Source organism: Heptranchias perlo, chromosome 26 (genome assembly GCF_035084215.1).
Source record: "Heptranchias perlo isolate sHepPer1 chromosome 26, sHepPer1.hap1, whole genome shotgun sequence".
Lineage (NCBI taxonomy): Eukaryota > Metazoa > Chordata > Chondrichthyes > Hexanchiformes > Hexanchidae > Heptranchias > Heptranchias perlo.
In genome coordinates, this window is record NC_090350.1 from 41231960 (window position 1) to 41304048 (window position 72089).

General features: G+C 45.1%; 1 non-coding gene across 1 annotated transcript; it reads right to left on the minus strand.

Annotated features, from left to right (window-relative positions):
- Positions 1 to 12537: 12537 nt before the first annotated feature.
- Positions 12538 to 12656, minus strand: LOC137342887 (5S ribosomal RNA). Its single transcript, XR_010967387.1, has one exon. It is a non-coding gene; the product is annotated as a 5S ribosomal RNA (ribosomal RNA).
- Positions 12657 to 72089: the final 59433 nt, after the last annotated feature.

Sequence of the window (72089 nt, forward strand, 5' to 3'; positions counted from 1 at the left end):
CTGCAGTGTGTACCATCCACAGGATGCACTGCAGCAACTCGCCAAGGCTTCTTCGACAGTACCTCCCAAACCCACGACCTCTACCACCTAGAAGGACAAGAGCAGCAGGTACATGGGAACAACACCATTTGCACGTTCCCCTCCAAGTCACACACGATCCCGACTTGGAAATATATTGCCGTTCCTTCATCGTCGCTGGGTCAAAATCCTGGAACTCCCTTCCTAACAGCACTGTGGGAGAACCTTCACCAAATGGACTGCAGCGGTTCCAGAAGGCGGCTCACCACCACCTTCTCAAGGGCAATTAGGGATGGGCAATAAATGCTGGCCTCGCCAGCGACGCCCATATCCCATGAACGAATAAACAAAAAATTACTGCCTGAAAGGGTGGTAGAGGCAGAAACCCTCAACTCATTTAAAAAGTACTTGGATAGGCACTTGAAGTGCCGTGACCTACAGGGCTACGGACCAAGTGCTGGAAAGTGGGATTAGGCTGGATAGCTCTTTTCCAGCTGGCACAGACATGGTGGGCCGAATGGCCTCCTTCTGTGCCGTAAATTTCTATGATTCTATGAATTAATATCATAAAATTAAAATAAAGGATGCTTAAGAACATAAGAAATAGAAGCAGGAGTACGCCATACGGCCCCTCGAGCCTGCTCTGCCATTCAGTAAGATCGTGGCTGATCTTCAACCTCAACTCCACTTTCCCGCCCGATCTCCATATCCTTTGATTCCCCTAGTGTCCAAAAAACTATCCATCTCAGCCTTGAACATATTCAAAGACTCAGCTTCCACAGCCCCCTGGGGTAGAGAATTCCAAAGATTCGCAACCCTCTGAGTGAAGAAATTCCTCCTCATCTCAGTCTTGAATGGTCGACCCCTTATCCTGCTATTATGCCCTCTAATTCTAGACTCACGAGCCAGGGGAAACAATCTCTCAGCATCTACCCTGTCAAGCCCCCTCATAATCTTATATGTTTCAATGACATCACCTCTCATTCTTCTAAACTCATTCTTCTAAACTCATCTTCTAAACTCCAGAGAGTATAGGCCCATTCTACTCAACATAAAAGGTGCCAATGTTGAGTTAGTTGCTCTCAGCTTGAGCAACAGTAGGCACTCTAGAATTAACCCCTGGGCCCTCTGGTGAGGAAGAGGAATTACATAGAATTATATTGAATGTGCAACACAGAAACAGGCCATTTGGCACAACTGGTCTATGCTAGTGTTTATGCTCCACACCAGCCTTCTCACACCTTACTTCATCTCACCATATCAGCATAACCATCTAAAAGTGACACTCCCTGACTGGGAACCTGGGCCAGGGTGGTGAGAGCACCAAATCCCAACCACTGGTCAACCAGAATGCACGACATAGAATGGTACTGAACCACACGGGCCAGGAAGGTCCCAGGTTGGATGCTCTGCCAATGTTGAGTTAGTTGCTCTCAGCTTGAGCAACAGTACGGACTCTAGAATTGACCCCTGGACCCTCTGGCGAGGGAGGGGAATAACCAGCTATGGCTTCCCCAGATGACCGCTATCTGATGACCCCTCTTGAAAAGTGTACATGTATGGTCACCAAGATTGGGCTCAGCCGTGATTCCTCCCCATGTTCAAATAGTCCACTGACACTCATTGTTTAGGGTTGTACTGTGCCTCTTGGGTGAGGTAATGGAGGGAAGGTGACAGCTCCAGAGCCAAACTGTAGCAAGAAAACTGGAGAGAAAAAAGATTTACATAAAGGAGAGACCACCAGGAAGGTGCAAACTTGGTGGACCTTGCTCTTTTTTCATCTAGCAATTCCTATGTTCAATATGCTATTTATTCAATAAGCAGATCAATAAGAAAGACTTGCTTTTTTAAAATTTCAAAATATTCTTTATTTCATAAAATTTAAGGATACACACAGTTCAATGTAGATGTCACAATTACAATTCAAGAACAATACAATACAGATCATGTACAATATGATTCCATTATTACAATTTAAAACACAGTACATATACATGCTGTATAATACAAAGTGAAATGGCCTCACACAGTGGCCTTTCCCCATAGAGCCTTTGCGTAGGTCGCATCTCGCTTAAGTGCGTCCTGCAGCACGTACTCCTGACCTTGGAGTGTGCCAGTCGGCAGCACTCGGTCGCGGACAGCTCCTTCAGCTGGAAGTCCAGCAGATTTCGGGCGGACAAAAGGGCCTCCTTCACTGAGCTGATGCTGCTGGGAGGAAAGAAAGACTTGCACTCATATAATGCCTCTCATGACCTCAGGACATCCCAAAACGTGTTACAGCCAATGAAGTACTTTTGAAGTGTAGTCACTGTTGTAATGTGGTGGGAGATTCCTGAACAAGGGGGCACAATCTTAAAATTAGAGCTAGGCCATTTAGGAGTGAAATCAGGAAGGACCTTTTCAACCTGCACCTTCAGAAGAGGAGGGGAGAAAGAGGGAAAGAACTAAAATAAAACCATGCCAAGTGATTAAAGTGAGCAACATGTAGTGCAAACTTTAAACTCAAAACTCTGACCTCTAAAGGTTGTAAGTGTCTTCCAGCAACTTTGTCCCAATTTAGAATATTCCTCAGGCTGTCCCAAATGGGATAGAGTTCTGAAAAATTTACATCAGACTCAAACGCCTGGAAGGCTCCAAACTGTCCTAATGTATTCTGCAATCATTACTGATGTTAATAACTGCCATCTTTGTCATTGCACTTTCCATTAAACATTCATGTTTCCCTCAAACATTTTTGATGTTTAATTTTATTTCTGTTTAGTGGGGGGTTTGCAAACTGTCTCATTATTTCTCATTCTGCGCTGGGAAAGAGGCTTTTTAATTTTTGATATCACCTTCCAGGTATCAGATAAATCGAGATTAGAATATTCTTGCACGCGTGCAGCCTTCCAATTATGTTTTCATTTAAAGAAACAGAAGTCTTTCCCTCATCTAAATTTTTTAGTATTGAGAGACTGAGGTGAAGAAACCAAGGCCCAGAGGTCAGAACCCCAGTGAGATAAGGGTTACCAACCGGGAGAAAAATTGTGTTTTAAAACATTTTTCTTCAAACACTTTTGTTTATTAGTTATAAAAATATTGGACATGGGTAAAAATGCTGTTTGACTGACAGCCAAGAATCATCCAATCGGGTAATGAAGATTCTGTTCATTTTCCAATTGGCAGCGGGAAGGCGGAGCACCATGAGGATGGACGTGTCGGGCGTCCAATGACGAGAGAGTGGGAGTGGGGCGGTTGGAGGCAGTAGGTCATGTGATGAAACCTCCAGGAATACATCCAACCAGAGTTGGCAACCCTACAATGAGACTAAAAGGAAGAAGCAGTGGTGAGTTGATGTGGAGCTCAGGTTATAAACCTGCAGACTGAGGGAGGAAGGGAAACCTGCGGGAAGTCGAGAGTTCAAAGTATAGCCACTGTTTAAAATTTCTTCCACGTTTGGTGAATTTCTGTGCTCTGGAACACAACTTCGAGTTAAACCATTACAGTAGGAAGCAACAGCTTGCATTTATACAGCTCCTTTAATGTAGTAAAACGTCCCAAGGTGCTTCACAGGGGTGTAATCAGACAAAATTTGATATCAAGGCAAAGAAGGAAACATTCGAACAGGTGACCAAATGCTTGGTCAAAGAGGAAGCTAGGTTTTAAGCAGCGTCTTAAAGGAGAAGAGAGAGGTGGAGAGACTAAAAGGTTCCAGAGCTTAGGGCCTAGATGGCTGAAGGCATGGCTGTCAATGGTGGGAAGATGGAAATCAGGGATGCGCAATAGGCCAGAGTTGGAGGAACGTAGATTTCTCTGAGGTTGTAGGGCTGGAGGAGGTTACAGAGATAGGGAGGTGACCAATTGGAAAAGTGCTAAAGATTGCTGCTGAGCTAGCTAAACCACCACTTAGATTGGTATAACTAGCACTCGGTGTGTCAATGCATCTATAGAGAGTGCAATTTCTGTTAGAAGGGAAGGGAGAATAGAAGAATCAAAGCAAGATTTACGAATCAAGATTTACAGACCAATGTGGGTGGCATGAGATTCCAGCGCAAAGTGCCCTTTGTCCAAATGATGGGCAGGGCATCAATGGCCAGAGGGGGGAGGCAGCGTGAGAAGCATCATGTGGGAGTCAACATTGGGCCATGTACCTGGTGAGTCTGAAAGGGTATCTGGATTTGAGCAAGAGGACCAGGGCATCTTCATATATGGTAGCATGCCATATATCCAGGCTGCAACATATGAAGGTAGACAAATATAAAGGCTGCCATATATGATGATTACCATATATAGGGGCTGTCATATATATGTAGAGCCTGCCATATATGAAAGTGGCCCTATATAGAGTCTGTCATATATGAAAATGGCTACATATATAGAGGCTACCATATATGAATATGGACAACCATAGAGGCTGCCATATATGGAGCCTGTCATGTATAGAGGCTGCCATATATGAAAGTGGCTATATATAGAGGCTGCTATATACGAAAGTGGCCATATAGAGGCTCCTTATATGTAGAGGCTGCCACTGATACCAAGGTGGCAGGCATTTGCTTGGATTGTAATATACTTGATCCTGTAACCTGCTGCAAATAGACATTAAGGGGAGTAATGAACGAGGTTGAAAACTTGCACAGTGGGATCAAAATTGATGGACCTAGAATGATGCAGCTAAGGATGACCCAGACAGCTGCCAATTACAATGCACTGTGTCAGCTCGCAAACTTCTCACAATCTTTCTGTGGGCAAGGTATTTAGGTAAACTTTGCATAAGACTAAAGTACTGTGCCTGCTGTCTAAAGTACACAGGATTTTTGAAAAGGATTGATAAAGTGTTCAAATAGCAGGGGAAACCAATTAAAAATTAATAAGTTAATAAGATAGGAAATCATAGAATTACATAGAATTTACAGAACAGAAACAGGCCATTCGGCCCAACTGGTCCATGCTGTGTTTATGCTCCACACGAGCCTCCTCCCTCCTTACTTCATCTCACTCTATCAGCATTGTAATTGTCAGCATATCCTTCCATTCAGGGAACAGTGATCATAATATCATCAGGTTTAGAATAGTCATGGAAAAGAACAAGGAACAATCAAATGTGAAAATGCTTAACTGGAGGAGGGCTAATTTCAGTGAGTTAAAAAGGGATTTTGCCCAGGTAGATTGGAATCAAAAATTGGTAGGCAAAACAGTAATTGAACAATGGGAGGCCTTTAAGGACGAGTTGGTTCGGGTACAGAGTAGACACATTCCTACGAGGGGGAAAGGAAGGGCATCCAAAACTAGAGCTCCCTGGATGACTAAAGATATAGAGATTAAAATGAAACCGAAAAAGGAGGCGAATGTAAGGTTCATAGTACAGTAGAGAACCAGGCTGAATACAGAAGATGAGTGCAGCTCCAACAACACTCAAGAAGCTCGACACCATCCAAAATAAAGCAGCCCGCTTGATTGGCACCCCATTCACTCCCTTCACCACTGGCGCACTGTGGCTGCAGTGTGTACCATCCACAGGATGCACTGCAGCAACTCGCCAAGGCTTCTTCGACAGCACCTCCCAAACCCGCAACCTCTACCACCTAGAAGGACAAGGGCAGCAGGCACATGGAAACAACACCACCTGCACGTTCCCCTCCAAGTCACACACCATCCTGACTTGGAAATATATCGGCCGTTCCTTCATTGTCACTGGGTCAAAATCCTGAAACTCCCTTCCTAACAGCACTGTGGGAGAACCGTCACCACACGGACTGCAGCGGTTCAAGAAGGCGGCTCACCACCACCTTCTCAAGGGCAATTAGGGATGGGCAATAAATGCCGGCCTCGCCAGCGATGCCCACATCCCATGAACGAATAAAAACAAAGTACAGAGGAGATCCAAAAAAGGGAATAAGAAGGGCAAAGGGTGAGCATGAGAATAGATTAGCGGCTAACATAAAAGGGAACCCAAAAGTCTTTTATAAACATATAAATAGTAAAAGGGTAGTCAAAGGAAGTGTGGGATCGATTAGGGTCAAAAAAGGATATCTTCTTGTGGAGGCAAAGGGCACGGCTGAGGTACTAAATGAATACTTCGCATCTGTCTTCACTAGAGAAGAGGCTGCTGCCATTGTAGCAGTAAAGGACGAGGTAGTAGTGATATTAGATAGGATAAAAATAGATAAAGAGGAGGTACTTAAAAGGTTGGCAAAGTAGAAAGGTCACCCGGTCCAGATGGGATGCATCCTAGGTTACTGAGGGAAGTAAGGGTGGAAATTGCGGAGGCTCTGGCCACAATTTTCCAATCCTCCTTAGATAAATAGTGATGTCTTGAGGAGTGTACATATTACAGAGAGGGAGGTGCTGGAAGTCTTAACGCGCATCAAGGTAGATAAATCTCCGGGACCTGATGAAATGTATCCCAGGACGTTATGGGAGGTTAGGGAGGAAATTGCGGGTCCCCTAGCAGAGATATTTGAATCGTCCACCGCTACAGGTGAGGTGCCTGAAGATTGGAGGGTAGCAAATGTTGTGCCTTTGTTTAAGAAGGGCGGCAGGGAAAAGCCTGGGAACTACAGACCGGTGAGCCTGACATCTGTAGTGGGTAAGTTGTTAGAGGGTATTCTGAGGGACAGGATCTACAGGCATTTGGAGAGGCAGGGACTAATTAGGAACAGTCAGCATGGTTTTGTGAGAGGAAAATCATGTCTCACGAATTTGATTGAGTTTTTTGAAGGGGTAACCAAGAAGATAGATGAGGGCTGTGCAGTAGACGTGGTCTACATGGACTTCAGCAAAGCCTTTGACAAGGTACCGCATGGTAGGTTGTTACATAAGGTTAAATCTCATGGGATCCAAGGTGAGGTAGCCAATTGGATACAAAATTGGATTGACGACAGAGACAGAGGGTGGTTGTAGAGGGTTGTTTTTCAAACTGGATGCCTGTGTCCAGCGGTGTGCCTCAGGGATCGGTGCTGGGTCCGCTGTTATTTGTTATTTATATTAATGATTTGGATGAGAATTTAGGAGGCATGTTTAGTAAGTTTGCAGATGACACCAAGATTGGTGGCATTGTGGACAGTGAAGAAGGTTATCAAGGATTGCAACGGGATCTTGATAAATTGGTCCAGTGGGCCGATGAATGGCAGATGGAGTTTAATTTAGATAAATGTGAGGTGATGCATTTTGGTAGATCGAATCGGGCCAGGACCTACTCTGTTAATGGTAGGGCGTTGGGGAGAGTTATAGAACAAAGAGATCTAGGAGTACAGGCTCATAGCTCCTTGAAAGTGGAGTCACAGGTGGATAGGGTGGTGAAGAAGGCATTCGGCATGCTTGGTTTCATTGGTCAGAACATTGAATGCAGGAGTTGGGATGTCTTGTTGAAGTTGTACAGGGCATTGGTGAGGCCACACTTGGAATACTGTGTACAGTTCTGGTCACCCTATTATAGAAAGGATATTATTAAACTAGAAAGAGTGCAGAAAAGATTTACTAGGATGCTACCGGGACTTGATGGTTTGACTTATAGGGAGAGGTTAGACAGACTGGGACTTTTTTCCCTGGAGAGGAGGAGGTTAAGGGGTGATCTTATAGAAGTCTATAAAATAATGAGGGGCATAGATAAGGTAGATAGTCAAAATCTTTTCCCAAAGGTAGGGGAGTCTATAACGAGGGGGCATAGATTTAAGGTGAGAGGGGAGAGATACAAAAGGGTCCAGAGGGGCAATTTTTTCACTCAAAGGGTGGTGAGTGTCTGGAACGAGCTGCCAGAGGCAGTAGTAGAGGCGGGTACAATTTTGTCTTTTAAAAAGCATTTGGACAGTTACATGGGTAAGATGGGTATGGAGGGATATGGGCCAAGTGCAGGAAATTGGGTCTAGCGTAGTGTTATAAACTGGGCAACATGGACATGTTGGGCCGAAGGGCCTGTTTCCATGTTGTAACTTCTATGATTCTATGATTCTATATAGGGCTGGTGCCGGAGGACTGGAGGATTGCAAATGTTACACCCCTGCTCAAAAAAGGGAGAGTGATAAACCCGGCAATTACAGGCCAGTCAGCCAAACGTCGGTGGTGGGGAAACCTTCAGAGACAATAATCCGGGACAAAATTAATTGGTACTTGGAAAAGTATGGGCTGATAAATGAAGGTCAGCACGGATTTGTTAAAGGAAAATTGTGTTTGACTAACTTGATTGAGTTCTCTGATGGAGTAACAGAGAGGGTTGATGAGGGTAGTGCAGTTGATGTTGTGTATATGGACTTTCAAAAGGCATTTGTTAAAGTACCACATAATAGACATGTTAGCAAAATTGAAGCCCATGGGATTAAAGGGATGGTGGCAGCGTGGATATAAAATTGGCTCGGGGACAGAAAGCAGAGAGTAGTGGTGAATGGTTGTTTTTCAGACTGGAGGGAAGTATACAGTGGTGTTCCCCAGGAGTCAGTATTGGGACCACTGCTCTTTTTGATATATATTAATGACCTAGACTTGGGTGTAGAGGGTATAATTTCAAAGTTTGCAGATGACACGAAACTTGGAAATGTAAACAGTGAGGACGATAGTAACAGACTTCAGGGGGACAGAGACAGACTGGTGAAATGGGCAGACACATGACAGATGAAATTAACACAGAGAAGTGTGAAGTGATTCATTTTGGTAGGAAGAATGAGGAGAGGCAATATAAACTAAATGGTACAAATTTAACTGGAGTGCAGGAACAGAGAGACCCGGGGGTGCATAAATAAATCTTTGAAGGTGGCAGGACAAGTTGAGAAGGCTGTTAAAAAAGCATATGGGTCCTGGGTTTTATTAATAGAGGCATAGAGTACAAAAGCAAGGAAGTTATGCTAAACCTTTCTAAAACAGTGGTTAGGCCTTAATTGGAGTATTGTGTTTGATTCTGGGCACCACACTTTAGGAAGGATGTCAAAGCCTTAGAGAGGGTGCAGAAGAGATTTACTGGAATGGTGCCAGGGATGAGGGACTTCAGTTATGTGGATAGACTGGAGAAGCTGGGGTTGTTCTCCTTAGAACAGAGAAGGTTAAGAGATTTGATAGAAGTGTTCAAAATCATGAACGGTTTTGACAGAGTAAATAAGGAGAAACTGTTTCCAGTGGCAGAAGGGTCGGTAACCAGAGGACACAGATTTAAGGTGATCGGCAAAAGAGCCAGAGGGGACATGAGGAAACATTTTTTTATGCAGCGAGTTGTTCTGATCTGGAATGCGCTGCCTGAAAGGGCGGTGGAAGCAGATTCAATAATAACTTTCAAAAGGGAATTGGATAAATACGTGAACGGAAAAAATTTACAGGGCCATGGAGAAAGAACAGGGGAGTGGGACTAAATGGATAGCTCTTTCAAAGAGCCGGGTCAGGCATGAAGGGCTGAATGGCCTGTGCTGTACCTACTATGATACTATTATTCCTTTCTCCCTCATGTGTTTGTCCAGCTTCCCCTTAAATGAATCTATGCAATTCACCTCAACTATTCCATGTGGTAGCAAGTTCCACATTCTAACCACTCTCTGGGTAAAGAAGTTTCTTCTGAATTCCCTTATTGGATTTATTAGTGATTATCTTATATTTATGGCCCCTAGTTTTGGTCTCTCCCAAAGTGGAATCAGGAGCAAATTTTTCATCTGAGGAGTAATGAATTACTAGGGTAGGACACTGAAGTGGACAAAAGAGTTAAAGAGCCAACTCAATGTGTTTCTTGATGGAGAAGGGATTGAGGGATAAGGTTGTACATAAGTAGGTGGGGGTTGAGAACAACCAAAAAGCACCAGGCCTAATAGTCTCTTCCTATTCCTGTGAATTTTTACATCCTTTTGTGCTTATAGGAAGCCTTTTCCTGCAAGGAGGGAATTTTGCCGATTGGGGGAGAGGAGTGCTTGGCTTCAGAGTGTCACTGGTAAAGTTCTAGCATCTGGCCTGCAGCCTTTCTTCTCTTGGGCTCTTGGGTGTGTACCACAGGTGAAAAAATATCTGCTGGAGCACAACTGAACTCCTGATAATTGTGATCAAAAATAGAAGGCCGTGTTTCAGTCTAATAATAGTTACTCTTAAATTGGAAATGAGAAAAGAGGCATGAAGGAAATAAAATCAATGCTCATATTCATTTTATAAATTTAGTGATATAAATCAATAGACATTGTCTTCGGAAAAAATTAGAATATCCATTTCTCAACACAATCGTACTTGATGCGGATTTGACACCGGATTAGGTCGACAATATTTATTATCGTCGACAAGTAGGGGCCCCAAACCCAACCTTTGCACAGGGCCTCCCTGCAAGGCAAACACCATCCCTGTGTGGGGTTGAATTTTATTTACAAGGTCTCTTTCACGGATCTGTTAAATTCTGACTTAAAACTAACTGTTGAAAAAGATGCCGGCTTTTCCACACACGGGTAAAAGCAGCCCACAGTCCCGATTTGGCCGGTGGGCCTGGCCTGGCAGTAGAACGGGTTGCAAGGAAATGAACCGAGGAAAACGAGCGAGAGAGAGCGCGAGAGAGAACGAGGGAGAGAAAGCATGAGCGCGAGAGGGTGAGTGAGAGAGAAGGAGAGGGTGCGAGCATGAAAGAGTGAGACAGAAAGCAAAAGAAAGCGTGATTGAGAGACTGTGAGTGCGCGAGAGAGAGCGAGTGGAAACGAGTGATGGAGCGAGGGAGAGCGAGCGCGAGAGAGAGACCACGAGCGTGAGAGAGTGAAATGGAGCGAGAGAGAGCGCAAGAGAGATCAAGAGAGCGAGTGAGGGAGAGTGCGAGAGAGATAGTGCATGTGAGCGCACGAGAGAGAGTGTGTGAGCATGAGTGATGAAGCGAGAGAGAGAGCGAGCGCGAGAGAGAGACCACGAGCGTGAGAGCGCGAAATGGAGCGACAGAGAGTGCAAGAGAGATTGAGAGCGAGAGAGAGAGAGAGAGTGCGAGAGAGAGAGTGCAAGTGAGCGCACGAGAGAGATTGCGAGTGAGCACGAGTGATGGTGCAAGAGAAAGAGACAGAGTGCTAGGAAGAGATGGAGCGAGCGGGCACGAGCGATCAGCACAAAGACTGCCGAATGAAGGCAGTGACAAAGTGCAGAGCAACGAGCAGCCACCGCTGACAAGAAAAGCCAACGGCACCTGGTATTCCCAGTGGTCTCCCATCTAAGTACTAACCAGGCTTGTCTCTGTATAGTTCCCGAGATCAGACGGGATAGGGTTCTAAATTTAAAAAAAGTTATTGGATTTATTCAACATTAAACACATTTACAACATCGAGATCACTCCTTTGTACCGTACAATTATTCCTTTACCATTTATTAGCTTCAGAAATTAAAGTTCAGTTTGTCTCCTTTCACATATTAGTCTATTAAACTTCAAAAACTGGTCGAAAAATGCCATCCTTAAATTCCTTTCAGAATAATTAATGCACAATACCTTATAATTCTCCTTTAGTCTATATTTGAAATGCTCTTTCAGATTTATTCTTCTCCCCTTAGAAAACAGAGCATTCCTCCGTTGGGCAATCACAAATCTGGTCATATTGAATATTAAGTTAATCGCCACTCTGCCAGTCTCGGGCAGGCTCTCCTGCAATCCCCATCTCAACATAGAGTCCTATGGGATTCCCATTCTCGCTCCTCAGCCCTCCACCCAGCAAGAAAACCTCACACAACCGCTAAACATAGTGCTTGAGATCATTTAACCTCGGGCATAAGACTAGTAAATGGGACAAAGTTTCGTCCTGCGTCCCGCACGCTGGGCAGGTTGCTATCCTGGTAAAGATGCCATTGTGGGCCAATTTAAAATCCAGTTCAATCCACTCTGGACGCTTAAAATTTGCACACACTCCTTTCCAAATCCTGTTGAAGTCTAGCTGTGGGTATTTACTCAGCCAAAACTCCTGGTTAGCAGATGTCTTGAATCCCCATTCTCTAAATACCCCATAAAAATCTCGAGTATTGCAGTTTTCTAATTGAACAAACTCATTACCTTTCTCCAGCTGAAAGTTTGGAAAGGCTGGATGCATTTTACCCCCTCTGAAGATTTCCACATTTATTTCTTCCATCCAATCCTGTGGCATTGCCCTCACAATCTTCTCATACATGATCCCTATTGCTTTTTTCCCCTATCTCTTGAACCTCCTCCCAGACTGTGTCCCTCACGACCGCCTCCCGCAGCCAACCTGGGATCACCTCACATAACACATCTTTCATGCATGTAATCCCAGCTTTTATAAAAGCTTGATTAAATAATACCTTCCCTTCAGACTAGTGTGTCAGTAGGCAATAGCCTGCTTTGGTTCTCTTTCCTGAAAAGCTTGCTGCTTTGTGTCTGTTTCCTGCTAGCTTACTTTCTTCTTTTGTTTTTTTTCACTATGTCTTGACCCCCTTCCCTTTGTGCGGCAGGAGGAGAACGTGCAGCAAAGAAATGGGCAAAGGAAAGAGAGAGAGAGAGAGAGAAAGCGAGAGAGAGAGAGGGTGCAGCAGCGAGTAGCAAAATGATTGTTGATTCAGTAATGGCAGTGTGAAAGTGCAGAGCTGTGAGCAGCCTCTGCCGGCAGCAAAAGCCTACTGCACCTGGTATTCCCAGGCGGTCTCCCATCCAAGTACTAACCAGGCCTGACTCTGCTTAGCTTCCGAGATCAGACGAGATCGGGCGTTTTCAGACTAGTGTGGCCGTAGGCATTTGCTGATTGGCTTTCTCTTAACTTATAGCTACGTAGTCCTGTTGTTCATTCTTTTTGCTACTTTATATTTCTTTTTTTTTCCTTTTCCCCCCTTCCCTGCCTTCCTCTCACCGCTCTGCCTCCCACACAAGCAAACTACAAGCCCTACCCTTCATTGCCTTGCCTCAGGCTTCAAAGGTGCCTTAGCGTCACCGTTCGTCCACCTACTCACACGCTCGGTGGCTGACAGCAGCCCGCGAATTTAGCGTGGAGCCAGGGTTGGGCGTTCCTCCTCCTCCTCCTCCTCCTCCTCCTGGCTCCACGTTAAGGTAAACGGAAAAGACACAACTTACCTTTCGGGAGGCAGCCTGTAGCGGTCCCTTTAAGGACCGCTAGGTTTGGCTGCCAAGTGCCTGAGAATTCTGACGGCAGTCGCTAACGAATTTTGTAAAGTGGGCCTCAAACAGGCGTACGGCACCTATTTGCATATGCAAAAGGACTAACGCCTGTTTCAGGCACGGGCCCTAGACGTCTATACAGGAGCCTTTACCAATATGACAGGAGGCGCACGTCCGGCGCAGAAATGCCCGCGCACGTTGCCCGCTACAATGGATGCTTAGGTGCCCGTTTTACGCCTGTTAAACAATTGCAGTGCCAACAAATTCCGAGGCCAATATGTTTTCAATGGAGTGCGCAATCTATAAAAGAATGTTAGTCTATAGATACTAGAGATAGATTGGTTCTCAATATTATAATTTATTAGCTCTCTTGCGCCGAATGTATTCTATTGACATCCATTCCAGAGATTTACATTTGTTTACTTCAAATACTGTGCAGATTGGTCATTTTCTTTCATTTTGTCTGTTTATTTCCATTGCTAGGCCCTGTCCTCGGCGTGTCAGAAACCAGAACAAGTTGGTAATGTGATGGCTCTCTTACCATGGAACCAAAGTCCACATTGTGGCAGCGTTAGTTATTTATTTTTACTTGAGAAGTCCAAATGAAGAGACAAAGCCAGTTATCCAGGGGAGCATCTACGTTGAAATGAAGAGAGGGGATGAGGTAAATAAAGAAAGAGTGCTTAGATGTCACTAAGCTAAGGTTTAAAAGTATGTGGACTACAGAAGGAGAGCAAGGACGAGAGAGGTAAGAAGTTGCACAGTTTTTGGAGTGTTAGGAAACAATGATTACAAGCAGAGACAGTACGATGAGGCTTGAGGCGCCTCTGACAATGCAGCACTCCCAGTAATGCACTGGAGTGTCACAGTAGAATAAGTGTCCAAGCCCTGGATTGAACTTGAGAAATGTTGCATGGGCACATTTCACCTGTATAACATCTTATTATTAATTATTTTTCCAGTATCTATCTCTGGACATCACTGGGAATTATATTATTGGACTAACGCATAAAGCACTTGGTATCAAATTCCTTCCTCTGCTACTTTAGCAGAAGCATTAAAAGTTGTTTATTTTAAATAAGTTAATGGCTACATTCGGTGGAGTGAGGACCTTGATGCAATGGTCTGTGTATTCCGCTCATCTAAAGCTCTGCTGCCCATATCTTATCCTGCACCAAGTCATGCTCACATCACCCTTTTCCTCACCGACCTACAGTAGCTTCTTGTCCCCCAGTGCCTCATACTTAAAATATTCAACCTTTGGGGTAATTTTAACTTACCCCACCTGACAGGAAGCTAACACGATCAGATCGGTCGCCCGTTTTACACCCTGCCCATTGGAAACTTAAAATTACCCCCTTTGTCTTTAAATCCCATCACGACCTCGCCCCTCCCTAAATCTGTAACCTCCCCCAGTGCTACAACCTCCCAGCAGCCCCCCCCTCCCACCCCCCGAACTCTGGCATCTTCTGCATTCCCCCCCCCAACACTTCCCTTCATACCACCATTGTCTGCTGTCCCTTCAGCCACTTAGGCCCCAAGCTCTGGAATTCCCTCACTAAATCCCTTCGCCTCGCTAACTCTCTCTCCTCCTTTACGAGCCTCCTTAAAACCCACCCTCTTTGACCAAGCTTTTATCCACCTGTTCTAATATCTCCTCTGACTCAGTGCCCACTTCCATGAATCACCTTGGGATGGTTTTCTAGGTTGAAGGTACCGTCTAAAGGCAACTTGTTGCTGTTACACAAACCTGTGATAACTTTTCTCACTGTAATCCCTATCCTTCAGATTATATTTCCTTTTGGTTTCTACTATAATTGAAATAGTAAGTTACAATCTGCAATTTCACAAGACCCCTGCGTCCAATTGAGATACCAGGAAGACTGTTAGTGCCGGGATTGGGGGGGGGGGGGGGAGATGGGGGGAGAGGTTATGGAGTTGCAAATATTAGCAAAGACATAGTCATCTGGGAAGGCACACCAGTCCCAGAGGAGGTTCCCATTCTGTTGTGCTAATTACTACATTTTTCACTGCTAGAGTCCATAACCAAGCACATTAATAAGGGGTTTGACAGTAATCTGACCAGCGGGGATTGTGTTTTAGCTCTGCATGCTAATGCACGTCTATGAACTGTAATATTACTGCAACAGATTATTGATATGTTCTCGGTGCTTTGTTTCACCCTTTCAATACCAAACAGTTCACCGCAGCAGGGCTGAGTTGACAGATTGGCACCAGCTCCATTTCATTGAATCATAGTATCGCACAGCACAGAAGGCGGCCATTCAACCCGTCGTGCTCATACCAGCTCTCTGAAAGAGCTACCAATTAGTCCCACTCCCCTGCTCTTTCCGCATAGCCCTGTAAATTTTTCCTTTTCAAGTATTTATCCAATTCCCTTTTGAGAGTTACTATTGAATCTGTTTCCACCACCATTTCAGGCAGTGCATTCCAGATCATAACAACTTGCTGAGTGTAAAAAGCTGATACAGGCCCAGGACCCAGTAGTCATTAGACACACAGACTAGATCTTAAAACAAGTGAGGTTCATTCACCCATTTGGGGTCTTTACTTGCAGCAATAAACAAGACCATGCTAGGTATTACTTTCTTTCCTTTCCTTCCCTTCCACTCCCCTCTCCTTCCCCCTCACCGCCCCCCCCCCCCTCTCCCCAACGCTGGTAGTGGTCCTACAGGCATTGGCTCTCCTCTGGTTCCTCGCACATCTGGCCAGATGCAGATCAACCTGCTGTCCACTTCCAAGATGGCGAGAAATCACGAGCTGCTTGTGTGTGATTCGGAAACTTGTTCTCCCATCAAGAGACCCTCCACTCAATCGGAAAGTTTGCACCGTAATTTCATTAGCGGGTCATTAATTGCGGAGTAGAATTTCACTCCCCCTCAGGTTAGGAAAGACTCCCCAGTGCCTCCTGAAAATGCCTGAGGAAGATGTGATTGTGTGTGAAGCAGCTCCTCCCAAGGACAGAAGACAAGACAAAGCAAAATGATTTTAAATAAAAATAGAAGATGAGAAAACACACAACGGGATGATTAGCATCGGAAAGGGAAAAGGCAGGTGAACTCCTCGAGCATTATCCTTGTGTCCTTTCCTTCTCTTTCAGATGCTGATCGATCTGCTGTCTATTTCCAGCATGTTCTGTTTTTATTTCTGATTTCCAGTATTTGCAGATTTTATCTGAACAATTAATTTTAATATTGGTTTCAATCAATAATCGCCATATATAACTGTGGATTGAAATAGTGCCTTATGTGTAACTTTAAATAAAAATACTGGCGAGTTTTGTGTTGATAATGATCTAATCCCACTCTCTTGCTCCATCTCTACACATTTTAATATCACTCCTGGTTTAATCCCACTCTCCTGCTCACTTCCTATACCCTTTAAACTCCCACCTAGTCTAATCCCACACTCCTGCTCATTCCCCATACCCTTTAATACCCCGCCCAGTCTAATCCCACTCTCCTGCTCACTTGCTATAACCTTTAAAATCCTACCTAGTCTAATCCCATTCTCCTGCTCACTTCCTCTACCCTTTAAAATCCCACCTAGTCTAATCCCACACTCCTGCTCACTCCCCATACCCTTTAATACCCCACCCAGTCTAATCCCACTCTCCTGCTCACTCTGCTTCAGTTGATGCTACTTTCTCAAGATCAATAACTGCATCTCCAGGATATGTGTCGCTGTGCTGGTGCTTGCAGCATTGGTGAGAGGGGGACAGGGTGTTGGTCTCTTGTTCTGAGCCACGGGCAGGGCTGGCTGGCTGCTGTTCCAGGTGAGCAGTAGGCAATGGGGTGTCGTGTGATAATCAGCAATGGAGAACGGGGCCAGGCTGCAGGAGTCAATGAGGAGCAAGTCAGGTTGCAGGAGTCAATGAAGAGCGAGTCAGACTGAAGGAGTCAGTAAGGTTGGGGGCTAGACTATAGGAGTCAATGAGGAGCGAGTCAGACTACAGGAGTCAATAAGGAACAAGTCAGGCTGCAGGAGTCAATGAGGAGCGAGTCAGACTACAGGAATCAGTGAGGAATGGGGCTAGACTACAGGAGTCAATGAGGAGCGAATCAGACTACAGGAGTCAATGAGGAGCAAGTCAGGCTGCAGGAGTCAGTGCGGCCAGTTTGCAGATAGCATTGGAGTGCAGGGATAGTTTGCAATGGGGAATGAGAGCAGTCTAATCAGATGAAACGGTACTATAAATATTCAACGAGGTAAGATCTGAAATGACATAATGGAATGTTCCGGCCACTTTAACCCCTGGTTAGACTCACTTTAAAGAGTTTATGGACTCCTGAGCGTTGAACTTAAATTCTAATTATGCACAAAAGATGTATCAAGTCTGCTTCAAAGGCAAAGACATGTTCCGTGTCAATTATTTACCAGCGAGTCACACAATCCCATACGATCTCTCTCAATACCCTGAGGCAAGCATTTGGACACATCTCTCCTAGCTGGACTGAGATGCTGCACCATGCCAAGTTCACACTCAGTCACCTTCAAGGCATTCCTCCTGTCAGGCAGTCATTCTTTAGTGTGTTTGGAGACATCATTAAACATGCTCTTACAGTCTGCTGCATTCCTTTGCCTCTGGGAAACGGCATTGATCAAGCCAATTTTCTTCTAGCTTTCTCTTTTCTCTTGTTCTGCAGCGATTTTGGAACGGTGGACAGTTCTGTATAAGTTTGTCTTTTTGAGAAGGTCTCTTTTTCTGGCAGGTAATTTCATCTCTATCATTGGAGACTAAGCTTCACCCAGACTGCATCCATTCAAGAATATCAGTTATGAAGAATTACCATAAGCTTGAATACTTTCATGTTTATTTCTGTGTCTTTGGACATTCCAACATCTTGGATACAACAACAAGCTCAAATAAACTCAGCAGAGAATTAATTTACAGAAATACTGACTGAGGGTGTGAGGAAGATAAGTTAACATAGTTAGCCTTTAGTGCAAGGGGGTTGGAATATAAGAGTAAGGAGGTCTTGCTGCAATTACATAGGGCTCTGGTGAGACCTCACCTGCAGTACTATGTACAGTTTTGGTCTCCTTACCTAAGGAAGGATATACTTGCCTTAGAGGGGATGCAACAAAGGTTCACTAGATTGATTCCTGGGATGAGAGGGTTGTCCTATAATGAGAGATTGAGTAGAATGGGCCTATATTCTCTGGAGTTTAGAAGAATGAGAGGTGATATAATTGAAATGTATGAAATTCTTAGAGGGCTTGACAGGGTAGATGCTGAGAGGCTGTTTCCCCTGGCTGGAGAGTCTAGAACTAGGGATCACAGTCTCAAGACAAGGGGTCGGCCATTTAGGACCGAGATGATGAAGAATGCCTTCACTCAAAGGGTTGTAAATCTTTGGCATTCTCTACCCCAGAGGGCTGTGGATGCTCAGTCATTGAGTATATTCAAGACTGAGATCAATAGATTTTTGGACACTAAGGGAATCAAGGGATATGGGGAAAGGGCAGGAAAATGGGCACTCTTATGGTCGAAGATCAGCCATAATCTTATTGAATGGCCTCCTATTTCTTATGATCTTATGAACACATGCTGTTGTGCAAATCTAAAGAACCTGAATTATTGGTGAATAAGAAGTTGGTCAGTGCCATTTAGAATACAATGTGCAATCATAACAAAATATTAGTACTTGAGAGGGTACAGTGGGGAGCATCAAAGATAATTTTGAGTATCAAAGATTCACATTCTGAGAAGTGGCTGGGGCTGATTTCTGTGGAAAAGAGGAGACTTTGAATTAGTCTCATTGAATTTTCAAGATCACAAAGGGCAATTGATGAAAGTGGTGTCAGCAAATTGTTCATTTTGGTGAAAAGGGTTCATGTACCGGGGGACACAAGTTAAAAATGAGACAGTTTGGAGCAAGAAGGGAACCATTTTACTCCAAGGGTGATAAAATTGTGGGAAAAGTAATCAGGGAAGGCCCATGAAGAACATGGAAAAGCTTCAAGATGCAACTGGATGTGTTTTTGTGGGGGAATGGACTGTGGGACACGGTGAGAAGGTAGTTAGGTGTGGTTGAGATCTGTTAGCCCTGATGACCATTTCTTGTTCCTAAAAATTGCTCCATCTTTAAGCTCCAATGACTTTATTTCTGCTGATATAATTTTGCATCCTCACTTAGTATGGTGTGTTCTGACCTCCGCCAGAGAGGCAGTAAGAGCGCCACAATTAGTTGCAGTGCCCCTGGGGTAGGGAGTGGGATAGAAATCAGACACAGCTTGTGCTCCTGATGACCATTAAGTAATTCCCACTGGAAAGCTCAACACTATCCAGGACAGAGCAGTTTGTTTGATCAGTGCCCCTGCCACCGAACTCAATATCCACCCCGCTCCATGACCAGAGTGCCTATTGGCACCGCTGTGTCAGCCAATGAGTTGGAGGTGAGGTGGGGCTTACGGCAGGACTCAAAGCAAAATAGTATATTTTACAGCAAACAAAGTTTATTTACTCGGCAATCAGAGTTTGTTTAAACAGCGCACTCCAGCAAAGAGTCTACAGAGTCTATTTAAAAAGAGTCTCTACAAACTGCAGCAAACAGAACTCATGACCAATACCACAGCAACATCTCCCGATAAAAGCAGGGTGATTGCTCCATCAAAATGCAGTGAGTGGAGGATAGTTACATAATACAAATTATGTGCATAAAATCAATCCCAGTCACTTACAGCAGTGCGGTCTCCAGGTGTGATTGACGGGGAAATTACCCAATCATCTCCATTCTGGCCGGGAAGAGTTGCTACAGTGTATCCTATCGATCGTGCATACTGCAGCTGCAGCCCTCCACAACCGGTGTGCTGCAGCTGCAGTATGCACGATCGATAGGATACACTGTAGCAACTCACCAAGGTTACTTCGACAGCACCTCCCTCCCCTGTGACCTCTACCGCCAAGAAAAACAAGAATAGCAATGCTGTTTGAACACCATCGCCCCCTTGTTCTCCGCCAAGTCATACACTCCTGACTTGGACATGCCGTTCCATCATTGTCACTGGGTCAGAATCCTGGAGCGCAATCACCAAAAAGACTGCAGCGGTTCAAGGAGACGGCCCACCAACATCTTCTCAGGTCAATTAAAGATGGGCAATAACTGTGGCCTTGCCCCTGTTGCCCACATCACAAGAACAAATAAAATGAGGACAGGATCAGGCTCGACTGTGACACATCCCATGGTAACAGCTGACTGATACACAATGTCCAGATCCAATGGAGAGAACACTTCTGCATTAATGGTACCAGTGATTCTGTCATGGAATCTTGAGGTCCAATCAAATTGTTCCTTATTTTGGACTTACATGTTTAATCTAGAAAAGAAGGAGCCCTCCTGTACGGACCCAGACATGAGCAGGAATAACAAACTCACTATAGAGGTGCTACAGACACCAAGATATTGGTTACAGTTTGCTAAACGTGAAGCAGCATCCATTCTATCACAAAAGAAAGAACTTGCATTTATATTGCGCATGATCAGGGCACCTCAAAGTGTCTCATATTCAGTTAATTCCTTGGATGTGCAGGCATTGATGTTCTGTAAGCAAACGCAGTAGCCTTTTTGCATATAGCACGATCCCAACAAAAGTAATGAGATGAATGACCAGTTAAACCGTTTTTGGTGGTGTTGGTTAGGAACATTGGAACAGGAGAAGCCCATTTAGCCCCTCGAGCCTGTTTTGCCATTCAGTGAGATCGTGGCTGAACTGGATCTTAACTCCATTTCCCTGCCTTGGTTCCCTAACCCTTAATACCCTTGCCTAACAAAAACCAATCAATCTCAGTTTTGAAATTTTCGATTGACCTCCAGCCTCAGCAGCTTTTTGGGGGAGAGAGTTCCAGATTTCCACTCCCCTTTGTGTGAAGAAGTGCTTCCTGACATCACCCCTGAACGGCCTAACTCTACTTTTAAGGTTATGTCCGCTTGTTCCAGACTCCCCCCACCAGAGGAAATAGTTTCTCTCTATCGACCCTATCAAATCCTTTAATCATCTTAAACACCTCAATTAGATCACCCCTTAATCTTCTATAGTCAAGGGAATATAGAATTCAAAGAGGAGGCTCGTGTGGAGGATAAATACCGGCACAGATCAGTAGGGCCGAATGGCCTCTTTATGTGTAATTCTCTGTAAGGAAGGTGCCAGCTTTGATCGCCCACTGATCTCAGTCAGGATGGCAGTAAAGAAGCTACAATTGTACTAGAGAGTGGGAAAAAACGTGGTCTAACCCTGCCGTCATTATAAAAAAAACGCGTGATGTTCGAGATTGTGAGCGATTTCGCAAGAGGTCTGTTAACTTCCCCTTTCTTCACCTTCTCTTTAATAAAGATGTAGGTGTTTATAAAACCAATAGTGACAGCTCCAAACACCAGAACACGGGTTAAAGATTAGTAAGTTTGGAGTAAGAAGTGTGCAGTCAGGTGGAATGTTTTCACAAAGGTTAATAGAGTAGTGGAATACATCACTCGAGAAGATCATCGAAGCAGACAGTACAAAAGGGTTCAAGAGACAACTTGACGTGTTTCTGGAGAGAGAGGAGGTCGGAGGATATGTTGAGAAGCTGGTATTGATCTCTGAAAAAGTGCCAAGCTTATTGGATCATAGGAACAGGAGGAGGCCTGTCAGCCCCTCGAGCCTGTTCCGCTGTTCAATTAGATTTGGCTGAACTGTACCCTAACTCCATTTACCCGCCTTGGCTCCATATCACTTAATACCCTTGGCTAGGTTGAGGGAGGACAAGGGAGAACTCCCTTTTCTTCTTTGAGTAATGCCACAGGATCTTTTACATCCACCTGAACCATTGGAACAGGCACATAGGATCCTAATTGAGACACACCAGCAAATGCACAGATACCAGACCCAACTGCACAAATTGTGTTAATGTCTGAGAGACAAGAGTGGACTCCAGCACTGGCTGAATCGGACTTTGCTAAGCTCTGCTTGTAAATGGATTTGTGACAATGCATGAAAATTGCCAATTTGCTTCAACAAATTAAATTTTTAAAAAGTGACAAAATGACAACTCTGTCAATACTGGTTATTAATTGTCAGCTGGGGCTCAGTCGGTAGCACTCTCGCCTGTGAGTTGGAAAGCCGTGGGTTCAAGCCAGGACTTGAGCACATAATCTAGGCTGTATATTAAGTACATAGACAACAAAGGAGAGGATGACAAAAGGGAATACGAGGGGGTTAGGAAAGAAGTCAAAAAAACAATTAGGAAAACAAAGAGGAACTACAAAATGAAATTATCAAGGAATATAAAAAGAAATAGTAAAGTAATCTACAGACACATAAGTAACAAAAGAGAAATCAGAATAGGGGTAGGGCCATTAAGGGAGGCACACGATAAGCTCACAGGTAATGACAGCGAAATGGCAGAAATATTGAATAGGTACTTTGCCTCAGTATTTACCAGGGAGACTAACATGGTGGGCAGGACATTAGAAGAAGAAATCAAAAAAGATATAAAAACATAGAAACATAAAAGATAGAAAGGGGGGAGATAATTGATAAACTAATCAAACCTAGGGAGGATAAGAGCCCCTGGTCTGGATGGATTGCATCTGTGAATATTGAAAGAAGTTAGGGAAGAGATAGCAGAGGCACTGTTACACATACATAAAAATTCATTAGAAAAGGAAATATGCCAGAGGACTGGCAGACAGCTAATGTGATACTCCACATCATTTAAAAAGAGAGATAGAACAAGTCCAGGGAACTATAGACCAGTTAGCTTAACATCAGTAGCAGAAAAGATAATGGAATCTTTACTCAAAGATGTAAAAAAAAGGCAAATCAAGCACTGGGGTTCACTTCCAGAGAGATAGAATTGAAAAGCAGAGAAGTTATGTTAAACTTGTATAGAACTTTGGTTAGACCGTACTTGGAGTATTGTGCACAGCTCTAGTCTCCATATTATAGAAAGGATGTACAGGCATTGGAGAAGGTTCAAAAAAGATTCACTAGGATCATAGCAGAACTGAGAGGATAAACTGAGAGGTGACCTGATAGAGGTCTTTAAGATAATGATAGGGTTTGATAAAGTAGACGTAGAGAAAATATTTCCACTTGTGGGGGAGCCCAAAACTAGAGGTCAAAATATAAAATAGTCACTAATAAATCCAATAGGGAATTCAGGAGAAACTTCTTTACCCAAAGAGTGGTGAGAATGTGGAACTCGCTACCACAAGGAGTAGTTGAGGCGATTAGCATAGATGCATTTAAGGGGAAGAAAGGAGGGAGAAAGGAATAGAAGGTTATGCTAATAGGGTTAGATGAAGTAGGGTGGGAGGAGACTCGTGTGGAGCATAAACACCAGCATGGACTAGTTGGTCCAAATGTTCTGTTTCTGTGCTGTAGTTGCGATGTAACCCGATGTATCTTTAGTTCATTGCTGAGGGAGTGCTGCACTGTTGGAGGTGCCATCCTTCAGATGACATGTTAAACTGAGGCCCTATCTGCCTGTTCCAGTGGTTTAGCTGGTGTTAAAGATCCTGTGCACTAATTGAAGAAGAGCCGGGAATTCTCTTAGTTTTGTGGCCAAAATTCCTCCTTCAATCGTGATCAATAAAAACTGATTGGTTGGTTATTTGTCTTATCACTGTGGCGGGATTTTGCTGTGCATTCCTCTATACAAACATGCGAAATTGACGGGCAGGAAAAGACCAGCTGGTCCATCAAGCCTGCCCCTCACCATGAAGGCCAGACCATCATGGCCAAACACTTCTTCCCACCCTCCCCCACCTCCCACCCACTCCCACAGCCATGTTATCTCCGGGAGAGGCAAATGATATATAATAATGTGCTTTGAGATGTGACGAGGCGCTATATAATGCCAAGTGTTTCTTTTTCCTTATATTTCATAAATGCATTTGTAAATTAACCATTTGTAGCCAATATTTAACATGTCCCTGGCTGCTTCAGCCATTGACTCCCGTCACTGGAATTTTGAAGACCGGCAGCTGGAAAGACCGTGGTAATGTCAACATTACACAATGTCACGATGACTGCACTTCGCGCCTGCGCCGTGGCCAAACTGTCATGGCCAATCTTCATACGATTGAAAGAACAAAGCTTGCAAGATGCAGCTGGCTAACGAGAAGACTGTCTCCTATATTTACTAGTAAATGAGGGAGAGAAATGCAGTAAGGTCACTCTCCCAAGACCTAGACTGCAGTATTAAAGCAGATCTTCTTCCAACAATGCAGGTGCGAATGGCCTGTTTCTGTGCTGTCAAATTCTATGGTAACCATCTGAACCAATAATACATGGATGGATTCAGTATACAACAACAACTTGCATTTATACAGCACCTTTAACGTAGTAAAACACCCCAAGGCGCTTCACATGAGCGTTATCAGAAAAAATTTGACACCGAGCCACATAAGGAGATATTATGACAGGTGAACAAAAGCTTGGTCAAAGAGGTAGGTTTTAAGGAGAGTCTTAAAGGAGGAGAGAGAGGTAGAGAGGCGGAGAGGTTTAGGGAGGAAATTCCAGAGCTTAGGGTCTAGGCAGCTGAAGGCACGGCCGCCAATGGTGGGGCGAAGGAAATCGGGGATGCGCAAGAGGCCAGAATTGTATAAATGCAAGACTTTCTTTTATCAGGAAATTCAACAAAAAATTCCTGTTCTCTCTTAATTATTGCAAGGTTTCTTTCCTCACGGATGATCCTGACGTACTTAAATTTTCAGACATCCAGCCCCTCGATGGCAGAGCGCCTTTGAAAATGAGCTTGAAAGCATCTGGGTAAGGTTCTGTAGTTTAAAAATATCATCCATAATGGATTATAAAGGCGAGACAACATCGCTTTGTTCTACAAGTTGCTTCAGGAAGATGCACAGCCCATAGTGAAGGTGGCAGAACAGCATGAGGAGCAGCAGCTGTCAACGTGACTGATGGTTAATTCGGAGTCACGCACAGGCAGGTCAGTAACAGGATCTGCTATTGGTATTGGGGTTTTTTTTTTAGAAAAATACTTTTTTTTTAAGATTTGCAAATGAAGAATTACAATGCAAAGACTGAAGGCACGGGAAACAAACAAAGGGGAAGAAAAATTCAACACAAACTGACCCAACAATCCTTTGTATTCAGCAGCCGACTGGGACCCAGAAGGAATGTATGCAAGTATGAGTAACTGGACTACAAAAGGACAAAAGACCTGCATTTATACAGCATGTTTCACGGCCTCAGGATGCCCCAAAGCACTTTACCTTTGAAGTGTAATCACTGTTGCAATGTAGGAAATGCAGCAGCCAATTTGCACACAGCAAGGTCCCAGAATCAGCAATGTGATATTGACCAGATAATCTGTTTTTTATTGATGTTGGTTGAGGGATAAATATTGTCCCAGGACACCGGAGAGAAATCTCCTGCTCTTCCTCGAAATAGTACCATGGGATCTTCTACGTATTTCCTTTGTAAAGAGCCCTGACTGCTCCGTCACACAACGGAAAAGAAAGAGAGAAAGAGAGAAAGAAAGAACTTGCATTTATATTGCACCTTTCATGACCAGATCATCGGCTTTGTTTTTTAGTCATGTTGGTTGTGGGATAAATATCGGCCAGGACGTCGGGGAGAACTCCTCTGCTCGTCTTCGAATAGTGCCGTGGGGTCTTTTACGCCCACCTGAGAGGGCAGATGGGGCCTTGGTTTAATGTCTCATCCGTAAGTTGGACGTGAGGCAGAATATCAGAGCACCAACTGACAAGTATGATAACATCAATCAATAACTACAAAAACATATTGTTATAAGAGCCTCATGAATAGTGTCACATCTGGTACCAGCAACCCAAAGGCTCTAAGGTAGGTTTTGACTTTGATTCTGTGGACAACTCCGCCAAACACTGTTAACAAGTCCAGAAAATGTTCTTGTGATAGGGAATCTAGACCTGGAACAAGGTGATATTTTGGGAGGCATGTAATTGGGATTTTGCCAGGTTTAATAAATGGTTCAGACTAGTCAGAACTGTAACTATCCAGATTACAGCGCTCCTGATTTCCTTAGTGCGCTGTCACTAACTGGTTGTTTATGTAAAAAGTGATGTGCAGCCCTTTGAGATACCAGTGATCTGGTGTCAATGTTAAACAGTTTGTAAAGACCCTGCCAACTGAAGCTTGACAGAGGAGCATTGCCCTTGTATTGGTAGCATATGCCTGACACATAGAACCCAATAAATTCTCTGTAGCTCTCTCAAATGGCTTTGTGAACATAAATATGCTTGGGTCTGTGGTTTCCAGCCAAGTTCCTGAACTAACTGCCAGGATGACAGAAGAGAGCGTGCTCCACACTCCTTGTGTGGAACGTGCTGACGTTATTGAGCGTTACCTGAAACCCCTTGTCTCTTTGGGAACCAGAGCACGGCAGTGTGACTTGCTCTTTTCAGCCTTGTGACACTAACTTTATGCCACACGAATGTAATATGTTGTTAACCTTATTAAGCCACATAATATTGAGTCTACAGCTTTTAAACACTGCAGCCTGCTATAAAGGGATTCACAATACATCATGCAAGGGAGGAGCACAATACAACCAATAGGCCTCTTGTCCATCCCCCACTTCCTTCGCTCCACCATTGGCGGCCGTGCCTTCAACTGCCCAGGCCCTAAGCTCTGGAATTCCCTTCCTAAACCTCTCGCCTCTCTACCTCTCCTCCTTTAAGACACTCCTTAAAACCTACCTCTTTGACTAAGCTTTTAGTCACCTGTCCTAATATCTCCTTTTGTGGTTCAGTGTCAAATTTTGTTTGATAATCGCTCCTGTAAAGTGCCTTGGGACATTTTACTACGTTAAAGGCGCTATATAAATGCAAGTTGTTGTTGAGTTCAGAACTGTAACATTGGAGTTGGTAAAAATATTGCCCATCTGTGTATTACTGAGAGACTCCGCAACCCTGACGCCCAAGATAAGGCTTGGTTCTAAAGTCAACAGGCCTCCTAAAAAAATATTGACCACCAGCTCAGTTAGGGTTATCCATCAGATGAAGAACGAGTTCATTACTTGAGTTATTTAGATTGTTACATCCACGCACCTAATGTTTTTTCTGCTGAAGTGAATGGGGATAACAGAGCACATTTAGATGACAAGAGGAATATTTTGCCTCTTTCCCCCCAATGCTTCTTGGCCTGTGTGACCTATATAGGAACTGATGTGCAAAGACGAAGATGAGTTTGCCAACCTTGTTTTGCTTTAACCACAAACGCGGACTGTGCTTTAACCAAACTGAACTCCTTCCTCAAAATGTTTTAATAAATTTGGTATCACGCAAAGTCACAGTCCATATCGCCATCTGTTCAGGAAAGGCTGAAGGAAATGATATGGAAATACAGTTGACACAAGTTTTGAAACCAGGCCTTGTTATATGTCAAAACTCTTCAACTAAAACTTTGAATTACCTCCATGGCGCAAAAATAATATTCAGGCTTATGCGCAAGACAGATTAATAGAGGGAAAGTCTTTATCGCACATAAAGTGGTACGAATCCACCTAATGTTGACAAAAAGAGGCGAAAGGAAAAGCCTGGATAGGATTTTGGGAGGAGCTTTTTCATGACTTTGGTTTGAAATTCTTTTAAAGGGAACAGCATTGCTTATGGTGAGTCAGAAGATACTTTTTTTTATAAGGACAGTAATGTTATATCACATTTGTTTTTTTCTATTAATTCTCAGGCTGTGGGTGTCACTGGCAAGGCTGGCATTTACTGCCCATCCCTAGTTGCCCTGAGAATTTGGTGGTGAACCAACCTTTTTAACTGCTGTGGTCCATGTTTGTAGAGGTTTGATAGTACTGAGTGGTTTGCTAGGCTACTTCCGAGAGCAGTTAAGAGGCAACCACGTTGGTGTGGGACTGGAGTCACAGACCGGGTAAGGACGGCAGGTTTCCTTCCCTAAAGGGCATTAATAAACCAGTTGGATTTTTACGAAAATCCGACAGCTTCATGGTCACTTTTAATGATACTAATTTTTTATTTCTAGATTTTTCTTCAATTGAATTCAAATTCTCAAACGACCCGCGGTGCGATTTGAACTCATATTCTTTGCCCTAATCCTGAATACTTTGGTGGGGCAAGGAGCAGAGGGCTGAAGATTTTCAGAACCACTGTCTAACTCTGTCCATCAGTCTACCTACCTGTCTACCTAGCTCTTTGTCTGTCTATCTATCTACCTCTGTCTGTCATCCATGTCTTTGTAACCTCTAGACTTGACTATTCCAATGCTCTCCTGACCGGCCTCCCATCTTCCACCCTCCGTAAACTTGAGCTCATCCAAAACTCTGCTGCCCGTATCCTAACTCGCACCAAGTCCCATTCACCCATCACCCGCTGTGCTCGCTGACCTACTTTTCCTCCTGGTCCTGCAATGTCTCGATTTTAAAATTCTCATCCTTGTTTTCAAATCCCTCCATGGCCTCGCCCCTCCCTATCTCTGTAATCTCCTCCAGCCCTACAACCCTCCGAGATCTCTGCGCTCCTCCAATTCTGGCCTCTTGCACATCCCCAATTTTAATCGCTCCACCATTGGCGGCCGTGCCCTCAGCTGCCTGGGCCCTAAGCTCTGGAAATCCCTCCCTAAACCTCTCCGCCTCTCTACCTCTCTCTCCTCCTTTAAGACGCCCCTTAAAACCTACCTCTTTGAGCAAACTTTTGGTCATCTGTCCTAATACCTCCTTAAGTGCCTCGGTGTCAAATTCCGTTTGATAATCGCTCTTGTGAAGTGTTTTGAGACATTTTACTACGTTAAAGGTGCTATATAAATGCAAGACGTTGTTGTTGCCACATTAATAAATAGGATAGATAGATAGATAGATAGATAGATAGATACGTGGATAGATAATAGACAGACATCACAACAGTGACTGTTAAAACTGGATAGTCGTGTGGTGAAGGATAGAATACTAGAGCCTGGTCTTTAGTTGCTTCCAAGCCTTTATTCACGGAGTCTTGCACACCCTAACTAAGCTCTCCTTCAAAGAGGATCTAAGAGAGTCCCCAATCGATGCCCACCACCTGAATACAATTAACCCCAATTTTTACAAATCATACAATTAACAGTGACTACACTTCAAAAGTATTTAATTGGCTGTAAAGCGCTTTGGGACGTCCTGAGGTTGTGAAAGACGCTATAGAAATGCAAGTTCTTTTTTTCTTTATTTCCTCTTTCAGACAAAAAGTTAGACATATAGACTGACTGACTGATACAGAGATAGAAGCCCCGATTTTAACTCTCCCCACCTGGTGGAAACTGGGCGGGAGTGGGGGTTAGTTAATGCGCACTCTGATCCCGTTGCTTCCCGCCTTGTCCCAATCTTAACCTGTTCTTTTGAGCAGGCGAGCGGGACAGCCGCAGGTATGAAGCGGGGTCCTTCTTTAAATATGCACCATCGGACCCGACTGCAGTATTAGTCCCAACATCACTAAAACAGATTATCCGGTCAATATCACATCGCTGTTTGTGGGATCTTGCTGTGCGCAAATTGGCTGCCGCGTTTCCTACATTACAACAGTGACTACTCTTCAAAAAGTACTTCATTGGCTGTAAAGCACTTTGGGACGTCCTGAGGTTGTGAAAGGAGATGTATAAATGCAAGTTCTTTCTTTTATTGTGCAAAAGCATTTCTTTTCCATCATCTAATTATCTTTAGGGGAAAATCACGATAACTTCCAACATGCAGTGTGCTATGCAATGGAAACATGAAGAATGGGATTTAGTTTAATGCTTGGATGAGCACTGTGTACTTAAGTGCATCAGAAATGATGGCAGTGAATGAAAGTTGATTTGATAAATTTAAACATTTCATTCTGCACTCAACCGTGAGCTACACCGTATTGGAAAGGAGAGAGGTTTGGCACATTTAAAATAAAAATTGGATGATTTACTAAAACTAATGCACTGTGCTGCAAATGTTACATGCTAGGTCTCCATTGAATGTTGAAATATACAAAAGAATCTTAGCTGTGCTGGGAAGTGTATTAATTTCATATTAGAAGCACATGAGATGATGCCACACTTTCCTTGCTGTGCACAAATTGGCTGCTGCATTTCCTACATTACGACAGTGACTACTCTTCAAAAGTACTTCATTGGCTGTAAAGTGCTTTGGGACGTCCTGAGGTCGTGAAAGGCGCTATATAAATGCAAGTTCTTTCTTTCTTTTCTTTCTTGCTTCTTTCTTTCTTTCTTTTCTTTCTTTCCCACAATGCTGCTGGTCTATCAAAGGCGTTCTGAGCAGCATACAGAATGTGCCTTTAAGAGAGTCACGCAAGGCTGAGCTCAGCCGATTCATTCCTTCCCAAGGGCAGTTAATTGGCAGTAAGTACGAAATGCCATCTGTTGCCATACGGACAAGCTCTTCCTCGGACCAGCTCGTCCTCAGCACAAATATTACCAATTACAACGGAAGCTGAAAGCGTAACGCGGGTTTCGGGCTCGTCAAATAGAAGGAATGCAAACGCCGCAGTAATTATTTACAACCAGCTGGACAGCAGTGGTAGAAATTCCAGTTAGCTAAGAAACTTTAATACGTTTATCCTATGGAGTAGATTTTAGGAATCAGGGTTCCAGGTGCAGGGCTTTATCGGCCAGGAGTGGAAATCAGGAACTCGGGTGTGAAAGTCACACGATTTTTCTGTCCATTGATTTTAAAATCTTCCCCTCCATTAATGTGCGATCCTTATATTACAGTGTGTAGTCCCAATATTCCAGTCTGTGACCCCAATATTCCAGTCTGTGACCCCAACATTCCAGTCTGTGACCCCCGTATTACTGTATGTGACCCCTATATTCCAATGTATCACCCCCATATTACAGTGTGTGACCCCAATATTCCTGTGTGTGATCCCCATATTCCTGTGTGTGACCCCCTATATTCCTGTGTGTGACCCCTATATGCCTGTGACCCCCTATATTCCTGTGTGTGACCCCCTATGTTCCTGTGTGTAACCCCTATATTCCTGTGTGTGACCCCCTATATTCCTGTGTGTGACCCCCTATGTTCCTGTGTGTGACCCCAATATGCCTGTGACCCGCTATATTCCTGTGTGTGACTCCCTATATTCCTGTGTGTGACCCCTATATGCCTGTGACCCCCTATATTCCTGTGTGTGACCCCCTATGTTCCTGTGTGTAACCCCTATATTCCTGTGTGTGACCCCCTATATTCCTGTGTGTGACCCCCTATGTTCCTGTGTGTGACCCCTATATTCCTGTGTGTGACCCTCTATATTCCTGTATGTGACCCCTATATGCCTGTGACCCCCTATATTCCAGTGTGTGACCCCTATATAACCCCTGTACTCTTGTGTGTGCTGTTCTGACACGCCTTGACCCATTTAAAATAAACAATGGGTTTAAAAGAAAAGTGTAAAAATAAAAGCTCATTAAGCTTTTATATTTGAACTTCACTGATCGGAACTGCCACCTTATGTCTTGTTGCAACACGTTCTGTGGTTTTCATTGTGGGAAAAGGGATTTATTACCAATAAATGAGTGTTAGAGAGAGAGTTAACAAACACTAGCCTTTCACCATTAGGACCTGCGTCTCAATTCTATTAACGTAACTGATAAATGCCTCCACTCTCTCCTAGGTATTAAAGATCCTTAATGAGGATTTGATGTCTGACAAACCCTTTTTTCCTTACAGGAAAGAGAACAGCCAGAGGTGCAATTTTGATTTTCTTTGTGATAACATCACAATCAAATGGCGCGAGGATGTGTTTTCAAGCAATCTATCGCGTGGCAAATCTGTGGACAGCTCATTCCAACTCATTCTTTTTCAGGACCTCAAAGCCGTGGGACTCTTCACTTCCCTCACTGTTCCTTTCTCCCTCCAGTCTACGAGGGATGAGGGACTTCGGTTATGTGGAGAGACTGGAGAAGCTGGGATTGTTCTCCTTAGATCAGAGAAGGTCAAGGGGAGATTTAATAGAGTAGTTCAGAATTATGAAGGATTTTGATAGAGTAAATAAGAAGTAACTGTTTCCGCTGGCAAGAAGGGTCGGTAACCAGAGGACACAGATTTAAGATAATTAGCAAAAGAACCAGAGGGGGAGATGAGGAGAATTTTTTTTTGCACAGAGTTGTTATGATCTGGAATGCGCTACCTGAAAGGGCGGTGGATGTAGATTCAATAGTAACTTTCCAAAGGGAATTGGATAAATATTTGAAAAGGAAACATTTACAGGGCTATGGGGAAAGAGCAGGGGGAGTGGGACTAATTGGTTAGCTCTTTCAAGGAGCTGGCACAGGTACGATGGGCCGAATGGCCTCCTTCTGTGCTGTAAGATGCTATGATTCTAAGCTCTTAAAACCCAAGCTTGGTGTCACCTAATCAGTGTCCCTTAATTTATCTCATCCTCCATCCTATTTATTCAGAACCATAGTGGTTTCTTAATTTAAAAAAAAGAGGGTTTACTAAACACTTCAAGATAATTTCCCCTCAAGGAATTTGAGATTGGCTGTTCTCAGTCTAGTTCCTTGTTTCTATAAACCTGCAGAAGGAACTCCTCCTAGGATTCAGTGCTAATTGGAAGTAATTTCACAAACACTTAGTTTTGTTTCTGTTTTCCACCCTTGGCAATTGGAGTCACTTTACAGCACAAGCAGATTTCAGCGATTCTCTCCATTACTCGCTTAATCACACTTTATAATGAGTTGAAAATGTGTGAAAACAATACGGTGTCTGTGTGGATCTGTCCCATTGCAGTTTAAGAGACTGTCTATAGTCCCAGATCTGCTCACAGCTTTCCTGGTTTTAAACTGCGGTCCTGGGGGATTTTTTTTATTATGAATTTGCACACTTTAATAGAGGCTTAGCGCAGCACTAATATGTGCACTAAAGAAGTAACAGCTTTTTACATGACAAATAGGGAGCCATATTAAAAGAAAGAACTTGCATTTATATAGCGCCTTTCACAACCTCTGGATGTCCTGAAGCGCTTTACAACCAAATGTAGGAAACATGGCAGCCAATTTGCGCACAGCGAGGTCCCATGAACTGCAACGTGATAATGACCAGATAATCTGTTTTTTTTAGTGATGCTGGTTGAGGATAAATATTGGCGAGGACACTTGGGAGAACTCCTCTGCTCTTCTTAGAAATAGTGCAATGGGATCTTTTGCATCCACCTGAAAGGGCAGACGGGGCTTCGGTTTAACGTCTCATCCGCGCTATATATATTCTTTGTTAAAACCTGTACATACATTCAATGCCTTGTTTCCAAATTTGCCCCACTGTGTTTTTCATAGGGTCATAGAATGACACAGCACAGAAGGAGGCCATTTGGCCCATCGTGCCTGTGCCAGCTCTTTGAGAGAGCTATCCAATTAGTTCCGCCCCCACCCCACCCCCCTGGCTCTTTCCCCATAGCCCTGCAATTTTCTCCTTTCCCAATTTGGTAAACAAGACCTTCTGTTGGTCTTGGACGGGAGCTCAAACACAGTATCTGATCATTCTTCTGCTTTGCTGACCTTTGCTGAGTGCGGGTTGGCTGCCGTGTTTGCCTACATAACAGCAGTGACTGCACTTCAAAAATAATTCATTGGCTGTGAAGCTTGTCAGGATGTCCTGAGGACAGGAAAGGTGCTTTGGAAATGCAAGTTCTTTCATTCCTTCCACTTTTCCCATCAGCAGTTCACACACCAGCTGCCCGTGTGATTCTCAGAGGATTTGTTTGTTCTTTGGGTTACTGATCTCAGCAGCTCTCTCCTTCCAAGCTGAGATCCTGATTGTCTCTCAGGCGGAGCAGCCTGCAACATGTCTGCACTTCTCCACTTCTCCCCCAGCAGAGCCGGCAAGTTTGGCAATCAGGTTATTTCAGGTTTGACTTTCTCAGCAGTTTTCAGGGGGTGGTTTTTGTAGGTTAGCGAGCAGTCGATGGTGACGTCCAAGGGTGAGCATCGTGTTCGAGAAGGATGAAAGTGAGTTCATGAGTGGCACTAGCATTGTGCGAGTGAAAGACGGAGAACACTGTGGTACTTGGTTGAAGTCGCCAAGATGAGGGGGTAGATTTAAAAAAATGAGTGCCAGGGTGTATTGGGAATTCAGGTGCAAAGGTCATAGTGCATGTAAAGCTCGAGGCCTGGTTGCCCAATATATGAAACTCTACATGATTTTAAAAATCTTCTCTGCTCCAGTGGAAATAGTCTCAGTGTTTCAAATCTCTCTTCATTGATGCTGCCTGACTTGCTGAGCTTCTCCAGCACTTTCTGTTTTTAATTCAGATTTCCAGCATCCACAGTATTTTGGTTTTGATTTAGTGTTTAATTCACCGCCTTTTCTCTTCCAGGAATTCCCCACCTGAAGAAGTTCTGCTCTTCTCTCCGACGTGATTTCCGTTTGTTTCTTTTACCTTGTTCACCTTCGTTGCTTTCTGTTTCCCTCCTCGTGTTTGATCAGGTTTCTTATAAAATTCGCTTTCACAGAAACATCTCTTTCCTCAGCTACTGTCTCCCATTACCATCCTCCTTGCACCATCATCCTTTTTGTCATTTAACCACTCATGCCCTCTACCCTATCAGAGACCTTCCCTTTTGTTCTTTCCTCCCCTCCCCTACCTCCCTCCCTTTCCCTGGCTCTGTACTTGCTAAAGAATCATAGAATCATAGAAGTTACAACATGGAAACAGGCTCTTCGGCCCAACATGTCCATGTCGCCCAGTTTATAACACTAAGCTAGACCCAATTGCCTGCACTTGGCCCATATCCCTCTATACCCATCTTACCCATGTAACTGTCCAAATGCTTTTTAAAAGACAAAATTGTACCCGCCTCTACTGCTGCCTCTGGCAGCTCGTTCCAGACACTCACCACCCTTTGAGTGAAAAAATTGCCCCTCTGGACCCTTTTGTATCTCTCCCCTCTCACCTTAAATCTATGTCCCCTCGTTATAGACTCCCCTACCTTTGGGAAAAGATTTTGACTATCTACCTTATCTATGCCCCTCATTATTTTATAGACTTCTATAAGATCACCCCTTAACCTCCTACTCTCCAGGGAAAAAAGTCCCAGTCTATCTAACCTCACCCTACAAGTCAAACCATCAAGTCCCGGTAGCATCCTAGTAAATCTTTTCTGCACTCTTTCTAGTTTAATAATATCCTTTCTATAATAGGGTGACCAGAACTGTACACAGTATTCCAAGTGTGGCCTCACCAATGCCCTGTACAACTTCAACAAGACATCCCAACTCCTGTATTCAATGTTCTGACCAATGAAACCAAGCATGCCGAATGCCTTCTTCACCACCCTATCCACCTGTGACTCCACTTTCAAGGAGCTATGAACCTGTACTCCTAGATCTCTTTGTTCTATAACTCTCCCCAACGCCCTACCATTAACGGAGTAGGTCCTGGCCCGATTCGATCTACCAAAATGCATCACCTCACATTTATCTAAATTAAACTCCATCTGCCATTCATCGGCCCACTGGCCCAATTTATCAAGGTCCCATTGCAATCCTAGATAACCTTCTTCACTGTCCACAATGCCACCAATCTTGGTGTCATCTGCAAACTTACTAAACATGCCTCCTAAATTCTCATCCAAATCATTAATATAAATAACAAATAACAGCGGACCCAGCACCGATCCCTGAGGCACACCGCTGGACACAGGCCTCCAGTTTGAAAAACAACCCTCTACGACCACCCTCTGTCTTCTGTCGTCAAGCCAATTTTGTATCCAATTGGCTACCTCACCTTGGATCCCATGAGATTTAACCTTATGTAACAACCTACCATGCGGTACCTTGTCAAAGGCTTTGCTGAAGTCCATGTAGACCACGTCTACTGCACAGCCCTCATCTATCTTCTTGGTTACCCCTTCAAAAAACTCAATCAAATTCGTGAGACATGATTTTCCTCTCACAAAACCATGCTGACTGTTCCTAATCAGTCCCTGCCTCTCCAAGTGCCTGTAGATCCTGTCCCTCAGAATACCCTCTAACAACTTACCCACTACAGATGTCAGGCTCACCAGTCTGTAGTTCCCAGGCTTTTCCCTGCCGCCCTTCTTAAACAAAGGCACAACATTTGCTACCCTCCAATCTTCAGACACCTCACCTGTAGCTGTCGATGATTCAAATATCTCTGCTAGGGGACCCGCAATTTCCTCCCTAACCTCCCATAACGTCCTGGGATACATTTCATCAGGTCCCGGAGATTTATCTACCTTGATGCGCGTTAAGACTTCCAGCACCACCCTCTCTGTAATATGTACACTCCTCAAGACATCACTATTTATTTCCCCAAGTTCCCTAACATCCATGCCTTTCTCAACCGTAAATACCGATGTGAAATATTCATTCAGGATCTCACCCATCTCTTGTGGTTCCGCACATAGATGACCTTGTTGATCCTTAAGAGGCCCTACTCTCTCCCTAGTTACTCTTTTGCCCTTTATGTATTTGTAGAAGCTCTTTTAACATCTTCCAGTTCTCCAGAAACGTCAACTCTGTTTCTTCCTCCACAGATGTTGCCTCACTTGCTGAGTTTCTCCAGCATTTTCTGTTTTTATTTCATTACTATAGTTTATCCTGGCATCATTCTGGTCAATCTTTGCTCTACGCTCTCTATGGTTTTAATGTCTGTTTTATAATGAGGCGCCCAAACTTGGACACAGTACTCCAGTCGCCTTATGCTGTTTACATTAATGGTAAATGAGTGGAAGAAACCGATTTAGACCAGAAGCCATTGTGGTGCAACATGAGGCAGCTTGAAACTTGTTCAACAGCATTGCTTCATCAGCCGAGTTCCTTATTCGGCAGTGTGGCTGCAGGAGCTGGCGAAACCAAGAGTGTGGTGGTGAGCGGAGGGATCAAAATTCAGACTGACTGTCCCTGACAGATGGGGGAGCTTCCCCTGAGGGGAGGAGGAGGGGGGTCACAGCTGGGCTAGCAGAAATATTTGAGCAGGTCACCAGTCCACGGTCGGCATAGAATGTTTGATATTTTTTTGGTAGGTGCATGCTTGGGAGGAACAGGTAACTTTGAACCTGTGGCTCCCAAAGTTCTCCACCACTGGAGTTTTCCTCGTGTCATGTTTGTGTCTTGTAGACTAATTGATAGAGATTGATTGCTATAATTAGTCAACAAACCATTATCATTGTATCATGCGACTACCAGGATGGTAGAAGGCGAACTAGATGGACCTTGGTCTTTGGTCATCTGGCGATATTTAACATCAGCTGTAAACCTGTTTAAAATGAATGAGCAGAAATAAATTAATGGCAAAGGGAAAATACACCCCTGGGAGAGCAAGGAGGGTGGGGGAGAGGGGGCAAACGAGGGAGCCCATTTTGACAGTGAGAGGCCATTTTCTTCAATGTATAACATTTCAGTTTTCAGGAAAAATAAAGGAACAAAGCAAACACAAGGGTCTGGAATGATGTAGGGCATCTATAATTCATAAACATAGATTTATGCCTCACATCGAGTGATATTCACGTTGAAATATGTGCGTTGTATGATTATGAATTACTTTCCAAACCTCTCTGAGTCGGATTATCATTCCCCTATTCGAGAGTGGAGGGTGTGTATTTATGGCAAAGTCTACGGGTGCAATTGATAATCATTTGCTTTGCTATCAGTTTCTGTCTCGGTTCTGTTTCATTCGGACAGTGAGAGAGAAACATTTCAAAGCGATACTTATAACTAATTCAACACTGAACATTACAAGGAAAGCTTCCCTTCCCATTTATCAATAAAATGGTCGCTTTCTTGCAGTTATGCCAGGGATTTATACCAGTCTAGAGAAATATTTGTGTTTCTTATTTCAAGTATGTCATTTCACAATAAATATAAATCTATGAATAACCTACTGTAGCGAGGCTGATTCGGAAGAACAGGGCAATGCCATTTTTTTTTGTAAGGCTTTTATATTTTACATAGAATTACATAGAATTTACAGCCATTTGGCCCGACAGGTCAATGATGGTGTTTATGCTCCACACGAGCCTCCTCTTACCTTATTTCATCTCACCCTATCAACATAACCTTCTATTCTTTTCTCCCTCATGTGTTTATCCAGCTTGCCCTTAAATGCATCTATGCTATTCCCTTCAACTACTCCATGTGGTAGCGAGTTCCACATTCTGACCACTCCCTGGATAAAGAAGTTTCTCCTTGGACATATATCAGCCGTTCCTTCAACATCGCTGGGTCAAAATCCTGGAACCCCCTGATAGCTCTGTGGGAGCACCTTCACCACACGGACTGCAGCGGTTCAAGAAGAAGGCCCACCACCACCTTCTCAAGGGGCAACTAGGGATGGGCAACAAATGTCGGGGTGCCACAGGGCTCAGTACTGGGGCCTCAACTATTTATAATATATATCAATGACTTGGATGACGGAACAGAGTATCTTGTGGCCAAATTTGCTGGTGATACAAAGATAGGTGAAAAAGCAAGTTGCGATGAGGACACAAAGGGCTCGATATGAGGAGGGAGGCGGGTTGGCAGCGGGGGGTCGATTGGGTGCGTGGGTAATGCGCCCAATGAATTCAGGGTGCTCCGCACGCGATCGCAGCCTAATTGAAGGCACTTACCTTTGCTTCCGGGTTTCCCGTTCTAGACCTGCGCAGCGGGCGCACTGCGCACCCGCATCACAGGCTGTCAGTAGGAGGAGCCCTATTTAAAGGGGTAGTCCTCCAAAGCTCCTCCTGCAGCAAAGAACCAATTTTGGATCATGAAGCAGGCCAGAAGCAAGGCTGCTCCAAGGTTCTCTGACTCCTCACTCCAGGTGCTGCTCGATGGGGGAGGAGGAGGAGGGAATTTTTTTTTCCATCGGATGGGAGGAGGTGTCCTCCCTCTGTCACCAAGAAGGCCTGGCTGGAGGCGGCCGAGGAGGTCACCAGCAGCGGCAATGTGTCCAGAACCTGGGCCCAGTGCAGGAAGCGATTTAATGACCTAACCAGGTCAGCCAAAGTGAGTATACTTACGCATTCTCGCACACTCCGTCTTCCACATCACCTCCACCACCACACAACTCTTTCTGCACTGCCACCACAACGCTCTCGCATCACTCCTCACATCCACTCAACCATCATCCTCACCTTGCCTGCACTTACTCACCGCCCCAGTTCCCATTCGAACACTACCACGCAACCCAATCCTCATACAACCTCATGGCTATGTCTCACACGCACCCTCCCATGCATCTTCCTCACGCTCACCCCCACCCACACCAATGCGTGCAGCGGCTCACCATGCAACCATCACTCAATCACGCCTCTGCGTTTTGCCTTGATAGGAAAAGAGATGCCAGAATGCGCGGGAGAGGGCAAGGACCAGAGGGGGCCTGCCACACCAGGTGACCTTAACAGATACGGAGCAGCAGGTACTCTAAATAAGCCGGACGCTGGAGTGCCTGTCCGTGGCGGATGCCAAGACTGGGAATGTACTAGCGGATGGTGACAGAAATCTAACACTCAGCACTCATGATAGCGAATGATCTTAGCATCACTTGGCATCTGCAGCACCTCAACATCTGTCCACATGCTTAATATTGATTTCTGTTCTCTTGCAGGACCATCTGCGAGCGCCGTGACAGCGGAGGGCGATTCCTCAGAGGACCTGCCGGCCTCTGATGGGGCATCGTCACATCTGAGCCAGCCATCCACCAGCGCAGATACACACACCTCGGTGGGTCCTCGTCCTCACTTAGTTGGGCTTGCACATGGTGAGTCACCATGCAAACGTGAGCACAAGCAGACCCTGGTGGCAGGGGCAGCCATGGAGAGTCCGCGTCTGTGGAAGCACTCTTCTCCAGGCTCTGCTCAGCTGGACCCAGATGCTGAACCCGAGGGGCCAGCCGTGAAAAGGAGAGTCATCGAGGGCCAGCAGCACATTGCCGACGTACTGGAACAGTTGCCACGCACACTCTCCACAATCGCGCAGAGGATGGAGGAGTCCAACTCCTGCATGAGTGGAATACTGTAACAGGGACGTGAAGGCATCTCTGAGGTAGTGTTGCGGGTAGGTGCGGGAATGTCTGCGATGGAGGAAAGGCCAGCCTCCATCGAGCGTCAAGCACGGCTCAACAATGATTCCATTCAGGCCCTGACAACAGCCATTCGGATTCAGGTTGAGCAACATTCTGCCGCCTTAAACAGGCTGACAGATGTCTTACAACTGGCCTTTCAAGGCTTCACACAAGTCCTCCAAACTGTCGTCCAGCAGGGTGGAAGGAGTGATGTGAGCCTGGGCCAGGAGAGGGATGATGACGAAAGGAGCCACTCAAAGCGCTCCCACGTCTCACCCGTTGCCCCCTTCTCAATCAGTACCTGCAATGCTGCCCCCTCTCTCAACCAGTACCCGCAATGCTGCCCCCTCTCTCAACCAGTACCCGCAATGCTGCCCCCTCTCCAGGTGGCCGAGTCTGCCCCTGCACAGGTGCAGGTGGAGCAGTCTTTGGAGGGGCCCCTCACGGGCACCGAAACCCAGAGGGCGTAGGCCCAAAGCATCTCATCGGTCAGGGCATGGACAAGAGCAACCTGCCACTACCTCTGCTGAAGCCACAGGGGTAACACCACAGGGGTTCCCGTAAACGTAATGCGAAGGTTTTGTGAGCACAAAGGGGATGCACAAGGGTGTAAGACAAAATGTCATGTTTTTGATTTACTTTTGTTTGTTTTGCAAAAAATCATAAAAAATTGTTATCACCACTACTGCCACGTCTTTGATAAATCTTGTCTGGTTTGTGCAATAATGCCCTTTCCTGAGGATCACCATGGAGACCCACACCTAATGCCACCCATTGTGTCACTGCAGGGTGGGTGTAGGTGTATTTGCAGGGCTCTTTTGTGCAGATGACTGAGAGACGCCAGCGATGTCCCCGGTGGCACACTGAAAGGATGCGGGGCAGAGGTTGTTGAGGGCAGTGGTGACTTTGACAGCGACAGGTAAGAAGATGGTGCTCGGGCCAGCCGGGAGCAGCTCGGCATGAAGGAGGCTGCAGATGTCCACGACTACATGTCAAGTGACTCTGAGCCTCCGTGTGCACTGCTGCTCAGAGAGGTCCAGGAAGCTGAGCTTCGGTCAGAAGACCCCATGGCGAGGGTATTGCCTTCTGCGACACATCTCTCTCTGCAGTTGCCCTCCCTCCTGCTGTGCAGGTGGATGTGTCACAGCACTGTCTTGTGGAGCTCCACGTGTCAGAGATGGACAGCATGGCCGGCAAGGCTGGTGATGCTGTTCGCCGTCCGAGGAGGTCATGACTGCAGCTACGGCGGCCCCCATCCGGAAGATGTACGTTTGAGGGGGTCCGCAAGGTACGTAAATGTGTCTGCACACCGGGGTTGAGGTTGCATGTTTGTGAATTTTAGTGTTAGGAGGAGGGTGGTGCAGACCAAACTTTGCCTAAAGTGACAGAGTGGCCTCCTGCAATGAGTGAGGGTCTCCCCCCCGCCACCTGTCAAATGGACCTTTGCAGCTGCCACAGGCTGGTGGCTGCAGCACATCCATTTCAACTGGGAGTGTTTCCCCTAGTAGGGGAAACACTCTCAGTTTAGATGAAAATCCCACCCCTCCTAAAATATCCTACAAATCAGGTCTGCTAACGACCTGAAGTATCAAAATAATTGCCTGAATTGGGATCCCGCCGGCTTTAATTGCCGGCGGGAGTCCCGCATGCGGGGGCTGCGCGCGCATCTAAGCGCGTCATTGGGGAACCCGGAAGTGGGAGGGTTGGAGCCAGGCTCCAGACCCGCCCCGGGAACCGCCAATTTTCGGAGCCCCCCTGCCACGAACGCAGCCGCTCGGACGTCCAAAAATCGAGCCCAAAGTGTCTGCAAATGGATATTGACAGGTTAAGCGAATGGGCAAAAATTTGGCAGATGGAATATAATGTGGGAAAATGTGAAGTCATCCACTTTGGGAGGAAAAATAAAAAAAGCAAAATATTATTTGAATGGAGAAATACTGCAAAATGCTGCGGTACAGAGGGATCTGGGTGTCCTCGTACATGAAACACAAAAAGTCAACATACAGGTGCAGCAGGTAATCCGGAAGGCAAACGGAATATTGGCCTTTATTTCTAGGGAGATGGAGTATAAAAGCAGGGAAGTCATGCTACAACTGTACAGGGTACTGGTGAGACCACACCTGGAGTACTGCATACAGTTCTGGTGCCCTTATTTAAGGAAGGACATACTTGCAGTGGAGGCAGTTCAGAGAAGATTCATTAGGTTGATTCCGGGTATGGAAGGGTTGTCTTATGAGGAAAGATTGAACAGGTTGGGTATATACTCATTGGAGTTTAGAAGGATGAGAGGAGATCTTATTGAAACATACAAGATTCTGAGGGGAACTCGATAGGGTAGATGCTGAGAGGATGTTACCCCTCATGGGGGAATCAAAAACTAGGCGGCATAGTCTCAGAATAAGGGATCGCCGTTTAAGACGGAAATGAGGAGGAATTTCTTCTCCCAGAGGGTTGTGAATCTTTGGAATTCTTTACCCCAAAAAGCTGTGGAGGCTGAGTCATTGAATACATTCAAGGCTGAGTTAGACAAATTTTTGATCAGCAAGGGAGTCAAAGGATATGGGGAAAAGGCGGGAAAGTGGAGTTGAGGTAAAAATCAGATCAGCCATGATCTCATTAAATGGCGGAGCAGGCTCGAGGGGCCAAATGGCCTACCCCTGCTCCTCTCTCTTATGGTCTTATGGCCTTACCAGTGACGCCCACAGCCCAAGAATGAATTAAAAAATTTAATTCTGCTTGGGTTATCACCCTATTCTTCTCCCTGTTTCCCATTCTTTATCTGTACTATTTTCATTTTTTTTTACTTTCATTTTGTTTGTTTTTTCCTACTTAACCCAACCTATCTTTTCCAAAGTTTTTTAACCTTAAAATGAAGTTAACACATACTTTCCAGCAGCAGTTACTGGTAAGCAACCAGGAGAAGGAACCCCGGCTGATCCAAGAGGCACTGATGCCAATTGTAGATCCCCAAACCACTGTCCATTTGAGATCAGCTACAGGTTGGAGATCGGATCTAGATCCTTCTTAGACAGCATGACTCAGTTCCACATTGTGCAGTAAATTCAACTACTGAGTTCAGGGGGTGCTCTGAAATGACCATTGGAATGAAACCGCAAACCTTTTGGAACTAAACAAACTTTTGGAATGAAACAAACATTTGGAACCAAACAAACTTTTGGAAAGAAACAAACTTTTGGAACATAACAAACTTTTGGAAAGAAGCAAACTTTTGGAACAAAACAAACTTTTGGAAAAGAACAAACTTTTGGAAAGCAACAAACTTTTGGAATGAAACAAACTTTTGGAACGAAACAAACTTTTGGAATGAAACAAACATCTGGAACGAAACAAATCTTTTGGAACAAAACGAACTTTTGGAACGAAACAAACTTTTGAAACAAAACAAACCTTTCTGTTTGTTCTCCTTATTTAGAATGGTTTTGCTTATGTTTATAAAGTCCTTCAGTTTGACCTTTCAGAAGATAGGATGTCTCAGAGCAGTCCAAAGAAGGATTACGAATCAGTCTCCCTGGGTGGTGCATAATAATTAGTGACATATTAATACACCGCTTGTATAGTAATGTGGGCAGATTTGATCCTCATGTCTGTACCATCTGTTCTTCCCTAAGTGAAACTGTCTCCTGCATTAATATGAGGTTCCTGCAGGCCCTGTAATGTTCTGCATCTGTTGCTGGAACTCCATCACCCCGTGCCAGTCAGTTGGCAGGAGGATGAGAGGAGATCTTATTGAAACATACAAGATTCTGAGGGGAACTCGATAGGATTATTTTCTCCCTTCCCCACGTTCTCTCCTGAAGTCTCACAGTCCCACGACTGCCCTCTGGCACCTGGACTCAGGTGCCCACACTTCACGCACGGGCAGCACCCTAGGTATCAGTTGTGGCTCAGTTAGTAGCGCTCTCACCTCTGAGTTAGACAAATATAGGTTCAAGTCCCACTTGAGCACACAATCGAGGCTGACATTCCCAGTGCAGTACTGAGGGAGTGCTGCACTGTCAGATGAGATGTTAAACTGAGGCCCTGTCTGCCCTCTCAGCTGGATGTAAAGGATCCCACGGCACTATTTTGAACAAGAACGGGTAACGTTCCTTCCCTTAAGGACATCAGTGAACCAGTTGGGTTTTTACGACAATCCGACAGCTTCGTGGTCACTTTTACTGAGACCAGCTTTTTATTTCCAGATTCTTTCTTAAAACTGAATTCAAACTTTCAAACTGTCGTGGTGGGATTTAAACTAACTTTCTTTGTCCAGTCCTCTGGCTTTTGCTAGTCCAGTAACATAACCACTACACTACCGTACCACTATAATATGGCAAAGTCAGAATATATTTAAAGGAAATTAGGACCAGGATATAGCAATTTAAATGAGGGAAAACATTGTAAAAATAGATTAGTGAATGACCTGTGACATTGTTCATAGTAAGTCAGAGCATGCAGACTGTTTTGCACAGACAGGAATATGATACCATGTAACGCAATACTTAACCTGGCCTGTCCCTTTAAGGCCACAGAGTCTAATTGGTACAAGCGGGTGCATCTTGAGACCAAGCACACATTACGCACACCCTGAGCTCGATGGGCCAAATGGCCTCTTGACTTGCCTTATTTTCTCCTGAACGACGCAATGGCACGTTTCAAGATGACTCAAACAGAGAGAAAGATTTGCCAAATCCTGACTTTGTTTCCTTGTGCAGGGTCTGAGTGTAGCATGATTTAAGTGGAGTAGAGGAGCAGGGCGACCTTGGTGTGCGGATGTACAGCTCATTAAAGGCAGCAGTGCAATTAGATAAGGCAGTTAAAAAGGCAAATAGAATGCTTGGTTTTGTATGTAGAGAGTCCAGAATACAAAGGCGAGAAGGTAATGTTAAACTTGAACAAAACCATAGTTAGATGACAGGTGGAGTTTTGGGCACCTCATTATAGGAAGAATGTAAAAAGAAAGGAAAAGGTGTCCCATGGATTGACTTGGATGTTACCAGGGTTTAGGGTTACAGTTATTGAGAGAGACTTGCAATGTTTGGCATTTTCACTAGAGCTGAGAAAGTTAAGGGGTGACCTGATAGAGGTCTTCCAGATTATGAAGGGTTAAGAGTGGGTAAATAGTTGGTTGGTGAGATGGTAATTTTTAAAAATTCATTCTCCGGCATGGCCGGCATTTATTGGCCATCCCTAGTTGACCTGAGAGGGTGGTGGTGGGCCCTCTTCTTGAACTGCTGCAGTAGCAGTTTGATACAACTAAGTGGCTCACTAGATCACTTCAGAAGGCAGTTAAGAGTCAACCACGTTGGTGTAGGACTAGAGTCACACATGGAGCCAGACCGGGTAAGGACGGCAGGTTTCCTTCCCTGAAGGACATTAGTGAACCAGTTGGGTTTTAAAAAAAAATCCACAGCTTCATGGTCACTTTTACTGATACCAGCTTTTTACTTCCAAATTTTTAAAACTTAGTTAGATTTCTAACTAAAGATTTCCTATGCTACTATTTGAACCTGCATTCACTAGATTATTAGTCCAAGGACTCTGGATGACTAGTCTAGGAACATAACCACTACCCTACCATACTCTCATAACACAAGGGCCCAAATTTAAGATAATTACAAAAGTTATTAAAAGCGTGTCTAGCCCACAGTTCTTTCTACAGTAGGTGGTTAGAGTGTGGAATTCTCTGCCATCGAGTGTTATTGAAGTGGAGTCCATAAATTCCTTCAAAAGGGAGTTAGATAGTTGCTTGAAAAAAAGGAATATTAAAGGATACGGAGAGTGAGCCGGAGAATGGGATTAGAATGGAGAAAAACATCACAATGGAGTTGAGGGGTGAATGACCTGTGGCTATGCTGAAACATTCTATGATTCTATGTTGGCCGATGAGGCACAATGTTGGGGTAGGGACATGGATCATTAATCAAGCAACATTTTCTGCAGAAAAAAATCTGCTCGATCAAAAAGGCGAGTAAATGGACCAGACTGCCAAGGTAACCTTGGTGTGTTGGAGTGTCAAGGATTTGGGTTTAACAAAGCTCAGAGCAGTGCAAAATATTCATATTCCTTGTAAAACATTAATCAAGGTACGCTGAATTGTCAATTTGTAAGAATTATTTTAGTATGTGCGCCACTTGTCGCCCATTGGGATAGATGGCCGAGGATTTCAACGTACCAGGCGATTTGTGGAGATCACCTCTCTCATCCACCCTTCAGATTGTAAATCTTTAACTCTTAGTGTTCTTCCTTACCTTAACTGAGCAGATCACATATCTACAACATATCTCTGGTCAAATAGAGTTGCTGTAAGAACACTATGCATTCATCTGTAGAAAATCACAACTCCATGCATCCTCACTGTGTGTTGAAATACATATCTCACTGTCTCTTAGTCTAACTCATTATTTCTCAAAACTGAGAACTCCTTATTCCCCCCCCATATGGCCTTTCCTTCTACAATCTGAAGACTTTCAAAGCACCAGCTAGCCGTGGTTCAGTGGTAACACTCTCACCTCTGAGTCAATAGGTTGTGGGTTTAAGTCCCACTGCAGACACATGAAGGCAAAATCTAGGCTGGCATGTCAGTGCAGTACGGAGGGAGTGCTACACTGTCAGAGGTGCTGTCTTTCAGATGAGGCATTAAACCGAGGCTTCATCTGCCCTCTCAGGTCGATGTTAAAGATGTCACAGTGTTATTTTGAAGAAGAGCAGGGGAGTTCTCCCTGGTGTCCTGGCCAATATTGATCCAGTAACCAATATCACTAGCCAAGCTGTTCCAGTACAGCTACAACTCTGGCATCTACCCGACAATGTGGAAAATTGCCCAGGTATATCCTGTCCACAAAAAGCAGGACAAATCCAATCCGGCCAATTACCGCCCCATCAGTCTACTCTCAATCATCAGCAAAGTGATGGAAGGTGTCGTCAACAGTGCTATCAAGCGGCACTTACTCATCAATAACCTGCTCACTGATGCTCAGTTTGGGGGTTCTGCCAGGACTACTTGGCTCCAGACCTCATTACAGCCTTGGTCCAAACATGGACAAAAGAGCTGAATTCCAGAGGTGAGGTGAGAGTGACTGCCCTTGACATCAAGGCAGCATTTGACCGAGTGTGGCACCAAGGAGCCCGAGTAAAATTGAGGTCATTGGGAATCAGGGGGAAAACTCTCCAGTGGCTGGAGTCATACCTAGCACAAAGGAAGATGGTAGTGGTTGTTGGAGGCCAATCATCTCAGCCCCAGGACATTGCTGCAGGAGTTCCTCAGGGCAGTGTCCTAGGTCCAACCATCTTCAGCTGCTTCATCAATGACCTTCCCTCCATCATAAGGTCAGAAATGGGGATGTTCGCTGATGATTGCACAGTTTTCAGTTCCATTCGCAACCCCTCAAATAATGAAGCAGTCCGAGCCCGCATGCAGCAAGACCTGGACAACATCCAGGCTTGGGCTCATAAGTGGCAAGTAACATTCACGCGTCTGAAGTGCCAGGCAATGACCATCTCCAACAAGAGAGAGTCTAACCACCTCCCCTTGACATCCAACAGCATTACCATCGCCGAATCCCCCACCATCAACATCCTGGGGGTCACCATTGACCAGAAACTTAACTGGACCAGCCATATAAATACTGTGGCTACGAGAGCAGGTCAGAGGCTGGGTATTCTGCGGCGAGTGACTCACTTCCTGACTCCCCAAAGCCTTTACACCATCTACAAGGCACAAGTCAGGAGTGTGATGGAATACTCTCCACTTGCTTGGATGAGTGCAGCTCCAACAACACTCAAGGAACTCGACACCATCCAAGATAAAGCAGCCCGCTTGATTGGCACCCCATCCACCACCCGAAACATTCACTCCCTTCACCACCGGCGCACAGTAGCTGCAGTGTGTACCATCCACAGGATGCACTGCAGCAACTCTCCAAGGCTTCTTCGACAGCACCTCCCAAACCCGCGACCTCTACCACCTAGAAGGACAAGAGCAGCAGGTACATGGGAACAACACCGCCTGCACGTTCCCCTCCAAGTCACACACCATCCCGACTTGGAAATATATCACCGTTCCTTCATCGTCGCTGGGTCAAAATCCTGGAACTCCCTTCCTAACAGCACTGTGGGAGAACCATCACCACACGGACTGCAGCGGTTCAAGAAGGCGGCTCACCACCACCTTCTCAAGGGCAATTAGGGATTGGCAATAAATGCCGGCCTCGCCAGTGACGCCCACATCCCATGAACGAATTAAAAAAAAGGTTATCTCATTGCTGCTTTGTGGGATCTTGCTGTGCGCAAATTGGTTGCCGCGTTTCCCTACATTACAACAGTGACTACGTTTCAAAAGTACCTCATTGGCTGCGAAGAGCTTGGGACATTCTGAGGTTGTGAAAGGCACGATATAAACACAAGTCTTTCTTTCTTTAATTGTTTACTTGGCTGTTGAAGTCAATGGAAAGAAAACTGGGCACGGTGTTGGACGAGGCTGCCGATTTTCTATGAGCGAATGTCACCCCACCCACCCCCCCAACTCTAGAAGTTTCCACTTTTCTGACCCATAAAGGACTCTGTGGTACACCCTGTGAGATGAGATATACCAGGATCCAGTATTGGGCTCCACAGTGGCGGGCGTCCAGGCTAGGGAAGTGGGATTCTTTTTCTAACCCAAAATATTTTCTTGTATTGGGCACCTTTCACAGGGAGTCGAAGGGGTGATGGATCAGGGGTCTCTGGGGTAGATAGGTCTTGGTACCCCTCCCTGGTTGGCAGCTGGGCTACTATAGTTTCCTGCAGCATGGGCAGGCTGATAGATGTCCGTGGTTTAGTAATAGTGGCATGGATGTGGGGTTCAAAACCCCTTTAACAAAAGACATTTGAAGGAAAGGGTTAACTGTACCCCTTTTAAACAAAGATATTTGAAACCCTGCAAAGACAGTAATGTGGTAAACTGTTCTCGCAAATTCTGTTTTTGCCTCAATGACGCTGATGGCATTGGAGAAATATGAATATCAGGATCGAAGACATTGTACTGCGGATAGATATCTAGATTATTAAATAAATAAACAAGGTGGATAATTTTGAGCTTAAAGTGTTGTCAGGCTTTCAAAACACCATAGGCTTTCAGAAACACAAGCTTTTCAACACAGCAGGGGGTAATGTAAGAAAAGGCAACAAGGACGTACATCAAAGGCTTCGGATCAGGAAATCAATGATAGGTGTGAAAAAAAGTATGGGCCTTTCATTCCTATCTAATAATCTGTTCAAAAGAACTGGGATTTGTAAAACATCAAACAGTGTTGCACCCAGCATCTGGTCAAATGGTATAAGGAATGGATTTGAAGCCATTGAAGCAAACAAAATTGGAGACACAAGGATCATTAAGAAAGTCTGGGCATAGAAATGTAAGGGGCCTTTTACAACCCATCGTTCGAACACATGGGGGTCGATTTTAGCACCCGCGATCGGGTGTGTTCCTGGCGGGGGGGGCTTCGAAAATCGGGGATTCCCGGGGCGGGGCGGGAGCCCGGTTCCAACCCGCCCACTTCCGGGTTTCCCACAGACGCGCTGACATGCGCGCGCAGCCCCCGCATGTGGGACTCCCGCTGGCAATTAAAGCCGGCGGGGTGCCACTTAAAGTATTTATTTAGGTATTTCAGGTCGTTTACAGACCTGAATAAGGAGATATATCATGAGGATTGGGATTTTAGAAACAACTGGGACTGTTTCCCGTACTGGGCGAAACACTCCCAGTTCAAATGGACATGTTGCAGCTATCAGCCTGTGGCAGCTGCAAAGGTCCATTTGACAGGTGGTGGGGGGAGACCCTCACTCATTGCAGGAGGCCACTCTGTCACTTTGGACAAAGTTTGGCCTCCACCACCCTCCTCCTAACAATAAAATTCACCAACTTGCACACTTACCCCAGTGTCCAGACACATGTACCTACCTTGCGGACCCCCTCAAATGTACATCTTCCGGATGGGGGCCGCCGTAGCTGCAGTCATGACCTCCTCGGAGGGTGAACAGCATCACCAGCCTCGCCGGCCACGCCGTCCACCTCTGACACTTGGATCTCCACAACACAGTGCTGTGACACATTCACCTGCACAGCAGGAGGGATGGCAACCGCAGAGAGAGATGCGTCGCAGAGGGCACTACCCCCACCACAGGGTCCACAGACCGAGGCTCAGCTTCCTGGACCTCTCTGAGCAGCAGTGCACACGGAGGCTCAGAGTCACTCGACATGTAGTTGTGGACATCTGCAGCCTCCTTCATGCCGAGCTGCGCCCGGCTGGCCTTAGCACCATCTTCTTACTAGTCGCTGTCAAAGTCACCACTGCTCTCAACAACTTCTCCTCCGCATCCTTCCAGGGTGCCACCGGGGACATCGCTGACGTCTCTCAGTCATCTGCACAAAAGAGCCCTGCAAATACACCTACACCCACTCTGCAGTGTCACAATGGGTGGCATCACTTGTGGGTCTTCATTGTGATCCTCATGAAAGGGCATTATTGCACAAACCAGACAAGATTCACAAAGCCATGGCAGTAGTGGTGCCAATATCATATGTGATGTGAGTTGCTCAGAAATTAAATATAAGTAAAAACCATGACAAACCCTCAAACACCTTCATGCTCACGACACGTTTGCCTTACGCTGCCTACTGCACATATGTGATGCATGCCCTGTGGCTGCAGCACAGGTAGTGGCAGGTTGAGTGAGGCTGACTGTGAAAGAGATGCATGAGAGGGTGAGTATGAGATCGAGCCATGAGATTGTATGAGGATTGGGTTGAGTGGTAGTGGTGGGATGAGTACTGGCGAGGTGAGTAAGTGCAGGTAAGATGAGGATGAGGTTTGAGTGGTGATGTGACAGAGTAGTGTTGGCAGTGCAGAAGGAGGTGTGGAGTGGGGGCGGTGATGTGGCAGATGGAGTGTAGGGGAATGAATAAGTGCACTCACTTTGGCTGACCTACTTAGGTCATTGCAGCGCCTCCTGCACTGTACGCAGGTGCGTGATATGTTGGTGGTGCAGGTGACCTCCTCTGCCACCTCGAGCCAGGCCTTCTTGGTGGCAGAGGCAGGCCGCTTCCTCCCACCCGCTGGGGGGAAGATCTCTGTCCTCCCCCTCCACCTCACCCCATCCAATGATACCTGGAGTGAGGCATCATTAAACCTGGGAGCAGCCTTCCCCCTGGGCTGCTCCATGCTGTACTTTTTCCTATTTCTTGCAGCATCAGTCAGTGGAGGACTGCCCCTTTAAATAGAGCTCCTCCAGCTGACAGACCTTACTGCGCATGCGCAACCCGCCCGCCGCGCAGCTCAGCAGCAGGTAACCCGGAACAACAGGTAAGTGGATCCAATGAGCCTGCGATTGCGCGCGGGGCAGACTGATTTCACCGGGCACGTTACCCACGCGCCCAATCACCCCCCCGCCGCGAACCCACCGCCCTGGTAATATCGGGCCCATAAAATGTCTCAAGTCACATGATCAAAGCTTAAGTTCTCAATCATTGAAGTGTTTTAATGATTAAGGCATATCAACAGGGACGAAAAGAATGACCCTCTCCAATCCTATGTCCTATTGGTAAAAACAATATAAAAAGAAGACTTTGAGAGAAGAATGGTCTCTTCTCTTCTTCACCACCCGGCAGTCACAAGGAACGCACGCTGCAGTTGAACATCACGCAAGAAGAAGAGGACCTCAAGTACTGAAGAGCTGATCAACCTTCAGGCCCGATGAACAAAAGCCTTGGTGTAAAGGTTGTATATGTATTAATGATTTGCCTGGTGTGTGTATGAATTAAGTCATTACTTAATAACGTTGTGAATTATTAAGTGTACAGCGGGATTTTATAGAGGAAAGTCATTTGTATGGTTTGATTTTGCTTCATGAATGCTCGTATGAATGATAACATCATTAAATAATTACTTTTGATTAACGAAACTACCCTGAGTGAGGGTGACTTTCTTTGCTTGACTATTTGTCCAGTGTCCAAGAATCACATAAAATAAGGAATTCCCAACATTGGTGAGGTGCCCGCTCGCTGACCCCAGTGGGGACAATCTCTCTGGCTCTCTCTCCTCCTTTAAGACACTCCTTAAAACCTACCTCTTTGACCAAGTTTCCCATCTTAATATCGCCTTTTGTGGCTCGGTAATCAAATTTTCTCTGATTACGCTCCTGTGAAGCGCCTTGGGATGTTTTGCTACACTAAAGGCGCTATATAAATGCAAGTTGTTGCTGCTGTTGTTGTCGTTGTTCCACAGCCTTTTAGCAGGTCTTCATGAAATGGGTCTGGACAGCCTCAGTCCCGTTCTGAAAGATCTGGACCCACACTGTTTAGCCACGATGCTCCAGCCATCATGGTGTGGGGCAGGCTTGATGGACCAATTGGTCTTTTCCTGCCCATCAATTTTGGATGTTCGTATGTTTGTAAGTTTCCCATCGTGCCTTCTGATTTCAGTCAAGTTTAACCATTCTGTGTTCTTTCCTTTGTTGTTAATATTTTTAACCAAATTCTGTTCTTACCGAGTAATCCAGGGTTTCTAGCCCATCCGTTTAGTCTTCCTTAAAAGCTGGTATTAAAAATCCATATTGAAAATCTGGCAGAAAGTGTTCCATTCCCAAGCATTAACATCTCTCACCTCCATCAGCACAAAATTCATCAAAAAATGTGAGCGCCTATAATTTTATCATTTACAGGGTGTTTTGGGGACCAGTGAAACGTAAGCTAAATTTTCACTGGGAAGCAACAGCCACATAATTTTCTTTCAATTATATCCCTCAGAAATTACAATGTTATCATTACCGGTGAAAGTCTAAATCATACTTTACTGATTTTGGAAAGAATCCTCTGTCTATTTTCTGTGCTGAAGGATCTAATGTTAGAAAGGTCTTTTGGGAAATTTAAAAGTGATGAATTACAGTGCAGGTATTTCCAAAGTACTGCTTGGTCCCATGTGACCACATTGACCTATAACCCAATGCAGTTCCCAAGGGCAGTCTTGGCCAATCCATTCTCTAAGATTGATTACATTACCTGCAGGACACCTTTCCCAGGTTAAATCTGCTCAGAAAGTGTCAGATGATTAAAAGGACCTGATTTTGCTCGTTGGGCTTGCACTGTAGAAAATGTACACAAGTCCTGGCCCCAGAAGGTGCTCAGAACTCCAAAGAGCTCATGCTGAGTGTCTCAGAACATGTAACCTTAACAAATTTGACATTGCCGACCTATTTTAATACATGGCTTCAGAGTGATGGATTTAAAGCTGATTGATTGAATTATTGACATTGTGCTGTTGATATAGCTGACTTGAAGATTGAATTCAAGATGTTAACTGTATGTATAAAACTTCACTGTAATGCCCATGAACATCACTGAGCTTTGGTGTCATTCATCTCCCCTCTGATTTCCACCAGTAAATGGATATTTTATACTCTCAGGTCAATAATGCTCTTGACCTGTAGAGAGCCCTGTTTCTTTAAAATACGCACAGAGCTCAAGTTAACCCCAAACAACTGCAAGAGGTGGTTAACGCTGTGTCGATTAACTCCTTCAAGAGCTGGCCAAATATCTGATTGGGACTAGGACTGAAGGTTATAAGGGTAACTAGAGACAAGGATCATCGAATGCCCTATGGAACGGGATGGTTCCTGAGCTGCTGGGATGTTAGAAAGCAATCAGTCAAAGCTGAGTAATGGAGGATGTAAGGTTAGATAGATGTTCTAAAGTTTCACTTAATTACCTTGGGGAGGGAGTAAGTTTGTGGAATCTGCTCTCTTTCTCTCTCGATTAAATGAGCTGGGAGGAGTCCATTACAGAGCAGCTTGTGCACGGGCCATCGAAGAAACTGCCTAAAAGGCTGAATGGTCTTCTGTCATTTTTGACCTAGTGTATTAAGATATCGTCTTTTCCATTTCCAAATCCGCCCCGAACTCGTCTTTAGAAAAATTGTCTTCCCGCTTCAAAATCAGGCGAGGTGATGTTGTCACTGTTTAAGGCACTGGTTAGGCTGCACCGGGGAGAATTTTATTTAGCCCCGTTCTAGGGCCCTAATGGTCAGCGGGCATCAGAAGGTGATGGCCTGAGGCTCATCCAAAATTGGGTCTCGGGCCTTAGCTGAATGATTCCAGCGAGCTGTGGGCATCTATCGAGCTTCCTAAGGCAGCTCACCAGTTTCCTCTGGAGCACTTTGGGCCGGATCTATGGCCAGGTATGGCCTGGGAAGGGGGGGGGGGGAACGGCAGGGGCCCACAGTAGTGCTGAAACCATCTCGTACAATGAAGTGCCATTTTTATGTTGGCGAAAGCGGCAGCCATTTTTGCAAGATCCCACAACAGCAATGAGATGAATGACCAGTTAGTCTGTTTTTTAATTATGTTGGTTGGGGGACAGATGCTGCTCAGACACTGAGAGGAACGTAAGAACAGGAGGACGCCATTCAGCGCCTCGAGTGTGTTCCGCCATTCAATTAGATCATGGCTGATCTGCACTTCAACTTCATTTACCCGCTATTGATCCATATCCCTTGATACCCTTACCTAAGATGTGGAGATGCCGGTGATGGACTGGGGTGAGTGATCCTGACGAAGGAGGAAAGCTCCGAAAGCTTGTGATTCCAATAAAGCTGTTGGACTATAACCTGGTGTTGTAAGACTCCTTACCCTTACCTAACAAATATCTGTCGATCCAGTCTTGAAAATTCATTTTGTCCCAGTATCCGCAGCCTTTTGGGGGAGAGAGTTCCCGATTTCCACTGTGTGAAAAAGAGCTTCCGGATTTCACTCCCGAATGGCCTAGCTCTAATCTTAAGATTGTGTCCCCTGCTCTTCTTTGAATAGTGGCATGGGATCTTTTATATCCACCTAACTTACTGGAACACATGGTTGGGACCTCAGTTTTAAAGCCTCATCCAAAGGGCTCCTAAAGAATGTGTAAAAGTCACGCTGCCACTGACATTTTTCAGAGAGTCTATATATCAGGTTCGCAGTGCGATTACACCATCGCATTGTGGATTCTGTACCCATAGGTACATAACCCCTGTCCTTGAGCTGAACAGAGATAATAGTGGGTGGAAGGATTTTAATCCTGTCATCTCCTGCAGACAGTTGTTTACAATTCCCCCGGTAGCTTCTTGCAAGAAGTGTGTTTAATTGAATACCTTGTGTAGATTGAATGCTATTTTTATTCGCGAGGCAGGCCCGTATGGCACAGAACATTTTTACTCTTTATGAAGTGTAATACTCTGATTAATAACCCCTCGTTTATAAAACCTTGGCGCTCAGCAATTCTCAGATGGGCAAATCGAATCCCTTTTGAAATGGCAAATGCACGTCATGAAACTTATTTTAAGTAATACCTACATCAAAAAAAAGCGCACGGAAGAGATAAAATATGTCAGAATCAGCAGGAATTTTCCGGAAACAGGCACCGGGATTCTTTCGATGACATTTTACCATTTACTTCTGCTATCTAGACGTAAAAACAAATCCTCAGGTGATCTCTATCGATCTGAGTAGCCTTGCTTGGCTTGAAAAGAAAAAATATCCTTGATGAACAATGGTTTTCAATGCTTTAAAATAGTCATGTTTTCCTCCGCTCCTCTCCTGAGAGGCCCAATCCCTCGGGGTGTTATCCTGACTGATGCTGCCAAGTCAAATTGAGGTGTTTAAAAGGAAGGATAGATACTTACTTGAGAAGGAAGGGGAAATTTCAAAACTGAGATTGATAGATTTTTAGGCAAGGGTATTAAAGGTTATGGAGCCAAGGTGGGTAGATAGAGTTAAGATACTGATCAGCCATGATCTAATTGAACGGTGGAACAGGCTCGAGGGACTGAATGGCGATTCCTGTTCCTATGTTCTTATGGGTATTAAGGGATGTGGAGAAAAGGCAGGCAATTGGGATTAAAGAATCGGCCCTACAATTCCTCGGGTGCTGGTCCCGGTGGTTGTGCTGGGATTACTCCCGATGACCCGGCCAGAGTTTGCGGGGCCAGCGTGAGGACACCTCATTTACATGGGCCAGGCGCGGGCAGAGGCCATTTTGAACATAAATCTGAGCCTCGCATAAATACGATAAAGAGACTGACCCTGGGAAACCTCAGATGCAACTCTGTCAATGTTTTTCAAAGGAGAGAAGTTTTAAACAGTGGGGATCTCCCTGCCTCATGAAAGAGAAGATTGATCTGTACTGTCAGGGAAAGCAAACAGCTGCAGTGGAAAGGCTTCACTGTATTATTCGATATAGGATAAGACATGGGCATAAATCACGCATCTGCACAAAGCCAAGTTGGCCCCCATTTCCTTGCGTGACATTAGATGCTCTGGCACGTTCCAGATATGAACTTGTGAGTAAGGAAAGTCTGGGAGAAATGGGTAGGGCAACTTGCTGCAGCGAATTTGTAAAGAATGTATAAATGCAGAGATTAGACAAGCATGTAGCAGAGGCAGGGTGGTTTTAATGGGGAATTTTAATTTTCATATTGATTGGGATAAGCAGATGGGCTCATGTCAGAAAGGTAGCCAATTTCTTGAATGTGTTCAGGTCAGCTTTCTGCAACAATGTGTCCCAGAACCAACAAAGGGGCAGGTCATATTAGATTTAATAATGAGTAATGAGCCAGATTTAATTAACAGCCTCAAGGCGTGTGAACATTTATCTAATAGCGATCATAATATGATTGAGTTCAACGTTATGTTTGAAAGGGAGAAACTCATATCAGCTACTAAGATTCTAAACTTAGGTAAAGCCGACTTCAACAGGTTGAGTCTATAATTAAGTCTATAATGAGGGATAGAGTGGCTGAACACTTGAAAATTTTCAGCTGATCAGTAAGAGCCAGCATGGATTTGTAAAGGGTAGGTCATGGCTGACGAACCTGATTGAATTTTTTGAAGAGGTGACTAAAGTAGCAGACAGGGGAATGTCTATGGATGTTGTTTATATGGACTTCCAGAAGGCATTCGATAAAGTCCCTCGTAAGAGACTGTTAGCTAAAGTCGAAGTTCACAGAATTGAGAGCAAATTATTGACCTGGTTAGAAAATTGGCTGAACGGCAGGAGGACAGAGAATAGGAATAATGGGCAGGTACTCAAATTGGCAGGATGTGACTAGTGGTGTCCCACAGGGATCTGTGTTGGGGCCTCAACTATTCACTGTATTTATTAACGACTTAGATGACAGGATAGAGAGCCACATATCCAAGTTTGCAGGTCACACAAAATAGGCAGCATTGTAAGCAGTGTAGATGGAAGCATAAAATTACAGAGAGATATTAATAGATTAAGTGAATGGGCAAAACTATGGCAAATGGATTTCAATGTCGGCAAGTGTGAGGTCATCCACTTTGGACCTAAAAAGGATAGATCAGAGTACTTTCTAAACGGTGAAAAGCTTAAATCTGTAGAGGTCCAAAGAGACTTAGGGGTCCATGTACATAGATCATTAAAATGTCATGGACAGGTACAGAAAATAATCTGTAGGGAATGCAGCGTAGATTTACTAGAATGATACATGGACTCCAAGGGTTAAATTACGAGGAGAGATTACACAAACTAAGGTTGCATTCCCTGTAATTTAGAAGATTAAGGGGTGATTTGATCGAAGTTTTCAAGGTATTAAGGGGAACTGATAGGGTAGATAGAGAGAAACTATTTCTGCTGGTTGGGGAGTCTAGGACTAGCCTTAAAATTAGAGCCAGGACTTTCAGGAGTGAAGTTAGGAAACACTTCTACATGCAAAGGGTGGTAGAAGTTTGGAACTCTCTGCAAACATCAGTTAATGCGAGCTCAATTGTTAATTTTAAATTTGAGATTGATAGATTTTTGTTAACTAAAGGTATTAAAGGATATGGAGCTAAGGCGGGTATATGGAGTTATGTCACAGATCAACCATGTTCTCATTGAATGGTGGAACAGGCTCGAGGGGCTAAGTGGCCTACTCCTGCTCCTATGTTTATGATGCTCCAGCCATCATGAATGTGGAGCTGACTTGATGGACCAGCTGTGTTAAAATTGGATAGCCATGTGTTGAAGGATAGAATACCGGAGCCTGGTCTTTAGTTGCTTCCAACCTTAATACAGAGATTCCCCTTACACACACACCACACCCTAGCTAAGCTCTCCTATGGAAAGGATACAAGAGAGTCCCTAATTGATACCCACCATCTGAATACAATGAACACAAATTGATATAAATCATATAATTAATAAGCTGGTCTTTTCCTGCTCATCATTTATGTATGTTTTGTATTATATATTTTAAACAAATATTTAATTGTAAAATCCTGCCCTACTTCATCCAGAGATGCCCTGGTATTTTGCAGTTATAACGAGCTTTCTAACCAGATCTTGCCCATCGGCAGAGTGAGAGGTGTGGGTAACAGTATAAACCATGGTTTGGCCAAAATTCGAAGCAAATTTGTTCCCTAAACTTATCTTACTGATGAGTGGTGCCCAATCACTCCACCCACCAAGGTTATGAAGCTGAAGTATGCAGCTCCTTAATTTCTGGTTAATTTACACATGCAAATTGTTCTAATATCATTATTTCATGCTTTCATTAACAGTATAATGATTATACTCGGCAGCTTTAATGAAGATACCACAAGGTCTTTTTAAAATTCTTCCGCCTTTCCCTCCTGAAGGTTTGCTGGATTATGATTCCATTGCCCTTCCTTCACCCATGTACCTGTTCCCCAGGGCCCCGGAATTCCACGCGTACCGGATTCGCACCAATGCATCAGGAGTTGCGCCCACTGACGCTCGGCAGGGCTGAATCCGTCAGAACTCCCTGGTCCTCGTTGCACCCGTTTTCCGGGTGGAAGAGGGGGAGGGAGATGAAGATGAGGAGGAGGATGATGAAGAGATCAGCCATGATCTAATTGAATGGTGGAACAGGCTCGAGGGCCTGAACAGATTATCTGGTCATTATCACATTGCTGTTTGTGGGAGCTTGCTGTGCGCAAATTGGCTGCTGCGTTTCCTACATTACAACAGTGACTACACTTCAAAAGTACTTCATTGGCTTTAAAGCACTTTGGCACATCCTGAGATCGGGAAAGGCACTATATAAATGCAAGTTCTTTCTTTCTTTATTTATGATTTTTTATAAATAGTAACAGAAAATATCCCAACACACTGAGATGTTTTCCCACAAACAGAGTCCTTTGCCAAATGTTCACAGTACATTTGTTGCTTTGGGAGATTCCAATATCCTACAGGAATATCTGATTCAGACATGGATTTGGGAAGTCTTTACTCCACTTACATTTTTACAGACTTTGAAAATCTCGAGAGCTGCTTGTTGTCTCATGAACTTAGGTAGCAAGGAACTCAGACTGGGGAAAGAGAGAGAAAGAAGAAGTGAGAGAGAGAAGGAGAGTGGACAGAGAGATGGAGAAAGAGGGAGAGAGAGAGAGGGAAAGAGAGAAATAGGAGAGAGATAAAGAAAGAAAGATGAATTGAATCAGAGAAAGATGGAAAGAGGAAAAGCATAAGAAATAGGAGAGAGAGAGAAGCAAAGAGAAAGATGGAGAGAGTGAGACAAAAATAGAGAGAAAAAGACAGATACACACACACACACACACAGAAAGAGAAAGACGTAGAGAGAAAGTGAAAGAAGCACAAGAACAAGGTAGTAAAAAAATTCAATATCTCACAGCACAGAAATAGCCTGGCCACATAGAGAGGTTAATGAAAATCCAAATAAAACAGCACAATCCAGTTTCTCATAAAACTGTCCCTCTCACCACACAGCTCTTCCATCACAAGGCTCTAAGAGAGAAAACCAGTTCCTAATGCGTGATATCAAAACTCAGGTCAGAAGTTGTGGCTGTAATGAATGATCAGGACATGTACAGCAAAGTACCAGGAGATAAGAACTCAAAATGACAAGAATTGGAAGCGGGATTGGAAGAGTTATTAAACCGGTCAAGTAGAAGTCAGAGAATATCTTGCTGAAACTTTACAGAGCTCTGGTCAATTCATACCTTGGCTCTTCTTCAAATGGTGCCATGGGGGTGGATTTTAACTCCAGTGGCAAACTGTGCCGGTGAGTTAATTTCGTCCCGGCCTGCGGCAGAATGAGGTCATGCCGATTATAACCGCTGGACTTCATTAACAGACCGCTGGACTCCGACTTTCCTGATGATGTCATTGGACCTCGATCTGCATATTTAAAGTAGAACCACGACCAGCTGTGGGTGGCCAACGTCTGCTTTCAGGCAGTGCATCCCAGATCATAATAACTCGCTGCGTAAAAACAAATTCTCCTCATCTCTCCCCAGATCTTTTGCCAATTACCTTAAATCTGTGTCCTCTTGGTCCCGACCCTTCTGACATTGGAAACAGTTTCTCCTTATTTACTCTATCAAAACCCTTCATGATTTTGAACACCTCTGTTAAATCTCCCCTCCCCTTAAAGTAGAATGAGATTTATTTGACCTGGAAGAATTTAACCCTGACATTGGGTACCAAAAATGGAAAAGTATTCGAACCCCACCCCCCCACCAACCCCAAACAGTCACATATCTCATCTCAAAAATATACTCACTAGAAAAAAATTAAAGGAAAGATAAACTTTAGCCACCAAAAACATCCGTTAACGGTTTTATTTGTTCAAACCCCAACTCACATGTGCATTGACTTACATAGAGATACTGGACAAATTCCACTCCCCTTCAGATAGAAGGCAAGGACCTTGCCATGGCAACTGAAACAAGGGACCAGCTGACTGCTATAAACCCAGGACCGGAGACTTATTGCTGCAGTATTGTAATAAACTCTCCTGGAAAGTGCACCAAAGCTTACCCCCTTAGAGATTTAACTCTTTCCAATCTCAACCAGGAAATACTGAATGAATATCATGAAAAGAAGGTTGGTTGAAACCTGGTCAGGTTAATCTGCAGATAACTCTGTCCATAACTAATGTGTATAGACATTGTGGATTTAGTACCTATCCAGCTGGGGATTGAACGCTTTCTCCCTTCAGGCACCTAGTCACAGCTTTTGGTTGGTCAGGTGCAGCACAGTTGGAAGCAGAGGAAAGCTCCCTCTACATAGCCCCAATGTTTCTCAGCCCCAATGTTTCTCAGCCCCAATCTCAGAAGAATGCCCCCTACTGCATTGGTGTAACATTTTTCTATTTCCCTCACCAGTTGACCTGTGGCCTCTCTGAGTGTGATTGCCAATGTTGTTAAGGCATTACATAGAATTACATAGAATGTACAGCACAGAAACAGGCCATTAGACTCAACTGGTCTATGCTGGTGTTTATGCTCCCCATGAGCCTCCTCCCTCCCTACTTCATCTCACCGTGTCAGCATAAACTTCTATTCCTTTGTCCCTCGTGTTTATCTAGCTTCCCCTTAAATGCATCCATGCTATTCGCCTCAACTACTCCAGTTCCACATTCTAACCACTCTCTGGGTAAAGAAGTTTCTCCTGCATTCCCTATTGGATTAATTAGTTTCACAGTTACACAATCTCAGAGTTCCGTTACTCTATAAATTACTTGAGTGTCACACTATGTATCATGGTCTCAGGTCCCCTCTTGTATTCCGAATCATCTCATATTCTCTAGATAACTCACCAGTTCAAGTCCTACGATATGGTGACAGAGACTTCCTTATGTCAGTACCAAGTATTTTTCAGAGGCAGAAATTTCGAGTGTTGTGAAGTATGGCTTGATCTGAGAATCAGCCAATTAATCCTGCCCCGGGAGGGAATCTTCAGGATTAACACTACAGGTTGAGAGTTGCTTCCACAAGTGTTGGTTACCCTGTGGTGCCTCATCCAAGTGGCCATACTTACATAGGATCAAAAGTAGGCTAGTCAGCCCCTCGAGCCTATTCTGGCGTTCAGTTAGATCATGGCTGATCTGTACCTCACTCCATTTACCCGCCCTGGTTCCATCCCTTCACACCCTTACCCAACAAAAATCTATTGATCACAGTCTTGAAAATTTCAATTGACCCACAGCCTTTTGGGGGAGAGAGTTCTAAATTTCCACTATCCTTTGTGTGAAGCAGTGCTTCCTGATTTCACTCCTAAATGGCCTAGCTCTAATTTCAAGATTATGCCCCCCTTGTTCTGGTTTCCCCCACCAGAAGAAATAATTTCTCTGTATCTACCCTACTAAATTCCATTATCATTTTAAACACCTCAATCAGATCGTCCCTCAACCTTCTAAACTCAAGGGAATACAAGCCCAGTTTGTGTATGGTCTTTGGACAATGAAAGAAAGAGAGGCTTGCCGTTATATAGCACCTTTCATGACCTCAGGACATCTCAAAGCGCTTCACAGCCAATGAAGTACTTTTGAAGTGTAGTCACTGTTGTAATGTAGAAAACGCGGCAGCCAATTTGCTCACAGCAAGATCCCACAAACAACAATGTGATAATGACCAGACAATCTATTTTAGTGATGGCGGTTGAAGGATAAATATTGGCCAGGACACCGGGGAGAGCTCTTCTTCGAAATAGTGCCATGTGATCGTTTATGTCCACCTGAGAAAGCAGACGGGGCATCGGTTTAATGTCTCATCTGAAAGACAGCACCTCTGACAGTACAGTGCTCCCTCAGTACTGCACTGGAGTGTCAGCCTGGACTCTGTGCTCAAGTGAGCTTTAATCACAGCCAAGACCAATCCTGCCTTCATCTGATGTCTAGACACCCAGGTGGCAATAGGTATCACTGGATAGCAATCAGGAGCAGGAACTATGCCTGATTTTTCTACTCCCTGGCTTGGGACAATGAGACTAACTGTAACATTCTTATTCTAATCATTAACACCCTAAAAAGTAACTTAACTGTCTTGCATGCATAAAATAACAGTCAGCTCTCAGGGCTGGATCCCTCGTGTACTGAGAAGCCTTTCACATTTTGCAATTATACACATCTTAACTTTCACAGAGCTCCAGCAAAAAGATTTTTCTCTGGATAATTTTAATTATGAATATTAAAATGAGAAACGGCCGACCTCTGGAACATTCCGCCGGCTTCCTGGAAGGTTTCATGGGAACGTAGTTCTGGTGTGAGCCACTCAAGCGTTGATTTAATTGCTTTCGAATGTTTTCCACAATCCTGAGATTATGTTACGACCTCGTGACTCCTTCCCAGCTATCCGGCCTTCCATCTAGAAAACATTTATTGGAATGTTGAGGGATTATTTCACGATTAACGTGCTGTTATCTCCCTGGACCCCATTTCATCTCTACCACTGTATCGATCGGCCAGTGGGGCTTGTAATTCTATCTTGTGATGGAATCTTTGGGAATGGCGTCACACAGAGTTAAGGGGCCCGATATTAGGAGGGCGGCGGGTTGGCAGCGGGGGGTCGACTGGCGCGTGGGTAACGCGCCCAGTGAATTCGGGGTGCTCCGCACGCAATCGCAGCTTGATTGAAGCCACTTACCTTTGCTTCCGGGTTTCGCGCTGGAAAGCTGCGCAGCGAGCAAACTGCGCATGCACAGCATAGGCTGTCAGCTGGAGGAGCCCTATTTAAAGGGGCAGTCCTCCACTGACTGATGCTGCAGAAAATAGGCAAAATTACAGCATGGAGCAGCCCAGGGGGAAGGCTGCTCCCAGGTTTAATGATGCCTCACTCCAGGACTTATTGGATGGGGTGAGGAGGAGTGGGAGGAGAGAGATCTTCTCCCCGGCGGGCGGGAGAAAGTGGCCTGCCTCTGCCACCAAGAAGGCCTGGCTCGAGGTGGCAGAGGAGGTCACCAGCACCACCAACATATCGCCCACCTGCATACAGTGCAGGAGGCGCTTCAATGACCTCAGTAGGTCAGCCGAGGTAAGTACACTTACTCATTCCCTACACTCTTTCTGCCACATCACCGCCCTCACCCCACATCTCCTTCTGCACTGCCAACACTACTCTATCACATCACTCCTCACACCCACTCAAAGCTCATCCTCATCTTACCTGCACTTACTCACCTCGCCAGTACTCATCCCACCACTACCACTCAACCCAATCCTCATACAATCTCATGGCTCTATCTCATACTCACCCTCTTATGCATCTCTTTCACAGTCAGCACAGGGCATGCATCACATATGTGCAGTAGGAAGCGTAAGGCAAACATGTTGTGAGCATGAAGGGGATGCACAAGGGTGTTTGAGGGTTTGTCATGGTTTTTACTTAAATTTAATTTCTGATAAACTCACATTACATATTATATCGGCACCACTACTGCCACGTCTTTGTGAATCTTGTCTGGTTTGTGCAATAATGCCCTTTCCTGAGGATCACTATGAAGACCCGCAACTGATGCCACCCATTGTGTCACTGCAGAGTGGGTGTAGGTGTATTTGCAGGGCTCTTTTGTGCAGACGACTGAGAGACGTCGGCGATGTCCCCGGTGGCACCCTGGAAGGATGCGGAGGAGACGTTGTTGAGGGCAGTGGTGACTTTGACAGCGACAGGTAAGAAGATGGTGCTCGGGCCAGCCGGGAGCAGCTCGGCATGAAGGAGGCTGCAGATGTCCACGACTACATGTCGAGTAACTCTAAGCCTCCATGTACACTGCTGCTCAGAGAGGTCCAGGAAACTGAGCCTCGGTCTGTAGACCCTGTGGCGAGGGTAGTGCCCCCTGCGACGCATCTCTCTCTGCGGTTGCCCTCCCTCCTGCTGTGCAGGTGGATGTGTCACAGCACTGTGTTGTGCAGCTCCATGTGTCAGAGGCGGACGGTGTGGCCGGAGAGGCTGGTGATGCTGTTCGTCCTCCGAGGAGGTCATGACCGCAGCTACGGTGGCCCCCATCCGGAAGATGTACGTTTGAGGGGGTCCGCAAGGTAGGTAAGTGTGTCCGCACATCGGGGTAAGTGTGCAAATTGGTGAATTTTATTGTTAGGAGGAGGGTGGTGGAGGCCAAACTTTGTCGAAAGTGACAGAGTGGCCTCCTGCAATGAGTGAGGGTCTCCCCCCCCAACCTGTCAAATAGACCTTTGCAGCTGCCACAGGCGGGCGGCTGCAACACGTCCATTTCAACTGGGAGTGTTTCCCCCAATACGAGAAACAGAATCAGTTGACTTGAAAATCCCACCCCTGCTAAAATATCAGGTCAATCAGGTCTGTAAACGACCTGAAGTACTAGTTAATTACTTTAAGTGGCATCCCGCCGGATTTAATTGCTGGCGGGAGTCCCACATGTGGGGACTGCACGCGCATGTCAGCGCGTCACTAGGGAACCCAGAAGTGGGCGGATTGGAGCCGGGCTTCAAGCCCGCCCTGGGAATTCCCAGTTTTCGCAGCACCCCCCGCCACGAACGCACCCGCTCGGGGGTGCGAAAATCGAGCCCAAGGACTTTCAAACCAGTGGTCTGAACCTCTTTGTTCATTCTCTCACCTTGTTCGAACCTATTCATTTCTATGTACTAGATTGTGCTTTTTTCTCTCTCCATCCCTCCACTATTCTGCCCTCTGCTCCTGAGGCTCTGACTAATGATGGAACATAGAATCATACAGCATAGAAGGAGGCCATTCGGTCCATCGTGCCTGTGCTAGCTCTTTGAAAGAGCTAACCAATCAGTCCCAGTCCTCTGCTCTTTCCCCATAGCCCTGCAGATTTTTGCTTTTCAAGTATTTATCCAATTCCCTTTTGAAAGTTACTGTTGAATCTGCTTCCACCGCCCTTTCAGGCAGCGCATTCCAGATCATAACAACTCGCTGCATAAAAAAAATTCTTCTCGTCTCCTCCCTGGTTCTTTTGCCAATTACCTTAAATCTGTGTCCTCTGGTCATTGACCCTCCATATGGTTCCAAATGTGCCAAATACCTACTGGTACCTTTCCAAAGTGGACATTCTTCATGTGTGAGCCTAGAGAGAGTGTGATCAGGGGGGGAAACGGGGGAAAATCATAGCTAGGCCCAACCCCTGTTCTTACTTGATATTCACATAGACGCATTTTCAACAGAAGGTAATGGTGCCGGAGAATTGGGGGGTGGTTTTCAAAGCCGTACATTTCCTACAAGTCCAACTTATACAGCACTCTGTTAAATATCAGCAGGGTTAGTAAAACACAATCAATAACTGGAGTACAAGACAAAAAGAGTAAAGGACTTTAAACAGTTAGAAACATGGAGATGGAGGGTAGGGAGGGGGTCAGATCAATGCTGAACCTGTCACTAATCAAAAATCACCACATGTATTATTAAATACACCACCTCCGGAGAAGTCAATATTGCATATAAGTTACTCCATAAAAGTCAGAAGCCTGGTCTTCAGGGTGCAGTGATGATGATTTCTTTTTATATTTATTCAGTGAGTTCAGCGGGGTTGTATAGAAATTCATAGCTGCCTGGTGTTCTCTGTCTGTGTTCGACTGTTGGCAGCAATGATGCACGGCTTTTATCGCCATCTCTTCCTGTGATTGGCCTCTGTAATATTTCAATTTGGTTCTTGGTGTTCCGTTGTAGAGGTTTCTGAGACGATGGAGAAAGTGAACTCAAAACAGGACCAGAGATCCCAGGGTCAGGCTTGTGAAGGGAAGGTTTAGGACAGACAACAGGAAGTGTGTTTTTTACACAACAGCAGCAACAACAACTTGCATTTATATAGCGCCTTTAACGTAGTAAAAACATCCCAAGGTGCTTCACAGGAGCGTTAACAGACAAGATTTGACACCGAGCCACATGAGAAGATATTAGGACAGGTGACCAAAAGCTTGGTCAAAGAGGTAGGTTTTAAGGAGCGTCTTAAAGGAGGAGAGAGAGGTAGAGAGGCGGAGAGGTTTAGGGAGGGAATTCCAGAGCTTAGGGCCTAGACAGCTGAAGGCACGGCCGCCATTGGTGGAATGATGAGAATCAGGGATGCGCAAGAGGCCAGAATTGGAGGAGCACAGCAGAGGATGATTAACAGTTGGTGTATGTCACCAGTTTCAGGCCAGGATACTGGGCTCAGCCCAATGCTGTAATGGGGTGCGGTTTCACTGGTATTCTGGGCTCAGCCCAATGCTGTAATGGGGTACGGTTTCACTGGTATTCTGGGCTCAGCCCAGTGCTGTAATGGGGTACGGTTTCACTGGTATTCTGGGCTCAGCCCAATGCTGTAATGGGGTACGGTTTCACTGGTATTCTGGGCTCAGCCCAGTGCTGTAATGGGGTACGGTTTCACTGGTATTCTGGGCTCAGCCCAGTGCTGTAATGGGGTACGGTTTCACTGGTATTCTGGGCTCAGCCCAATGCTGTAATGGGGTACGGTTTCACTGGTATTCTGGGCTCAGCCCAGTGCTGTAATGGGGTACGGTTTCACTGGTATTCTGGGCTCAGCCCAGTGCTGTAATGGGGTACGGTTTCACTGGTATTCTGGGCTCAGCCCAGTGCTGTAATGGGGTACGGTTTCACTGGTATTCTGGGCTCTGCCCAGTGCTGTAATGGGGTACGGTTTCACTGGTATTCTGGGCTCAGCCCAATGCTGTAGTGGGATACGGTTTCACTGGTATTCTGGGCTCAGCCCAATGCTGTAATGGGGTACGGTTTCACTGGTATTCTGGAAGGATGAGATCTAATGGACCCTTGTCATTCAAACCAAACTTCTGATCCTGTAATCTAAAGTTTTGGCAAAATATTTAGCAACAAAAAAAATTAGCAAATCCTTTTTATGTTGGGCTAGGTGAGGGACATTACCACCTGCTGGGCTCCCCCTGCTCTAGCCCTGAACCTGTGTCACCCTCTAGCTTGTCTCCCATCTACCTCCATGCCTTCTCTGAGCTCATCTTGTCCATGAGATCCATCTTCTGCTCCCTTGACCCCATTCCCACTAACCTGCTGACCACCCAATTTCCCTTCCTGGCCCCCATTGTTACTGAATGTTCAATGTTTGAAAGAAGGTTCTGGAGTCTGAACTAAAAGCAGCTATTATATTCCCACACCGGCTTGAGTGTTTGTTATTTTTGTATTGGGTCCTGTCCTCTCCCAGCATCCTCATTCACTCAGAGTTTTTTTCCCCCTTATCGGCCCTGGGTTTTTTTCCTCATTTTTTGACTCTCCCTGGAAATTACATGGTTGCGGGAGGAGGGGTGGGAGTGGGAGGTGCCTAGTCAGGATGCTCCAGGCATTATAAGTGTGGGGCAGGCTGGATGGACCTGCTGGTCTTTTCCTGCTCGTCATTTTTGAATGTTTGGATATAATTTGACAGGGAATCAAGGGATATGGGGATTGGGCGAGAAAGTGGAGTTGAGGTTGAAGATCAGCCATGATCTGATTGAATGGCGGAGCAGACTCGAGGGGCCGAATGGCCTACTCCTGCTCCTATTTCTTGTGTTCTTGTGACAGCGGAGGGTTATATTAAAGTTTGCATATCTTAAAAAGAGAAAAAAGAAAAACTAGCATTTATTTCATGCCTTTCATGACCTCAGGACGTCCCAAAGCGCTTTACAGCTAATGAAATACTTTTGAAGTGTAGTCACTGTTGTAATGTAGGAAACGCGGCAGCCAATTTGCGCACAGCAAGATCCCACAAACAGCAATGAGATAAATGACCAGAAAATCTGTTTGTGTTTAGTGATGTCGGCTGCGGGATAAATATTGACCCTTGACACCGGGGAGAACTCCCCTGCTCTTCTTCGAAATAGTGCTGTGGGCTCTTTTACGTCCACCTGAGAGGGCAGACGGGGGGCATATCCGATGTGCTTAATCTGGTTCTGGGAGCTGACTGGACTGTAAAAATTCTTCACGCTCAGCATTGCCGCTGTCACTATTATCAAATCAGGATTATTAGACGTTAGGCACACAATCCGTTGCAGCGAGCAATAATGGAATTTTCAATAATTAATTAAACTAATTGTAAATCAGTGAGGCAGCGGAAACAGAGCAGCTTCCCCTGTATAACTAGTCACCTGTAAGCGAATGGAGATCGGAGCAGGTGATAGGAAAATACGCACAACACGATGAACTCTCCTATAAATAGGATTCCACTGGGAATTAAATACATTCCACTAATAAGCTCTAAAAGAATCCTCGGTTTGATATTCGGATCTGCATCTGTTTGTTCCTCGACCTTTGACTGAGCAAGGCTGGCTGCTGTTTCTTGGTGTGAGATTTGAGTACAATTCTCAATTTCTGTGTTTTTAGTTCTCATGCTAATTCTTTAATTAGAATAAAAGGCCTGAAAATAAAAACTTCAGATTCCTGCAGTCACTGCTTTTTGACTTAGCTCGTCTTCTCTCCTCCCTCTTAAAAATCTTGTACGATGGGCTTTGTTTCCTTCGCCTCAGTGCCCGATGAATAATAAAAGGCAAGCCAAAGACTTATATTGTTGGCCTTCTCTATTTCCCATTTATTTTCATCCCTTCTTTTGCTCCCCCCACACCTCCCCCCCGGCACGGAACTCCCAATAATGTAGGCCGTAGACCTGGAGTGCGAGTACCTATTCATCTGACGTCAAAGAGAGTCCTCAGGCAACATTTGCGACAGCACCTCCCAAACCCACGACCTCCACCACCTAGAAGGACAAGGACGTGGGAACACCATCACCTCCAATTTCCCTCCAAGTTCTACACCATCCCGACTTGGACATATATCAGTCATTCCTTCATCGTCACTGGGTCAAAACCCTGGAACTCCTGACCTATCAGCACTGTAGGGGCGCCTTCACCACACGGACTGCAGCAGTTCAAGAAGAAGGCCCACCACCACCTTCTCAAGGTGCAATTAGGGATGGGCAATAAATGCCAGCCTTGCCATTGACACCACATCCCGAGAATGAATGATAAAAAACAATATTAATCCCAAGATCAGAAAGGCAGACAGGCAATGTTCGCCCGATTTTCACTGTGTTCGAACGGAAAGACATAGTTTGCAGCGCCGGGGTTGGGGATCGATCCCCGGCCAGTGCCTTACATGGTCCGCGGAACAGCGCGGTTAGTCTCCGGCACTGAAATTACGGATTCCACAGGTGCAGAAAATTTTTACAGATTTCGAGGCAACACTCTGTGCATGCACTGGAGTCATTAGCCCAACAACCTTCTGAGTTCTCTGAGTTCCTCCAATTCTAGCCTTTTGCGCATCCCCGATTTTAATCGCACTACTATTGGCGACCATGTCTTCAGCTGCTTAGGCCTTAAGTTCTGGAATTCCCTCCCTAAACCTCTCCACCACTCTCTCTCCTCCATTAAGATGCTCCTTAAAACCTACCTCTTTGACCAAGCTTTTCGTCACCTGTCCTAATCTCTCCTTATCTGGCTCAGTGTCAAACTTTGTTTGATAATCGTTCCTGTGAAGCGCCTTGGGATATAAACACAGAAAATGCTGGAAATACTCAGCAAGTCAGGCAGCACCTGTGGAAAAAGAAACAGAGTTAACATTTCAGGTCACTGACCCTTCGTCAGAAGTTGAAGAAGTTGAAGATTAAACAGTTTTTAATTGAGTACAGAGCCAGGGAAAGGGGAGGGGAGGGGAGGAAAGAACAAAAGGGAAGGTCTGTGATAGGGTGGAGGGGGGTAGGAGTGATTAAATGACAAAAGGGATGATGGTGTGAGGCGAGGAGGGTGGGAATGGGACAAGTAAAGAAACAAAATATGGGTCTAGAGGAGCTGTAAATGGCAACATCAGAACCGTTACCAGCACCTGCTGTCTGAGAAAATGGGAGCAGTGGTTATGATCTGAAGTTATTGAAATCAATGTTGAGTCTGGAAGGTTGTAAAGTGCCTAATGGAAAGATGAGGTCCTGTTTTTCGAGCTTGGGATGTTCTACTACGTTAAAGGCGCTATATAAATGCAAGTTGTTGTTGTTTAAAAATGACATAGAATTACATAGTCTACAGCACAGAATCAGGCCATTTGGTCCAACAGGTCCATGCCGGAGTTTATGCTCCACACAAGCCTCCTCCCACCTTCATCTCACCCTATCAATATATCTTTATATTCCTTATATAGAATTACATAGAATGTACAGCACAGAAACAGGCTATTTGGCCCAACTGGTCTATGTTGCTGTTTATGCTCCACACGAGCCTCCTCCCAGCTGTCTTCATTACTATCAACATATCCTTCTATTCCTTTCTCCCTCATACGCTTATCTAGCTTCCCCTTAAATGCATCTCGGCTATTTGCCTCAACTACTCCTTGTGGTAGCAAGTTCCACATTCTAACCACTCTCTGGGTAAAGAAGATCCTCCTGAATTCCTTATTGGATTTATTAGTTTTGGTCTCCCCCGCAAGTGGAAACATCTTCTCTTTATCTACCCTATCGATCCCCTTCATAATTATAAAGACCTCTATTAGGTCACCCCTCAGTCTTCACTTTTCTAGAGAAAAGAGCCCCAGCTTATTCAGTCTTTCCTGATGGTTTTAACCTCTCAGTTCTGGTATCATCCTTGCAAATCTTTTTTGCACCTTCTCCAGAGCCAACATATCCATTTTCGCAATATGGAGACCAGAACTGTGCACAGTGCTCCAAGTGTGATCTAAGCAAGGTTCTATACAAGTTTAACATAACTTCCCTGCTTTTCAAATTCAATTCCTCTAGAAATGAACCCTAGAGCTTAGTTTGCATTTATGGCCTTGTTAACTTGTGTTGCTACTTTTAATGATTTGTGAATGTGTACCCCTAGACACCTTTGACCCTCTACCCCAGTTAGACTCTTATTTTCCAAGGAGTATTTGGTCCTTGTAAATATATGTAAATTGATGCAAAGTGGCCACACTCTGGAATCTTGATTCACTGAACACTTGTATAAAACAGGTGCTTGGAGGCCTCCAAACTCTTTGTTGAAGAACTTCACTACTTAAAAAAGCTTGGCTCCCATAGGGAGGAAGACTCGTATTCTGATTGACTGCTGTTTTCAACTAGACAAGCTGAACTTTCTCCATTATTTCTTTGAAATCTCAGGGCCTTTCTGTGGAAAAATGGCCAAAGAAATCCTGAAACATGACACAGAGCAAATTGAAAGCAAATATTTAAAATAGGGACCTCAATGTGATGGCAACCACTTAAAACTCCAGGTGAAGGGCCAAATGTTGAAAAGAGGAGAGAAGAAGAGTTAAATCAAGTGGTGGTAATTCTGTGCACAACTTCTGGGCACCGCACCTTAGAAAGGAGA